The 62,636-nt window shown below is 32.9% G+C and overlaps 4 protein-coding genes across 4 annotated transcripts in view; 2 read left to right on the top strand and 2 right to left on the bottom strand.

Annotated features, from left to right (window-relative positions):
- Positions 1 to 23,973: 23,973 nt before the first annotated feature.
- LOC109809321 (protein KINESIN LIGHT CHAIN-RELATED 1) lies at positions 23,974 to 28,576 on the bottom strand. The gene is made up of 3 exons (XM_029273516.2): positions 27,575 to 28,576; positions 25,000 to 25,908; positions 23,974 to 24,456 (listed from the first exon to the last, which is right to left on the bottom strand). Exons 1-3 carry the CDS (start codon positions 28,081 to 28,083, stop codon positions 24,222 to 24,224), a joined length of 1,653 nt encoding a protein of 550 aa, XP_029129349.1. The 5' UTR covers positions 28,084 to 28,576; the 3' UTR covers positions 23,974 to 24,221.
- A 9,030-nt stretch (positions 28,577 to 37,606) lies between these two features.
- On the top strand, positions 37,607 to 49,537 carry LOC145958218 (uncharacterized). Its single transcript, XM_083074884.1, has 2 exons — positions 37,607 to 41,856; positions 46,915 to 49,537. Exons 1-2 carry the CDS (start codon positions 40,743 to 40,745, stop codon positions 46,923 to 46,925), a joined length of 1,125 nt encoding a protein of 374 aa, XP_082931010.1. The 5' UTR covers positions 37,607 to 40,742; the 3' UTR covers positions 46,926 to 49,537.
- Positions 49,538 to 58,267: 8,730 nt separating this feature from the next.
- On the top strand, positions 58,268 to 61,230 carry LAC6 (laccase 6). The gene is made up of 6 exons (XM_020371920.3): positions 58,268 to 58,491; positions 58,603 to 58,754; positions 58,842 to 59,086; positions 59,165 to 59,293; positions 59,725 to 60,663; positions 60,786 to 61,230. The coding sequence occupies exons 1-6, from the start codon at positions 58,372 to 58,374 to the stop codon at positions 60,914 to 60,916; spliced, it is 1,716 nt and encodes a 571-aa protein (XP_020227509.1). The 5' UTR covers positions 58,268 to 58,371; the 3' UTR covers positions 60,917 to 61,230.
- A 15-nt stretch (positions 61,231 to 61,245) lies between these two features.
- LOC109808782 (Pyridoxamine 5'-phosphate oxidase family protein) overlaps positions 61,246 to 62,636 on the bottom strand; it is a 3,178-nt gene continuing 1,787 nt past the window's right edge. The window contains exons 6-7 of the mRNA XM_020371921.3: positions 61,789 to 61,956; positions 61,246 to 61,677 (exon numbers count right to left, since the gene is read on the bottom strand). Of these exons, the coding sequence (XP_020227510.1) occupies positions 61,576 to 61,677; positions 61,789 to 61,956 (270 nt within the window). The 3' untranslated portion in view covers positions 61,246 to 61,575. The remainder of the gene's footprint in view (positions 61,678 to 61,788; positions 61,957 to 62,636) is intronic.

The raw sequence follows: 62,636 nt of genomic DNA, 5'->3' as shown, positions 1-62,636 counted from the left end.
AAATTATTATTAATTGATCTAAAGGAAATTTTTTTATTTTCTTTCAATTCACTAAACTACTTCATTTGATCCTTATTATAAGTCATTTTAATAGGATCACACAAATCTGTAACGACCCGGCTGGTCACTACACACGGCATCGCATACTAGAAACACTGCACAGAAGAGAACAAATGTATACATATAGAGTGTAGAATATACATATATATGTTCCAGTCTGAATAGAGTTAAAGTGTACAAAAGAAATTACAATCAAATGTTACTATCACAAGTAACTATACAGCAAAAAGATATCACAACAGAAATCAGCTCCACGGGTCCACCGGAGACTCACCACCAGACACCCACTTATCCCTGCTCTGCTCCCATACATTGTATGATCATTGCAGTCCAACATCATGGAGACAACAAAAGGGTAAGCTAGTGTAATTAAAATTCAACATACAAATATATATCAATATAAATAAACAACAGATACAGTTATCAGCACACTTGTACAGCTTATACCACTCAACAATATCAGCACCGCAATGCGGCAATATCAGCACTGCTTAGCAACAACAACAGCACCACTTAAGTGGCTATAACGGCACCGCAAAGCGGCAACAACATCACCGCCTTAGCGGTTAGAATCAGCACCACATATGTGGCTAACAACAGCATCGACTTAGCGATTATAATATCTCACAACTCAGCACAACCCAGCACAGCACCACACAGCACAGCAATTCAACACAATTATTATTTTCCACAATTCAGCCCAACAGTCTATAATTCCGCTATACTATAAAATTTCACTTATTAATCCAATGATTCCAGCTCAACAATACACCTCTAATACAGCTAACATATTTATCTCCTAGTCATCACAGCATATTCATCAAATACAACATGGTTCAGCATATAACATCATTGATTTACAATCTCGGCATAATTCAACAGCCAACATCATATAGGTCATCATCTCCTTGCGTGCCCGGCGCACTCGAGGTCGCGCCCAGCGCGGCTTAACCTGAGAGCACCAGGACCAGCGCACCCAGCGCAGGAGTACTCGCGCCCAACGAGACTCAACCCGAGAGCACCAAGGCTCTCCCGTGCCTGGCGCAATTCCAAATTGCGCCCAGCGCCTGCCTGGCAGAGACTCAAGGAGTCTCGTGCGCTCAGCGAGGCCTAACCCGCGCCCAGCGTGGGGAAGGCAGAGACCTACCAAGGTCTCGCGCCTAGCGCAATTTGCATTGCGCCCGGCGTGCTCTTGGCAGAGACTCCCAAGGAGCCTCCGCACCCAGCGAGTCCAAAAGTGCGCCTAGCGTAGCACCAAGTATCCCAAAACATGTTACTCTTGATATCGCGCCCAGCGCAGTTCGAGTCAAGCCCGGCGCGGGCCAATCAGAGACTCCCATTTGCAAGCTCGCCCAGCGCACACAACCTTGCGCCCGGCGGGCTTGCCTAAACAGAGTCTCCTGGTGGTCGCGCGCCTGGCGCGAAGAACGGCGCCCAGCGCGAATTCATCAGTAACTCTCCCCAAGTTCGAAAATTGTTCAAAACCTGCAAATCTTAACAGAAAATAAGCATGCAATCCAGCCAAAATGCCACATTCTCATCAAACATCAAGAAAAATACCTCATTTTCCACATGCAACCACAATCCAAGAATTTCCTCAAAATTTCTCAAAATCCTGAAAACCCCAAAAACTTAAACTTTAGAAGTTCTCAGCCAAAATCGTCAGTTCTCAACCATTTAAATGAGTCCCTAGACCCATCTTTAACCAAAACACAGCAGAAATCTAACTTCCCTTACCTTAGTTCGAAGATCCGAGCTTCGGGAAGGAAAATGAAGAAGGGGGAAGCTTGATCGGAGAAGATGGACAAGCTTGAACAGCAAGGGAGAAGAAGAGCTCCGTGAACTCTCCTAGGAAATCCTGAACCTACTCTTCACCACCACCTTGAGACAGCGAAAATGGAAGAATGAGGCCCAAGACTCAAGTGGGAGCAAGGAGAAAATGAGAGTTAGAGGGTAAGAGAGTTGGGGAAGAAAGGGTTCCGTACGGGGGGTCTCACAAAATCACTATAAGTTGTTATGTTAGTTAATTTTATTGAATTTATAAAATAAAATTATTATGTATCAATTTTACTCTTCTTATTTATATTAATTTTTCATTAAAAATGTAAAGATATTACTCTATATTGAAGTTTATACATCAATAATAAAATTGATAAATGACTATTGGAGGGTTTAAAAAGTGATAGAGAACATGTATTTCTCAAATGCTTTTATCCAACAAGATGCACATATTCTTGTAACATTAGGACTTTTATTAATTTAATTGTAGTTAAGATTAGTTACTTATTAGTTGTTAAACCTAAAGATTTAGGAATCTTAATGAGTTTTGTTGTTTTAGGAGTTATTTTGACTTGAAGTCAAGTTGACTAGTCCGAGGAGGATATACAAGGTTTTCATTAAAACTTAAGTTTTATAAGTTGATTTCTTTAGAAAACTTACATAGAAGTTAAATAAAAAAAGTTATGGAGTTTGAGAGAATTCCCTTTTCTTCCAAGTCTTCAAAAGATTGATAAGATCTTCCTCGAGTTCAGTGATAGGGTTGGGTAGAGATTCGAGGCTTGGGAGGTTGAGAATCAAGTGATGGTGATGGTTGCATTTGAAGTTTCCCAAAGAGTTTAGTTCTTCTTACCCTTGATTCTAGGTGATTCAGAGGTAAGAAAAGCTATAACTTGAATTCCTGATGAATTGTTGAGTTATGTATTACTTGATTTTCCCTAAATTTGTGGTTGTGTTGATGATTGAGATGGAATTCTTATGTTGTGGGTTTCACAATTTCTTAAGCATTCTAACGGGAAATTAGTGAATTGGACTCATGTAGTGGTTGCATGTTGTTTTTGTTGATAAGAATGTTGATAGTGATGTATAAACATTATTTGGTGCATTGCATGTTAGGAATCTTTTGGGTTTCAGGTGGATCGAGCCAAAATGTGATTCTATAAAATGCATAAATCATCATCGCGCCAAGCATAGTTTCATGCCACCAAACATAGGATTGGTAGCGACTAGCATGAGATAGAGTTGAGCTCTCTAACTTGGTCACATTAGACATAGGTTGAAAGACATCAGGCATGGATTCCCTTAGAACTCTTTGACTTGGTAACATTGTCCCTAGTTGGAGTGATGCTAAGCGTGATCAAGATAGTAGATCTTTGCTTAAATGATGTCAGGCACAAGTTGAGGGATGTTGGGCGTGAGTTAGACAAATGCTCTCTACCTAAATGAGATCATGCATGGGTTTAGCCACGTAAGGTGTGATTAACACAAAGGACTTTCTACCTCATGCAGGTCGGGCACAGGTAAATTAGCGTGGGTGGATTAGCGTCAAGTGTGGGTAAGCTAGAGGCTTTCTACCTTAGTGACGCCAAGCACGAGGAGAATAGTACCAGGCGTGAGTTGTTGAATGAAAAATAGTTGATTATTTAGCTAAGTGTTAAGTAGGTGATTTGTAGATTGAGTTGCTCACATTTGGTATGTTGTTGTATGATTCTAGTTCATTATATATTGATCAAGGATGATGTATGTTAATATTTAAGTTACTCAAATTTTTATGTTAATGAAAGTGGAAAGTAGAAAAGTTGTATGTTGTGTAGTGTTGAAGTAGTTGAGTTGATAATGCTTAAGGCATGTAATTAAGTTGTGTTGATTGACTTATAACTAGAGGAGAGATGTTGTTTTAAAATATGAATATCTTATTATGTAGATATGGTATTGTGGTGCCATGTGAGCCTAGTTGTTAAAAATTCTTCTTAAGAAGTTAACTATTGAAATGAAGTGTTGAGTCTCCTATAGATCCTTAGTTGATACAGTATGGGGGTCAGGTTGAGTTATATTGATTATAAGTGACCAATGTAGATTTATATGGGGATAAGGTCGAGTCATACATGTATAAAGTGACCAATATAGATTCGTATAAGGGCAAGGTTAAGTCATATGTGTATGAAGTGACCTAAGGTACAAGGTCGATGACCAAAATCCCTAACACAATATTGGAAAAAGTGCAATATTTGAAGGGTAGTCACCAAACTAATTTTGTAATAGGCTTAGTTATGCATCCTAAGATCGTGGTAGACTCACATCAAAGTTGTCCTAATCCTAACAGGAATACTAGACTTCCCTAATTTAAGTGGTGAAATCCAAGAAACTATGTTGTGTTATGGATTTTTATCTGAATTTGTTGTTGATCTAGCAAGTCCAAAAAGATTTTGTTGTTAAATTGGTTTGGTAGGATCAAGTCACTTAGACTACTCATTTCTGTTGTAAGGGATCTCTTAGTTGAATGCATGACAATGCATATAGTTGATGTGTTGTGCATATGATGAGTTGATATCTTGTATTGTCCATATGCTAAGTTGAGATGTTGATAAGTTGCTTAGTTATGTTGTAAGTTGAAATGTTGTTGTGTGGCTTATGAGTTGTGTTGATTCTACAAGTTGATATGTTGACGTTGATAATATAGTTGTACTTTACTTATGTACTTATTATGTTGTTTTCTATAAGCTCACGTTGCATGTTTTCTTGTGATTAGACTGTGATGATCATACTTGTTATGAAACTAGATAGGATTAAGTGGGAGGATGAGCCAATTTTAAGAGTCATATTGGAGGATGGTGGTGTTGCTTGAGCCACCATTGTGTAGCTAGTTTTGTAGTAATTATTTAGCCGACAACTTAGATTTATGCTTTCAGCTCTGGATTACTATATTTATATACATGTATAGTTATAATTGTACTCTCACTAAGAAATTTACTTTTTATCTCAATTGTTGGTAAAATTTCTATACTTTCACACATATGCGCACACACACACATATATATTATTGCACGTATATTTAGGTACTATTTGCATGTTAACCTTAAGTAATTAGATTTGTGTTTTTTGTTGCTATAGTTATTAAGTTGTATTTTTTGTTGTTATAGTTATTAAGTTGTAAAGTGTATGGAGTTGTCAGATTATTACCATTCTCATAATCTTTAATAGGGGCAAAAAATGAAAAACAAATTTAGTGCTTTATAGAAATTGAAAAGTGTCTTATAAGAAGGACTACAATTTCATTTTAAATTTTGCCAGATCAAAGAGAGTGCCTTACAAAAAAGTAAAATTCAAATAGAATTGAATTATGAAAAAATTAATGTTTTAGCTTAAAAATCACTTATATTTAGTAAATAAGTCAAACTTTAGACCATAGATTTGGTAAACAAGATTTTATAAATTCTAGACAATTTCAACCTATTTTCCCTCTTACTTCTAAGTTCTCAGTTGATTTTGTAGTTAATTTTTTTTTAAAAAAAATTAGTATTTTAGTAAGATGAGAGCTAATGTAAACCACTTTTATAAATGGTTAGTGCACCATGTTTAACAATCGTTAAATGTATCTAAGAGGATGAAAGTTTAGTTATGGAATAAGGAGAGAAAGAAGACTAGGAGAAGCTCATCTAAGAGCATAATGAAAAAATTGTGGGACCAACAAATCGAAGAGAATTAGCTTAATTCAATTTGATACAATCAACATGAATCCTTTGAAACTAAAAGTTAAAATATTTTGTTTACGAGGAATGGCAAATCCGATTTGAGTAGTTTTCACAACACCTTTTAAGTTATGCAACTAGGTACTGTTTATTAAAACAATTTGGATTTTGTTAAATTTTTTAATTAAAAATTTGCTGAACATTTTATTTGATGATATTAATGTTTCTTTCCTAGTTTCATAATTTTTTGTTTTTTTATTTTATCAATTATATCATTCTTCACAATATGATTGTATTGTAATGCATCAAGTCTTATAATTAATGGTGAAAAGACATTTTATTGAGGAGTTATGTTTAGGAACAAAAGAGGACCTTTTATTTTTAAAAGAATTTCTAAGATCAACTATTTATTTGAATAATTTTATATATTTGATCTATGTTGCAAAATGCATGTTGAGTTTTAGTTTCAAACTATCAATCTTTAGACCATTTTTATTTGTCATAACTTATCAATTTCAAAAGTTAATTTATAGGCTTAAATATGTTTTTAGTCCCTCAAATTTAAGACAAATTTGTTTTTGGTCCCTCAAATTTAAAATTGTTGTTTTTAGTCCCTATAGTTTTCAAAAGTCTTCTTTTAGTCCCTTAGGTCACCAATAACATATTTGAAAGTGACTAATTAAGACAGTTATGCAATATCAATTGGATTTAATGTAATATTTTCACTAATAGGGACATCAATAGGTAAATTTTATGCAATAATATTTAATAAATTTCTTAACAAAATTTAAATATAAGGACTAAAATAAGATTTTTTTGAAATTATAGGGACTAAAAACAACAATTTTAAATTTGAGGGACTAAAAACAGAATCACCCTAAATTTGATGGACTAAAAACATATTTAAGCCTAATTTATATATATAAGAACAACATTTTTTTAGAATACTACTACCATTATAAGGATTTTTTTTACAAAAATATTGTGTGGGTAAAAATGTATTATTAATCAATTTATTAAGATAATAAAATGAACTTTATAACAAAATAAAATAAATTTGTTAATTATAATATTAATCAATTTGATGAAAATTGGTTTTTAATATTTTTATTAATTTATATTTAATAAAATAAAATTGTATTATTAGTAATATACGCTCCCTCTTATTGAGTTTTCTTCTTCTTAACATCGGTGACTTTACTATTATTCAAACATAGGAATAATTTTTCTCTTATATAATTATTTTTAAAATTTTGGCCAAATTTAAAATTTTTTGTCAAAAACTTACTATTGAGATGGACAATTTACTTTTCTTTTGAGAGTGTTTGTAAGTTTTTGAAAGTCTAATCTTGAGTTAAATTGAACCATCAAATTCAATTTTTTTTTCCTTTTCTTTTTCCATTTCTAGGGTTTCAATTATTTTTTGTTCAAGTCATTCACAGTTCAAGTCACATGGTGAATGAAATTGATAAAGTTTGACTAACACCTAACTCACTTGATTTCCCCCAACTTTTCTTGTGAGTTGTGATATTTGTCCACCACCCTCTATACCTTTACCATTATTATCATCATACTTGACTTTGACACCTTTAAGGGTATTTCTTGATGATTTTTTACCATGGTCATCATCCTGATTTTGTTTTATTGTTGTTGCATTATTTGCTCCAATAAAACTAAAAAGTACATCTTCAATAACAACTAAACAAGTTTTAGAGAAAAAAAATATGTATAAATATGTCATTTACCATGTCTTCCATCATCCTTAATCACTTATCATGTGTTTGGTATAGGTCATTAGTGTGAAAAATGTAAGGGAGATGGAAGAAAAGTGTAAAAGTCCACCAACTTCTATTGTTTGATATCCAAGAGAGCAAGTTATTGGTTCTTAAAAAAAATGAAGAGAAATAATAACACTAATATGCAAAGATTAGTGTATAAGTATGCTTATTTTTAACATTTTACTAAAATATCACTACTCTCACGCACACTTAATTAATTGACATAATTTATGCCATCATGGGTTGGATAAATAGTCATGGATTCATTTTAAATTTTCATCTCACATGACATGAGTTTGACACTCTTCAAGACCTTTAAAATCTTACTTTGGTATGCATCCCTACTCATGGAGATCCTTCAATGCCAGAGGTGATCCTCTAGTGGGTCTTTGTTAATCGTCAGTTCTACAAGTAAAGTTTAGGATCAATAGTGGTACTTAATATAAGGATCATCAACATGTCATTGGCTCCATGTCCTTTAATAATGGAGTGTCATCCTCTCTTTACCATTTTATGAATAAAAAAATGCATAATCTATTATGTATATATGCATAATGAATTATGTTATTATTATTTTTTAATATTTTATGTTACCCATAATTAATTGACTTTGACCTCCATCCCATAGTTTTAAAACCCGACTTGGACTGACCAATCAAACCAATCCAAACGAGACTTAAACATGTTACTAGTTCGAGTTGGTATTCAAACTAATACATAAGTGACTAGGTAATGACATCATTTAACCAATAAAAATTGACATAAACTCGGTTTGAATTGGTATTGTGTCGATTCAGGGAAATTTTTATTTTGAATTTGGGTTATATTTTTATCACACCCCTTAGAACATTTGTGTGCTTAAAACTTGCGTATGAGGAATTGGTTACATTTTTATCACACCTCTAAGAACCTTTTTATGCTTAAATTAAACTCACATTTGAGGTTGAGGCTGAGACTGAAAGTTTGATGCATTTGCTTTGCACTTGCCAACTAATGTAAGTGAATGCAATTGTGTTAATGTTGGTGCTTTTAATTGGAATATTAGTAAAATAGTCTAAAATTAGTGCAAACAAGTCCTAAACCATGACCACTTAGATTGAGGACAAGTAACCAAGCGACTACATCAGGCATAATTTTGAATATATGTGTGAAAATAATATATATATATATATATATATATATATATATATACTATTATTAAATTATATTTTTATCAATGCTAGTTTATATAATTCAATTCAACTAATGACTCACACAAGGTCAATGAGATTATTCAACACCTTATGACCACTTTACTAACATACAATTTACTTTAATAATTTATATGATATATTTTTTAATTTAAAATTATATATTTAATTATATAATAATTTATACAGTTTAAATTGTTTATAATTTGGTTACTCTATTAATATTATATTAACTACAAGTTTTTGAAAGCTTATTTAAAGCATAGTATAAATTTTATTAAAATTTATAGGTATGAAAAATATATTACATGTATATTTTTTTAAAAATTAATAAAAAAATGGGTTATGTGATTCAATTAATGATCTACCGATTCAACTCTTGACCCATTGACATAGTACCCTCATTAGTTTGATGAGTGATACAATTTTAAAACATTACTTTGTCTCTCAAAAGTCATTTAGCACTTTGACCCTCTGTTGTAATCAATTAGTAAATCTCAAAAAAAAATTTATACAAATGCCAAAAAAATAAAACATTAAAACATTGAAATGCCACACTTTTAGTTTTATTTATTCACATGTAATACTTTTTTGTGCATTGAGAAGTAGAGTTTGGGAGGCCGTCTTCTCAATGTAATTTTTTTATTTTAAATTTTAACTTATAAAAATGGTTTTTTAATATATATATATATATATTTAAAATAGTAAAATACAAATTAAACTTAAATAAAATAAATTATATAATAGCAAATAATAAATATTAATACTTTTATTAAATTATTTAAACACAAAATATTATAAAAAAATTTTAAAAAAAATTGTAAACAATATTTAAAGGTTAATTTTTGTTTAACTTGATTAATGTGTATAAGATTATTTTGGTTTAAACAATGATTCATACTCGTAATTGTCATGTTAGTAAATACAATAGTATTGCTTTCACGTCTTAAATTAGTATAAAATGTCTTCAAAATGATGTCTAAAAATTGTAAAAAAATTAATTAATTTTTACTAAGTCATTAAATATTTTATTAGGGGCCATGATTTTTCAGTGACTCTTTTTTAAAAAAATTTATTCAAGCACAAATCATATTAAAATAGTGCAATACAAAAAATAATTAAAAAAATATCAATGTTGAAGATGGCCAATAGTTCCACAAAGTGGCAGATTTCCGTTTTGTGAAGGATTGTGACAAGGATGAGTTTTTCTTAGATATTATGTATGATTGTTTTCAACATCAACAATTTGTTGATCTTACAACACAGATTCATGGTAATTATCAACATAGGCATAAGAAGTATTTTCTTCTTGTTGAATATAAGATTCATATTGGTTTAAAAATGGAATACCATTAGAATACATACTTTGCAAATAGGTTGTAGTTGATTGTGGTGAACCAACATTTACAACAAATAGATTATTAACAATTTATTTTGTTATTGATGTGAAAGAGTATTGATAATTGTCATAATAGTGATCAAGATGTTGTTATAATGGAGGAGTTACAATAATCGAATTATATTGTTGTTCTCGACCATCATTTTGCATATTATCAGTAACAATGAGATTGAGATATGAAGTTGTATTTTGTTGTGGATATTCTCATTGTGTTGGCATTTTTGTTGGCACTTCTAACATTTGGTCAATATCAATGTTTTTTTGTAGTTTGTGGGTCTTGTAATTGTTAGGGCACAAACAAAGAATTTTATTTTGTCTATATCATGCCATATATTCATTTGTATGGGATAAATGACAATTGACAAGTTGCCCTACTACAACATTCTATTAGAGTTCCATCCATTGTTGGATCCAGTAGACATGTTCTTTTGCCTAGCTATTATAAGAATTTTCCTACATGGATGTCTCATGTTGTCCTAGTTATTTTAATCGATTTATAAGTTATGGTATATCCTGTCATAAACCAAAATGGAGTTTTACCCTGTCTACTTGTTGTCATTCAACCACTATGAAACAAATTAAAGGGTATAAGTGTTCTACATTGTTGAATTTTTAAATGCATTTTTTTGGTAATAAGCACTCATAACCTTTATAAGGCATCCGAAGGAACTATAAAATTAAGAATGAATATTAATGTCAAAATGCATGACAATTAAGAATTTACAAAAAGTACATATATCTTTGTATTTTGCATGTGATCAATTCTTGACCTATACTTGACTAGGTTACCATTTGGTGTCCCAAAATGCATTAGTCCCCGACCACTTCATCTGGTAAAACATATATGACATGAATAAATAAATAGTAGTAACTATAATAAGGTCAAAAATGTGTTTAAATTTTATATACCTAATTGCAAGAAGATATAATCCTTGTGGATGATTGACCCTTGGTGCCATGAAAGGCATGTGATTCTATACCCAAGACTGCAACAACAATGCACAACCACCCATAACTGATGCACCTAAAAGACTTCCTAGACATATTTCTATACAATGTTGCCAAACATTTTGAACCCTAACTATAATGTCTAATATTGTCAAAATCTATTAATAAATTTAGTTACGTAAGGTGAACTCTATCAGCTGACTTGTCTAACAATATAACATCCCCAATTAGGTACATTATGTAGGCTTGTAACTGAAATTAGGTTATTTCACTTAGGATTTCTTCTTTTAGAAATTTTCTCAACCACACTAGTTTGATTGTGAACCCTTTTTGCACTCCTATTGGAGGAATCAAACTTAAAAGTATTTCACACAAAACGAATAATTGTTCATTGTCCCAAAGAGGGATGTAGTTGGTATTATAGAGCACACATTCACAAAAGTGTAATGTGAGAGATTCGTTCACCACCTCATCCACATACATGTGTAGTAGAGTTGCTTTCTGTAACGTCTAGTCGTATTAATATTAATCACAGTAATATACGTATATATATAATATTTCTAGCTAGAAAACACGTGTATAGTAATAATATTATATATCATACCGTACCATAAATATTTACCATTACGTGCGTAGTTGCTTACTTTTATATATATATTACATATTATTGGAAACATTTACAATACATGCCTATTTACATAACTTAGTTTCTTTTTCTACTTCTATTATAATATTTACATGGGTGGTTGAAACAAATTTACAATTGGGTTCACATGGTTAGCGGGCGGTAAAAAGAAAGTGACTATTATGGGGCCGTCGATCACTGTAGGGACTTCTTGATTTGGAGAGAAGGTAAAACTTGACACCGCCACTCCATTAAATGTGACTGCGTTTGCTACCGCATCAACACTCCATGTAGTCCTAGAAAATACTGCAGAAATTACTGAAGGAAAAGGAGTTGGAATTGCTGGAACATCCATCTCTATTTATTTAATTATTTTTATGATTATATTACACAAAAAACATAAGGAGTGAGAACAGTTTTCAAATAAATATTTATAATCACATAACATGCGTAGCAATAATTAATACTAAAAAAAATATATTAATGATGATTAACATTAAAATTTGAATTATACTTGTAGTGACTAGTCAGGATAAATGAGCATTATCATAATATCAACCAATAAAAGGATATTTCACCTTAACCAACAATAGGATATTTCACCTTCATTTCTTACTCATTTAAATCCTCAAGGTCAAACTTCCAGCTACAAATAATTCAAATTTTATCTTCTATGGCCATAGAATAATATTTATCTTTAAAACGAGTCAAAGACAATTTAACAAAATTATATTATAATCAATCATAAAAATAATCACGCTAAATAAATATGAGAATTTATCATTATTTAAGCTTTAATTAAATAACATATACGTAAATAAAATATATTAAGAGCACCAATTAATTAAATGACAATGATAATCATTATAAAATAATTAAACAATATAAAATATGAATATATTAATAATTATTATGGATAACAATAATCATAGGTTAAGCAAATAAATGAGGTTAGGGACACCTCACTAGATAAATACACATGGAAAATAACATAAATAAATAAACATAGTAGTAAATAAAATTTTAAAGAGATAAAGTTATCCTCCCCTTATGCGCTATTTATAGACGCTTGTATGCATACTGATTTACTTTGGGAGAGTTATATTTATCCTTTCATAATTTTAATTATTTATATAAAAATATATAAGGCCATGGTAGGATTTGAACTCATGCCCAGTACATGTAGTTCTTAGGCACAACTAGTCAAACCACTAAACCATTTTATTTTATATATTTATAACATCATGCAAATTTATAATAAGTTGTTTTTCGTAGGTAATATTTATAATATAATTAGATAGCGCACACACACACACACACACATATATATATATTTAGTTTATTGAACATAAGATTTTATAAAATAAAACACTAGTATTTTTTATATATTTTAATTATACTAACTAAAATTTAAGAATTTGATTTAAAATAATAATAAAATTATAAATATTAGGTGATTCTATTTTATTAATTAAATCATAATAATTATATAATTAGGAATAAATATTTTATAATTTTATTTCATTAAAAATGTTGTAATAAAATTTTGATATATATATATATATAGTGAAAATATTATACTTATTCTCTATTATATATATATATATATATATATATATATATATATATATTATCATAACTAAAAATTTCAATTACTATTTTAAGAAGAATACACTTAATAATAATATTGAGAATATTGTTATCTAAAAAAAATTAGGATATAACAATTCTCCCCTACTTACAGAAATTTCGTCCTCGAAATTTTTTTTATTGCATAAAACAAATAAGGATAATTTTTCCTAATTTCCTCTTCCAGTTCCCATGTAGCGTCTCCTGTGTTTTCATTCCAAATGACCTTTACCAGTGAAATCTGTTTGCCTCTCAACTGCTTGATCCTCCTGTCTGTGATTTGTACAGGCATTGTTTCAAATGTAAGGTTATCCTTTAATTGTACTGTATCAGGCATTATTACATGAGATGGATCAGAAATATATTTTCTTAATTGAGACACATGAAAAACATTGTAAAGATTAGAAAGAAAAGTTGTTAGAGAAATTTGGTAAGCAACAGGACCTATTTTTCTAAGGATTTGATAAGGACCAATAAATCGAGGTGTGAGTTTCTTTGATTTCATTACCCTACCAATACCAGTTGTTGGTGTAACTCTCAAAAATACATGATCACCTTCCTGAAATTCAAGAGGTCGTCTTCTTTTATCAGCATAACTTTTCTGTCTACTTTGAGTCGTTCTCAATTTTTCCTGAATCATTTTGATTTTATCCATGGTTTGTTGTACCAATTCAGGGCCCAAGATTAAATTTTCTCCTGACTCAAACCAACACAAACGAGTTCTGCACCTTCTCCCATATAGAGCTTCATAAGGTGTCATACCTATGCTAGAATGAAAACTGTTGTTATAAGTGAATTCAATCAGAGGTAGATATTGATCCCAACTACCAGAATCCTCTAGCACACAAGCTCTCAATAAATCTTCTAAGGATTGAATGGTCCTTTCTGATTGTCCGTCTGTTTGACGATGATATGCAGAGCTAAGGCGAAGCTTAGTTCCTAATGCTTGATGTAAACTTCCCCAAAATTTAGAAGTGAATCTAGGATCTCTATCATATATTATGCTAGATGGTACACCATGCAGCCGTACAATCTCCCTTATGTACATTTCAGTCAATTTTTCTAGTGAATACCTAATGTTAATGGGTAAGAAGTGAGCAAATTTTCTCAGCCTATCCACGATAACCCATATGGAATCAAACTTATGAATTGGTCGTGGTAAACCAACTACAAAATCCATTGCTATGCTGTCCCATTTCCATTCAGGTATATCTAAGGGTTGTAACATTCCTGCTGGCTTCTAGTGTTCTATCTTGGCCTTCTGACAAATCAAACATGTAGCCACATATTGTGCTATTTCCTTTTTCATTTTTGGCCACCAAAACATTCTCTTGAGATCCTGATACATTTTTGTTGCCCCAGGGTGTATACTCAACTTGCTCTTATGTGCCTCACCTAAAATTATTTTCTTAATTTCAGAATCATTAGGCACACATATCCTATCATTAAATCTCAAAACTCCTCTTTGATCTATACTAAACTTTTCACTATCCTTTTGACCCAACAATCTCTTTTTCTTCTGAATGAATTTATCAACTAACTGAGCCTCACCAATTTGTCCATGTAAGTCACTAGTAATCTGAAGTGCATACAATTGTATTCTATCCTGACTTACTATAGTTGATAAACTCATATCTCTAAATTTTTCTATCAAATTCATCTCATGAATCATTAATAAAGAGATATGTAAAGATTTTCGACTCAGTGCATCAGCCACAATATTGGCTTTCCCTGGATGGTAATGTAATTCAAAATCATAATCTTTCAAAAATTTCATCCATCTTCTTTGTCTCATATTCAATTCCTTTTGATCAAACAAATATTTTAAACTCTTATGATCACTAAAAACATCAAACTTACCACCATACACATAATGTCTCCATATTTTGAGTGCAAAAACAATGGCAGCTAGTTCTAGATCGTGGGTTGGGTAATTCTTTTCATGAGCTCTCAGTTGTCTGGAAGCATATGCTACTACCCTTCTATCTTGCATAAGAACACACCCTAATCCCATTTTGGAGGCATCACAAAATATGACAAATTGTCCATTAGGATTGGGTAAGGCTAAGACTGGTGCAGTGGTTAATCTTTTCTTAAGTTCTTGAAAACTATTCTCACATTTTTCTGTCTACTCAAAAGGTTGTCCTTTCTTAGTGAGTTGATTTAAAGACATGGCTATTTTAGAAAATCCCTCAATGAATCTCCTATAATATCCTGCCAAACCCAAAAAACTACGAATTTCTGTCACTGTCTTTGGAGGTTCCTATAGTAGAACTGCTTCTACTTTAGACAAATCCACAGACACTCCGTCTTTGGAGATCACATGTCCTAAAAACTTAACCTCCTCTAACCAAAATTCACACTTAGAAAGTTTGGCATACAATTGTTTATCTTTTAGGACTTGAAGAACAGTTTGAAGGTGTTCTTCATGCTCTTCATGAGTTTGAGAATATATGAGGATATCGTCTATAAAGACCACCACAAAATGGTCTAAATACGAACGAAAAATCTTATTCATATAATCCATGAACACTGCAGGTGCATTGGTTACTCCAAAAGACATCACTTGATATTCATAATGACTATACCTTGTTCTAAATGCAGTTTTCTGTATGTCTTCTGCTTTCACTTTGATTTGATGGTATTCTGATCTTAAATCTATCTTAGAAAACACAGTGGCTCCTCTCAATTGATCCATCAAATCATCTATTCTAGGAAGAGGGTATTTATTCTTTATAGTAAACTTATTTAATTGACGATAGTCTACACATAACCTAAAACTTCCATCTTTCTTTTTAACTAACAAAACAGGAGCCCCCCAAGGTGATACACTAGGGCGTATAAATTATTTTTCAAGCAACTCTTCTAATTGTTTCTTCAACTCCGCTAAATCAGAAGGTGACATCCTATAAGGTGCCATTGAAATTGGTCCAGTTCCAGGTATTAAATCAATCGAAAATTCAATCTCTCTGTCAGGTGGCAAACCAGGAATGTCATTAGGAAAAACTTCAGGAAAATTTTGAACAACAGCTATGTTTTTCAAGTCGACTTCCTCTTTAGCTTCCATAGAGGATAAGATTAAATATCCTTGAACTTTACCCCAAGAAAACTTGCTTATTGGTTTGGATAATGAAATCAATAGGTCCTTAGAATCAGAAAACATTACAGACCTTTTTGCACAATTGAGAAGGACATGATTGGAAGATAACCAGTCCATACCTAAAATCACATCTAATTGTGATAAAGGTAAGCAAATCAAATTTATAAGAAATTTTATATCACTAATAAAAATAGGACAGTCTAAACAAACTTTTTTAGCAATTACAGATTTTTTTGTAGGGGTCGAAACAATTAGATTAGACTCTAAAGAAGAAACTAACAATTGAAGGTGTTGAACACAATCATTGGAGATAAAAGAATGAGTTGCGCCTGAATCATACAGTACATTTAAAGTTTTGCCTTTAATGAAACATGTACCTTGTATTAAATCTTTGTTTTGAGCAACTTCAATTTTGGTCATGGTATAAACTCTCCCAGTTGTAGGAGGTCTTGGTTTGAGTCCAGAAGTATTCGTGTGCGCCTTTGATTGTCCACACTCAGAAAACTCATGACCCGAATTTCCGCACTTGAAACAAACAGGTCCTTTGAGATGACAGTCTTTAGTATAATGACCATGTCCACACTTAAGACACTTAGCTTGATTATTCATGGGTTCACTGGAATTTCTTGCAAATTGAGAAGATTGGGGTTTCTATTGGGGTCGATCATAAGGTTTTCCTTCATTATTCCTTTTCTTGTTAAACTGAGGACCAAAAGATTTTGGTTTGTTATCCTTATTGTGATCAAAACCTTCCAGAAAACGACACTTGTGTATTAATGTGGGAAAATCAGAAATTTCTAATATTCCTACTACCTTTCTTAATTCTGGTCTAAGTCCATCCTCAAATTTAATACACTTCATTCTCTCATCAGGGTGATAAAAGAAAGTAGAATATTTTCCCAATTCCTCAATCTTAGAAGCATATTCTCCCACTGTCATGTTCCCTTGTTTTAATTGCATAAATTCTATTTCTTTAGCCCTCCTAACATCATTAGGAAAATATTTTTCAAAAAATTTAGCTCTGAATACTTCCCATGTAATAATTATTCCTCCTCCTTCTAATAGTCTCCTAGTACTATCTCACCAATATTCTGCTTCTCCTACTAACATAAACACTGCATAATTTACATTTTGGTTATCAGGACAGTTCATGGCTCGGAATATCTTTTCTATTTCTTTAATCCATAATTCAGCCTTTTCATGATTATATCCTCCGTCAAATTGGGAAGGTTTATTTCTCCTAAATTCCACTAATCCTTGTCACTCCCCCATTCCTTCCGGTCGTTGATTCCTTAACAAGGCGGCAACCATGTCCCTAATAGCTTGCACAGCCTTAGTCCATTCTGTATTTCTCCTTCCTGCCATCTGAAATTTTTATAGATTAGTTTATTATACTAGAAACATGGTTAGCACATTTCCCCAAGTTACACATGGAACGTTTCTCTGATACCATTAAAATGTAACGTCTAGTCGTATTAATATTAATCACAGTAATATACGTATATATATATATATATAATATTTCTAGCTAGAAAACACGTGTATAGTAATAATATTATATATCATACCGTACCATAAATATTTACCATTACGTGCGTAGTTGCTTAATTTTACATATATATTACATATTATTAGAAACATTTACAATACGTGCCTATTTACATAACCTAGTTTCTTTTTCTACTTCTATTATAATATTTACATGGGTGGTTGAAACAAATTTACAATTGGGTTCACATGGTTAGCGGGCGGTAAAAAGAAAGTGACTATTATGGGGCCGTCGATCACTGTAAGGACTTCTTGGTTTGGAGAGAAGGTAAAACTCGACACCGCCACTCCATTAAATGTGACTGTGTTTGCTACCGCATCAACACTCCATGTAGTCCCAGAAAATACTGCAGAAATTACTGAAGGAAAAGGAGCTGGAATTGCTGGAACATCCATCTCTATTTATTTAATTATTTTTATGATTATATTACACAAGAAACATAAGGAGTGAGAACAGTTTTCAAATAAATATTTATAATCACATAACATGCGTAGAAATAATTAATACTAAAAAAAATATTAATGATGATTAACATTAAAATTTGAATTATACTTGTAGTAACTAGTCAGGATAAATGAGCATTATCATAATATCAACCAATAAAAGGATATTTCACCTTAACCAACAATAGGATATTTCACCTTCATTTCTTATTCATTTAAATCCCCAAGGTCAAACCTCCAGCTACAAATAATTCAAATTTTATCTTCTATGGCCATAGAATAATATTTATCTTTAAAACGAGTCAAAGACAATTTAACAAAATTATATCATAATTAATCATAAAAATAATCACGCTAAATAAATTTGAGAATTTATCATTATTTAAGCTTTAATTAAATAACATATACGTAAATAAAATATATTAAGAGCACCAATTAATTAAATGACAATGATAATCATTATAAAATAATTAAACAATATAAAATATGAACATGTTAATAATTATTATGGATAACAATAATCATAGGTTAAGCAAATAAATGAGGTTAGGGACACCTCACTAGATAAATACATATGGAAAATAACATAAATAAATAAACATAGTAGTAAATAAAATTTTAAAGAGATAAAATTTTCTCATATCTCTAGAAGTAGTTGAGTAAAAGAAATTTTCTCTCATTTCCGTTGAGGTTCAATGCGTGGTTTCCATTTCAATTTCGTAACTGACCCATTTTACTTACGCTTTTCATAATTTTAATTATTTATATAAAAATATATAAGGCCATGGTAAGATTTGAACCCATGACCCAGTACATGTAGTTCTTAAGCACAACTAGTCAAACCACTGAACCATTTTATTTTATATGTTTATAGCATCATGCAAATTTATAATAAGTTGTTTTTCGTAGGTAATATTTATAATATAATTAGATAACACACACACACACACACATATATATATATATATATATATATATATATATATATATTTAATTTACTGAACATAAGATTTTATAAAATAAAACACTAGTATTTTTATTTTATTTTAATTATACTAACTAAAATTTAAGAATTTGATTTAAAATAATAATAAAATTATAAATATTAGGTGATTCTATTTTATTAATTAAATCATAATAATTATATAATTAGGAATAAATATTTTATAATTTTATTTCACTAAAAATGTTGTAATAAAATTTTGATATATATATATATATATATATATATATATATATATATAGTGAAAATATTATACTTATTCTCTATTTTATATATATATATATATATATATATTATCATAACTAAAAATTTCAATTACTATTTTAAGAAGAATACACTTAATAATAATATTGAGAATATTGTTATCTAAAAAAAAAATTAGGATATTACACTTTCTCAAGATCATACAAAGCTAGATTCAAAAAGATTGCTAAATACATCATGACGTTAGTTAAACTGGATCTAATGACTACAATGCCACTTTTGATTGAAGTAGTTATAGATAAAGTAGAATACATCATCTCCTATGCAAAATCATGGGAGGCTAATCAAAAGGCATTGGAACATGCATTTAGAAACTGGGAAGAATAGTACAAGTTGTTGCCTAGATGCCTTCAAGCCTTCCTAGTTAATATTCCTAAAACAATCATCCAAGTTCAAACACATCTAGTCCTAAAAAAATGATATGTTGGTTCCTAGCAAGAGAAGCTTCCATCACTTTCAAACCATGCATTAACGAGTTTGTATACTACAAGCCAATTGTTCAAGTTGATGGAACCTATCTATACAGGAAATACACAAGGACTCTATTGCTAGTTGTGGCTCAAGACGGGAATGACCATATAATATTGATAGCCTTTATCATCGTTGAGGGTGATACAACAAATGTTTGGTTCTTCTTTTTGAAAAATTTAAGAAGGTATTTCACACCCTAATGTGGACTCTATTTGATTTCAAATAGACATGAATATATTAAAAGTGCTTACAACTATGAGGATAGTGGTTAGGGGAAGATCAAACACTGCATGTGTTTTGTATTTAGCATATCAAAACTTCATGAGAAAATAAGAGAATGTTGATCTACACAAATTTGTTGTCAACATGGATAACTAACTAATTCATCTAAATTATATTTTTATGCAATTTATTCTGACGTCGACAAATATTACATTATACATTACCTAACTTCCCAGGATATGCGTTGACAAAAAGCATGTTCCATCATTATTATAATGATCTTCGACATGTGAATTTTGACAATGTCAATTGACTTGATTGCATACCTAAGGAACAATGACTTTAATCATTTGTCAAAGGTCGACGGTGGGAACACATGACAACTAACCTTGTAGAGTCCATCAATTCCTCAGTACTTAAGGGCACCCGAAATTTACCAATAACATTATTGGTCTTAGAAACATACTTCAAACTAGCTAAATTATTTGTTAGGAGAGGGAGGAAGCAAATGTAATGTTGTCAATCATTCACAAATATGGAGAAATTGTAAAAAAAGAAAAAAAAAATAAAAGCCATGGATGACAAGGTGACAAAATCCACTTCTTAAAAAGTTGAAATGTTTGACTTGATAAAATCAATCATTCATTGTGTTTGACACGAGAGTGGACGACCACCAAAGAGATTCGGTGTATTCTTCCAAACACAAAAGTGATTGTAGTAAATTTCAAGCGATACACATGTCTTGTTCACATCTTATAGTTACATGTGCACATGTTTAGTTGAACCACATGTCATTCCTTTTTCCAGTTTACAAATTACAAAATGTTTGTAATGTCTATAGTACTTTGTTTGAAGTACTCACTAACGAAAAATGAGTGGTTGGAATAAAATGGAGATGAAGGGTGTCATGAACCAAAAATGTAAAGAAATCTCAAATGTTACCCAAAATCTACTTGCATACAAATTGAGATGGGCCTTGGGGAAAAGAGTCAACTCAAAAGATGAGATTATTATTGAATTGTTGAATGTTAAAAAAATGTTTACAACTATAAAAATTATGATCTATGTTTTTTTAATGTATTTTGTGTTTGAATAATACTTTTTCTAAAAAAATCATGTATTTTTTTTCCTAATTTAAATTATTTAAATTTAATCTATCCTTTAAACATTTTTAATAGAAATATACTTTATTCATTTAAATATATATTTATATATTAAAAATACATTTTTATAAATTAAATTTTAAAATAAAAATAAATTTAAAAAAACATGTTGAGAAGCTGGCCGTATACCTAACTTCTTAATGCATATAAAAATGTGGCATATGGATAAATAGAACAAGAAATGAAGCACTTTAACATTTTAAATTTTTTTGTGACATTCATATAAAAAATTCAATATATTGGGTTTTTTTGACCCATGTCATGTGAGGTCATTATGTAAACATATTACCTAATTGATGTTCATTTAAAACATTTTATCACTCTAGGACAGTTAACCATGGGTTATAATTGACTTTTTTAAAGTGGTAAAATGTTTTAAAAGAACCCTAACTAAATAATATACTTACAAAATGACATTGCATGGGCCGAAAAGTCATAAATCTCCTTGGTCTATAAATCATAATAATAAATAAATAAATTATATATATATATATATATATAATTTTTTTTCCTTCTATTTTTTTTTTCTTTACCAAACACATACTTAACATACAAATAATTAAAATATATTGATTTTTTCTTCAATAACACTCGATGTTTAAAGTTAATATATACAAATTAATAAATAATTAGTCGATATATTTAGTATTTACACTAAAAAAATACTCCTATTTAATCCTCTCCCTAACTAAAAATCATAAATTAAATTACATGTTTTTTTCTACCCGCTTTAATATTCTTTTCCAATGCACTAATCTTGTAAAATCAAATGCTTTTAATGCAACATAAAATCTTTATTTTAAATAAGGATATAGATGAAAAATTATTAGTTACATCTTAAATTTCTAAAACATCAATAATTTAAACCAATTAAAAAAGTTAAAAAAACTAGATCAAGTATCCCTGACACCCACCGATGGACTAAAAATAAGAAAAATATTCCATCTTTCACCTGATAAATTGGTCAAGTAGAAGGTAACTAATCAATTTTGAAAGAGAAAAAAGATTACTCCCTTCCCCAAAAATAATTAATATTTTAAAATTTGAAAGTTAAATTAATATATTTTTCAATTATAGTGTTATTTAGTAGACATTTTTCATTAATTAATTATTTATTTATTTTTTACAAAAATGAGATAATGAAATATTAAATAATCATTTTAATATAAATTTATATATATTAAATATTTTTTAATATGAGTGTTAACCTTAAAAGACTAAATATTTGAGAAGGATGAAGTAATATAAACATCAAGTTTAACACATCACTTCGTCCTTAATTTTTTTGAAAACTTGTTTTAAGTCTCTAAAGTAATAAAAATTGTAATTATGTTCTTTATTTTATTTATTTATTTATTTATTATATTTTTATAATTTAGTTCCCAAAATTATATGTTCTTCTATCATTCATAAAGTTTGATAAAATTATTTTTTATCTCTTTATACGTAGACGATCATATTATATTATTATTTTATGTCATAGTTTATATGTAATAGGTTTTAATCTTTATTTTTTTTTTTAACTATTATGTAATTCTTATAATTAAAGAAATTTTGTGAATTTTTATGGATAAAGATTAAAATTTGATATATGTAGATAGCTATATTAAATAGTAACGTGATGTAATTGTTTAATTATGAGAGAAAAAATTATGTTAAATTTTATATATTACAAACAAACATTTAATCTTAGAGACTAAATTAAAAATATTAAAAAATTAAAGAATTAATTACAACTTTTTAAGGAATTTGATTAAAATTTCTATAAAAAAATAGAGAATTGTATTAAACATGAATACTAATCTCCTCGCTACGAGGGAGATACCTCAAAGAGTGAGATAGCTGGCCCCAAGATTCAGCAGTAACTAATCTCCTCGCTACGAGAGAGACACCTCAAACAATGGGAAGAGTCACCTCAAAAGGTAGGATAGCAAGCCCCAAGATTTAATGCGACTGCATACACAAGACAAAGATTCAAACTCTTGACCTTATTTAAGCATGATCAACTCTTACCGGTGAATCGCATAAGGTTTGGTTATTATACTTTAATTAATGTTATTACACGAACACATACTAATTCATTAATTAAATTAACGACCCGAGTCAATGACTCTGTCTTGCTCTTATTTTATTTCTTGATATCATCCATCATCCATCATTCAATCTTCATTGCCTTTGCTGAGCAAAGGGTACGGAGCCATTGACTCAACTATTAAAATATATTAACTAAGCTTAATAACTCAAGTAATACTATACTCCATTCTTTTAATCATAGTTTTAAATTTAAACTTTATATATAAAAATGTGATTAAAAAGAAATATTTTACTAAAAATGATTAACTAATTTTTTTACAAAAATTAATTATTAACAAAACTAATAATATAATTATTAAAAAAAACTTAATAAAGTGTTCTTTCCATTCTTGAATAAAAACAAAAGAATATCATTAATAATAATTTCAAACATAAGTAAATTTTAATTAATTTTATGTTATTTAATAATTTAATAAAACTATTATTAAAATAGTCTTCATTTAATTAATATTGTATTATGAATGATATTTTCCAATTCTTGATATCAAGTTATGATAGCGATTTAAGAAATGATAAAAACAAAAAAAAAACATAGCGATCGAAGAAAGTATTGTCGAAAAAAAAAGTATATGGAAAATAAAATCAGCCAACGAAAAAAACATATTGAGTCATATATATCAATTATACATGACTTTTTTTCACAAAATTCCAAAATATTAATCATCAGCCCTCGTTCCCTTTCTTCTCTTTCTCCTTTTTTTTTAATCAAAATTAAATTAAGTAACCAAAAGTTATGTAAAACTATCATTTCTTTTAAAATATACTATAAAGGAGGGTAATTTTCTGCTTTAAAAAAAGAAAAGAACAAGACCAGTTTTTCAAGTTCTCAAACCAAAAGCAGACCATCTACTTTTTCCTTCCTTCTTCATCTTTAAGGAGTTGGAATCTATAAGGTTTTCAAGCGATTTTCCCTTTCTATTCCGAACTCTTCCTGCTTCTTTCAAAAGCTCAAATAGCCTTTTCTTTTCATCATCAACATCTGGATTTGCAGTTCCAAGTTTTTCTTCTCTCATCTTTAGTATGTATTCCAATATCTCAATGGCTTCTTCAACTCTGCACACAGAACATTAAAAAAAATCACCCACCAAGAAATAATCATCACACCATTACATCTTAATGCCATAAATTCAATGCTTCATGGATCACAAAAAAGTCCTACCCTGATTCCTCTAAGCAAACACAAAAAAGATATGCACAATCATCAAACTTCATTTTTAAGTCAAGTCACTGAAGAAGTGGGAACACACATTTTTCATGACATGCCATGAAAGAATTGTCTCCAGCACAATGAGTGATCATGATGAAATTTCTATGGTGCAACAAAGATGACAGTCCAAGCATTTTCTTTTAAATCATTAGTGTGAAATATCTTTTGATTTTGTCAGTGACCTGGAACCTGGTTGGCCACTTTCAATGGAATACTGGAATCTCCCCTCTAACATCGCTTTTTCCATTTACAAGATTTGAATTTGTGTTCTTACTTAAGGAGATTAAACCCAGTTCCACTTGAACTAACAACTACGTGTGAGAAGCAAAGAGAGGAAAAACAAAACAAAGGGACACATGTAATGATATAAAGAAGCAAAAGATGTTTACCTCCCCATGGCATCATAAGTTGCTGCAAGATTGCTATACACCCCAAGAGTGTCAGAATGATATGTTCCATACTCTCTCTCCAATATCTCTCTTGCTTCTTCAAAATGTTTGGCAGCGTCCCCTATTTTATACAGTTGCACGCATGCCAGCCCCATCTGGTTCAATACAACTCCAAAAAAGGCAGATTTACTCTCCCCACTTGCTCTCAGCTTGGTGATAGCATTCTCAAAAGACTTCCAAGCATCCATATACCTCCCAACCATGTAGAACATCACTCCCATTTGAGCTTCTATTCCTGCAACTGTCCTATATTGTCCAGGGATATCCTCCAACAACTTCACCGCCTTCTGCAACAGCTTCAGCGCTTCCTCTGGCTCATTTAGAGCCTCATAGATGGAAGAGATTTCAGTCAAGCCGCTCGCAATCTCACCGGCGGTTGTTCCAGCCGCAGGCTTACTGTATATTCTCAAGGCATTTTCACAATAGGATTTTGACTCTCTTAATTTCCCTGTCCTGTAGTAAAGATCTGCGAGGCGAATGTACACTAATGCCACAGAACTGTGGCTTTCACCTTTGGTGGATTTGAACACTGTTAGAGCTTTCTGATAGGCAAAAACAGCCTCATCAAAACGGCATAGTGACAAGTAGATGTCCCCAATGCTAACATCAATAGCTGCAACCTCATTGTCTTGTGCATTGGCGATCATTGACATGCTAGCTAGGACAAGTTGCTCAAGTGCTGGTTCAAAATCTCCCTTGGCCTCGAATATAAGGGCCATTAGACGCCTGTCGGCTGCTTCGGTGAGGGAAGCAGGAGAGCAATGCTCCCTGTGAATTTCTAGGGTCTTTTTGCAGAATTTCTCTGCCTGATCGAATTGCATGGCTTGAACATGAGCTTCAGCTAGGTACCTGCCCTTCATGGAAAGCAATAATTTAGGAAAATTTTCAGCACCATCTTACATAAGTGTCTTGGACCTATTAACTAGACATGATATTGACAATATATAATCATAAAGAATAGCTAGTAAATTATAGAAAGAACATACTATTTCCAAGAGTTTCACCTGCAAACAGATAACTAGACTTTCACATCTGAAGAAAACACTATTTTAAACTTATAGAGACTCTTACAGGCTGTCTAATTTAAGGTGCTATCAACTGAGTGCCAAGTAAAATCATAAAAAAAATTGAGTTATTTACAGTAAAGTTCACTCTCTTAATTGAATTCATTATTCTCAGTAAAACAGTCCAATTTACTTCATCCCAACAGAGTCAGGAAAGTAGATTAAACAATTGCATTCAGACATTCTCCCTTATTATATACTTCCTCTGGTGATTTTAAACTTAGACCTATTCATTCAATTTATCAACTAGTTGCTCAGATGATGGCTGATAGTACATGTTCAAGGATGCAGCAGTTTTCTGCTGCTTCTTCAAGTACAAAAGAAAGGAGCTTTTTGTATATGCCGCAAAAAAAGAAAGAAAAAGAGAGAGAGAGAGAGAGAGAGAGAGAGAGAGAGAGAGCACTTTGTTATATGGTGAGGGGATAAGGGTCAAGTTGGTTTTCTTCACATTTTTTTATTTTAAAAACTGTTTTCTGAAATAATTCCACACCACTTGACATTTATCGAAAAATTATTAACTTTTAAGTTATTTCCAAAACAAAAAAACAAATATAACCGGAAGGCTAGGATATGTTTTTTCACTCTCTTTTATTTTGTGGTCCTAACTCAAAAGTGTAAGTCATCTGGAGCAGTGCTCCATATAGTAACTAGTAACTAGTAAGACATAAGTTTGGCTCAAGTGTCTATTTTCTTTTTAAAACTAATTTTTTAATAGAAAATCCAACACATTCTTAAATGTTCAACATGGACCATCACATTCATAGCTTACTTCCAAGATGCTTCAGCTTAGTTGAATGCTTTAGATCCTGAAACCGACATGCACAAATTCACAGTAGATTCCAAAGGCACTGTGTGGCCAATAACTAGATGTTTAACAAAACCGGGTCCAGCACATGAGTGATAGATATGTGATGCCCATAAGATAAAGGCTTTAAATCATTTATCCCTACCTAATAATTTCCGGTAGTTCTTCTTATAATCTAATTTAAACCAACTTATTTTAAAAATATATTGGTTTATTATTATATCAGAGAAAGCTTTAGAAAATAAATGATTATTTCTTTAAAAATAACTCATACCAAATATGCACTAATATAACCAATTTTTTTTCTTGTAGCCAAAAGAAAAGTTACCACTTCCTCGTGATCTAATGTCTCCGCCGACAATTTCTTTGTTCGTCCATGTTTATTTTCTCTCACACAAAGTCAATCACCATTTGTATCATTTTTTTTTTCATTCCTAAATATTAAAAGAGAGCATTATCTTATTATGGGGGCATTCGTACGGAAAATTATTTATGTAAAATGCATTTCCCTTGACATGCGATATTATTAATCATTATACATTGGTCAAGTACAAGCTGTTAGAATAACATGTGGGCCATAGTAAAAGCAATGAGATGATCATGGTGGATAATAAGGTATTAAGGTGAGACTTGAGAGTTTCTTTACCTACAAGTTTCAGCAACTCTCGGGTCGGATTCACCCAGAACGTCCATTTGGATCTTCAGACCCGACTCGTAACACGAAATGGACCTATCCAACTGTCCAATCATGGAACAAGTGTCTCCAAGTTGCATGTACCCGGAAAACTGGGCCATGGCCTGACCCGACCCGGTTTCGCCTTCCAAAAGCAAAATGGAGCGCTCCAGGGCCTCAACGGCCTCGTCCAACCGCCCCAAACTGCTGTGGATCGCAGCAACCACGTGGAGACACGTGGCGAGTTCCAGGCCCGGGCCCGCACACCGCTCGAACGACTTCGAGGCCCGAATGGCGAAGTCCAGGGCCCTTACCGGGCTTTCCCCCGACGCAATCGTTTCGCGGGCCATCTTGAGAAGAAACGGGCCCAGATCCGGGTTGTCCAGGGAGGACTCTTCTACAACTAGCGTCTTCTTCACGGTCCGCTTCGGCGGCGGCGGGTTCTTTCCGTCGCCGGCGAGGTGAACGCCGAAGGGCTGCATGGAGAAATATCGAATGCCCAGAATTCAAAATCGAAACTTTAGCCGCGAATTTGAATGGCGAGCGTTTAATTTGTGGGTTTGGGGTTCTGGGTGGGTGGTGGGGGGACGAAACGACGGAAGCTTCACCGTTTTGAATTAGGGGTTTGGAAGGAGAAAGGGGAATCGTTGGGGTTGTTATTTTGTTTGGGAAGCGATAAATAGAGAAAGGGGAAAAGGTGGGAATTGATTAGGGGTGGTAGTGGTGGAAGGTTGCTTGGAGGAAACGTATGATGAATGGGGAATTTGGATACTTTAATTTGAGTACAAGCTTGACGAGGAAGAAAGGGAAGAAGAGAGAGATAAAGTCCATGATTGCAGAGAGAGAGAGTGGTGGTGTTGTGTTGCAGAGAGGTTTATAATTCTGCTTTGCTTTGGTTATGACAGAGAATTGCCCAATGTCTTCTGTTACCAAACGTGGTAACCTAGTTTGCTCCTGACATTAGGGACATTGTTAGTTGCTACAACAAACTATAATGGCAATAAACAATAAATAAATTATTTTAAATATTTTCTAAACAAATGTTATTGGCATTTATCAACATTTTTTTTTAAATAAGTTAGTAAGTTAATGTTTTTATATTTTTTAAAAAGTTCATACTAACTTGTGACAAGTGAATATTTCGGTCAATGTCAAAAAAAAAAAAATATGCAGTTAATACTTAATAGTGTGATTTTATGATTTTATGATTTCAATATTAGCTTTTATAGTTATTAATTTACACGCATTTATTTATAAAAAAGAATGCATAAATAAGTTATGATTTTATGAATCGAAAAAATTATGATTTTGATATTATTTTAGAAAGTAAGTAAATGGAAATTAATAAATCTTAATCTTAATTTGAAAACATTTAAGTTTATGTCTTCTTTAGCTTTCTTTCTTATCGTTTCATCGCTGTTTGTGTCTCATACACTTTTTTCACAAAATATTATCTTTATTATTTCTTTGAGAAAATTTAGTGCATTGTCCTTACACATCGCATTTTCCGGACCAAAATTTTCAAAAGCTGAGAAATAAACTGCCCTGATCGGATTAATAAATAAGTGAGCTTTTTATTTTAATTATTGTATTTTATTTTCATTTTTAAAAATTAAAAAGATTAATTTTTCAGTATTATAAAGATCGTGAATTTTAATTTTGCTTATTATAAAACTGTGTTCATTAATCTTCACCCTCGAAAATATAAAATATGAATTTTGTGTTTCCAAACTTTTATTTTTGTTGAAAATTTTGTTTTCAATTTTTTTTTTGACGAATTTTACTCTCAAAAATTGCAAATTGTATGCTTCCATCAAACTAAACTTGCCAGAATTGTAAACAAATATTTAAAAGTTCAATCAAATTATGAAGGAAAATTGAACAAATTAACCTAATATTAGTACTAATTAATATATATATATATAAAGGTGCTTGACTTAAATGTAATATATAATGAACATGGAAATAGTCACAGTAATAGTAATATTTTTGATGATTATAATAATAACAGCTGATAATCGAGAATGAATTTATGATCAATAATAATTATAACAAAAGAATAATGAAGAAATAATTAAAGTAAATAACATTTTGAATTTTTTTTAAATCAATAACTTCAGTAAATATTTTATAAAATTAAGAAATAAAATGAAGAGATGGTTATATTCTCAAATATAAAAGTGAAGACTTACGTGAGTTATAGTGTAAGATAACAAAAATATCGTTAAATTATCAAAATGTTAACCATGATATTTAGAGGTAGTGAGAATATGAATGTTTGGTACTGAAGTTTGCTTTTGAAAATTGTGATCATTAGGATTTACAAAATTGTTATAATAATTGGACTTGGGACAAACATTAGAGAAAACAGAAATAATTCATGATTAAGTAAAGTCATCAATACAGAAAACTATGATATCATTTTGTTGTACGTATGGGGAGTTTTAGTTGTTGAGGACTTTGATTATAAAGCAAGTTTAATTATTTAAGATATATGTTGTATTTATTACTTGTCATTTTGACCATATAGTCTTAACTCTTAACATGTAATCTAACATGGAAAGCCAAGATTTTGAAAGAATTCGAGTTCTCCTATCGCTGCAAATTTCTTATGGTCTACGTTTCTTCTAATGTCTGAGTTAAAATTCTGAAAGCTTCAACATTCAGAGGAAGGCCCACTCACTATATAGGACTTTTAGGCCCACTATTGGCCTTTTGGTGCTGTGCGTTTGTTGGAAGAAAAATAAAATACAGAATGAAAAAAGAGAGATTATTTTAAACTGTCCTTTTAATTTAGAATAAAAAGAGAATTTAAATGTTTTCCATCTCTTACTATTGTGGGCTCTTTAGTATAATGAAAATTTTAAAACTGAATGTAATTTGTGTAATTAAATCATTCTAAAATTTCATTTCACCTTCCATCTCTTTTAGTAATATTAATAAGCTGAATATACTTTTAAATTTTTTATAATTTCACTTATTTTATCATTTAATTTTTATAATTAAAAATATATAATTTTGATTTTTTATATTTGCTTCTTTTTTTTATATTTTTTTAGTTCTTATAATTTAAAATATATCTTTTAATTCATATTTTTTAAAAATTAAAATTATTTTAATTTTTGTCATTAATTTTTTATAACGTTATTTCTTTTGTGTTGATATGATAAAGGTATTCAACTTTGTATTTCTGATGTCAAATTTATTTTGTTAAAATTATCCTAAATTAATTTTTTCGATGTTTTATATCTTTTTTTTACCTATACATATAATATATATTATTAATACATTTTTTTTATAATATTTAAAATTAAAGATCTCTATCATATTAATACGAATGAGATAAAACTAAAAAGGATTTAAAAAGTATAGGACTAAAAAGTAATTTTAAACTATATGAATTAAAAAAAGATTAATAAAAAAATAACTAAAAAACATTAATACACTGTAATTAAACTCAACTACTGGACATTTAAAAAAATATTTAGACTTTTCTATTTTTGCATTTGTCACTATGTAACTAAAGAACACTATCATATATATTTTTTTCTTCAATTTTCTATATATAGAAAAAATAACATGAAACTGTATTGCACTAGTTATCAAAAGAGCATTATATTAGGTAGCCTTAATCGATTAACAAGAGAGTATTAATCGAACAACCATAGTCACTAGCCCGTATAATTTATTATTTAGTTATTTTTTGAAAGTGGCATTTAAACCCAGTTGCCCACTTGAAAATGATATATAATATTCCCTCGTTCAACCAACCCTTTTAATATCTTAAAAAGTAAAAAAGATTTTACCAACTTTATGAAAATCACAGCCAAATTTATTCTAGACCAAAGTCTTTCATATTGAAGCAAATTTCAAATGATTTTGGTGTAATTTATTGAAAGATTCAGGCGTTTGTTTATCGTGGGTAGAATAAATGAGAATTTAGAGTTCAACCAATGAGAAAACAGAGCACGTATGGCATGAGGTTATTATAAATTTCAACAATCGTGTATAAATAAAACAATCATAAGATTATAAATTAATTAAATGAGACATAAAACCCAAAAACCTAATTTACACGGACATTAATAAAAGAAGTTGATATTATAACATTACATTTCTCATATTTTTTTCATTACTTACTATTTTTTCTTCAAATTGATATTTCTCTTTCTTTTGGCTAATTATGATGTATGTCTTATACAATTTGTCTCTCTTAATTAATATTGCACTAACTCCTAACCAATTATAGTATATATATCTTTAAAAAATTATAATTAATGTATTTTATTAAATTAAGAAACATATTTGAATTAGGACTTTAACGTAGTAAGTTATTGTTTAAAGTTTAGTTAACGCTAGAGAGAAGGGTATATAAGACTTTCTTTGAGAATGAAACCTCAAAAACTCATTCTCAAAGGAATTCTAGAGAGAAGTTTTAGAGAGAAGGACTATGGGTCCGTGAACTCCTTTCTCTCCTAAATTTCTCTATTTGATTCTTCTTTTTCTCTAGATCACTAATCTCTTTTTTCTCTTCTTTGAATTCAGGATACAAAGCTTGATTTTGGTAGATTGAAGTCTGTGGGTCGACCATTCGATATTTTTTTTTCTTCTTCTTCCTCTTCTTGACTGTTTTGAGCCAATTTTCAAGTGAAAGAATGACAACAAATCATGAAATATTTTTTCATAAAATTCACAGGGAAATTGAAAATGCTTGGGGTGGAAATGAAGGAATGTCTACAGTACCTGGATTGAATCAGATACAATTTGAAGGGTTTTGTAGGTTCATTGATTAGGGCTTAATAGAAGGGCTTTTAAAGTTTCCAAAGCTAGAACATAGGTTGTTTGGTTGCATGTGAGTTAGAACTCAATTGGTGCCTGATTTTAGGGAATCAATGGCTGAATCAAGGATTTTCTCAACTTCGGGTCTCGGGTCAATTTTGGAAATTTGATGATTTTGATGTACGAGGTGTGTGCATGTAGGATCTGAGTGTGTTTATAGATTGTATGATTATTGGATATCATGTTGTATGGTTTGCATGTTGTGCAAATTCTTCAAATTTTTAGGTTTTGGATGGAATTTTCTAGGTTTTGGGGGTTGCTGTTTGAATTTGCGCCAGACATGCATTCATTAGAGGCAGCCATTTTCTAATCATGCCAGGTGCAAAGTTAGTCGTGCCAGATGCGACTTGAGATGGGAGCCTCTAGGTGAGTCACACCAGGCGTGAGAAGAGCTACGTCGGGCGCGATATCAGATAGTGGCTTTGTATTATTTTACTGATATGGTGTTGGGCGTAGGGTTCGGTGCGCCGAGCGTGGAAGCCCTAGAAGTCTTTAGCTTCATGAGGCCGAGCGCAATGTATATTATGTTAGGCGTGATTCTCGGGGGGGGGGGGTCTCTGTCTAAATGATGTTGGGCGTGGTAATTCGACGCTAGGCGTGGGAGAGCCCTAAAGCTCTCAGGTTGGATTTAGGCCAGGCGCGAGTTAACCTACGTTGGGCATGAGTATGTTTAGTGTTATAATTAAATATGATGCTTACGCATGTTTTAATGTTGAAGTTGGATCATGTATGAATAATATATGATGAAAATTGGTGCTTAATCATATGAATGCTTGATAATAATATATATGAATGTTTCACTACAAGAAAAGTGCAAATTTCTGACGGAAATTTTTTGACGGATATAAATCCTTCCGACGGATATTTCTGTTGAAAATTTTCGACAGATTTATATTTTTGTCAAAAATTTTCAACGGAATTTTCCTTTGAAAATTTTCCGTCGAAAATTTCCAACAGATTTAGGAATGCTCTTTGCCTCCTAGGAATGCTCCCCTTGCACGCGACCCCCAAAGGGCTCAACCGTTGATGACAGAAACACTTAGGTTCTTAACCATTTTCACCAAAACCAGACATGCAAACTTACCCAATCCATATAAAAGCATCAATACAAGAAGATCTAGCTCAAGAAATCATCAATTTTCAACACACAACACAACATGCAACTTAGAAATCATCAAAAACACCACATGCAAACCCACTAGCTTTCCTTACCTCGGAGAAGAAGAATCTGAGCTTCAGGGGAAGAGAAAGATGAAAAAGAGGAAGATTTGTGCTTCCAGCTAGCAATCCACACCTCTACTCAGCACCTTCAGCAACAACAACACAACAAGGGAGCTTAGCAATTTGGAACAAGAGAATAGAAAGTGAGGAGAAAACAAAAATGGTGAGGAAAAGGGAAGAAGAAGAAGACATTGTGCACTGCGGGTCTTAGATTTTTATTTGTTACCTTGTGTTACATTTGGAAATCTTCTGAGTTTTACGTGGATTGAGAAAAATCATGAATCTTCTAAAGTGTAGAATTCACATTGCATCAAATGCAACTTCAAGGCAACAAGCATAACGTTAGAAGCTTTCTACCTCACTTACGTTGTGTGCAAGATCGATGGCATTGGACGTGAGTTAGAGGGAAGTCTCTAAATTGGTCATGTTGGACTTGATTTGAATAACGTTGGCTGTGAGAAAATAAAACCATCTCTGCTTGGATTAACATTGGGTGTTAATGGAGTGACGTTGGGTGTGAGTTGTGAGAGTTATAATTTTCTAATACTATCAATTATAGAAAATTAAAAAGATATTTGAAATTCATGATTCTCACATAATAATAACGAATAATATGTATCTTTCTCCATAATGGAAATCTCCTTTAATTCTTAGAGCACTTTGGTTTTCTTATGAAGAGAAGAGAACCAAGATTTTACTCCCTTTGACTCTTTTTTCTACTCTCTTTATCTTTCGTGATGCCTAAGGTTGAGAGAATACTTTTTTTTTCAATATAGCAAGGTCTAGATCTAATACATCGAGGTGAAATTGCACTTGTTCATTTCAGTCAAAGAAGTTAAGCCCATTAAAAATTGGAACATATGCTACAAGAGAATTCATTGAATAGAGAACAAATACTGCATAATAAAATTTCACATAATTGTTTTGAGATATAAAGTACATGCTACACATATAATATATTCAAACATCAATTAATAGCATGTTGATGCTCTCATTTGGGTGATACATCAACACACAACATACAAACATAATGATGCTAATAAATTTAATCATTATTTTGCAACTAAACATGCATCAATTAAAATCATCTAATAATACAAGAAAAACGTAAATTTTTTACGGACATAATCTGTTGGTAAAAAGGAATATCCACTCAGAAAAAGAGAATTTTTGACGAATGCAAATTAATCTATCCGAAAAGGGGAGTAAAAAAAATCCGTCAGAAATTTTTGTTTAATTTTAATAAATTTATTAATGTAACACCCTTCCTCATATTTGACTTATTAAGGATTTCATTTTACGACACTTCACTTTTCAGCGTGCTTTATCCCTACTCGCACAATTTCTAGGAAACTTCCCAGAAGGTCACTCATCTCTATATTACTCCAAGTTAAGCATGTTTAACTATAGAGTTTTAATGAAATAAGTTACCGAAAAGTAGATACATGTTGTTAGTATATGTAGTACAAATTAATTCATTTAAGTCATCCTCAACTATACAATCTCATACTTGTACTATCTCTGGATCCCTCTCATTTCGATGTGTCTGGACTATTATAAAAATATAATAATATATAATAATTATATTATCAATAATAATTATATTATATTTAATTAATCTTTATTTGTATATATACTTACTTTTATAATTAACAATCTACTTATTTCTATTTAAAATTAATATTATGATACAATTTAAATTATTTATCATAAATTTAAAAGTTTAAATAATAATTTATATATTTTAAAATATTATTTTTATAATTTATAATGATAATATAATTTATAAAATTATAAATATTTATTTATTACATACTTATAAATTAAATTTTAACATTTTAAACAAACTATTAATTAACTTAATATATTTATTTATCTTAAATCTAAGATATAAAATTCAAAAAATGTATTTATCCTTGTTTTATTTTCTAATTATCAACCATTAATAAAATATTATTTTAAAATCTTATCTAATTATATCATAATATTTTCATATCAAATTTAAAATCAGATATTAGTTATACAAAAATCAAGATCATATAGTAAATTGTCAATAAGATTCTAGTTAAATAATTTAAAATAATTAGTTTTTCAACTATATTGTTAGTAAATAATTTATTCCAAAGGTAATCAATTTTTTCTATATTAATTATTAGTAAAATTTAATAATTTTTAATTTAATAGTTGGATCGATGAAATTCAAGATACACCATGAGTTATTGAGTGGAATAATTTTATCAAGAGTTACTTTATGAATCATTTGATTCCTCTTCCTTCTCTCTCTCTCTCTCTCTCCCTCTCTTTATATATATATATATATATATATATATATATATATGTATGTGTGTGTATTATAATATATATATATATATATAGATATTTAAAAATTTATTGATCTTTTTTAATATATGATTGACAATTTTAATCATCTTTATTGTTACTGAATAGAATTTTAAACATTTTCGATGAATGCAATTTCTGCTAGATTATTAAACATTTTTGACAGATCAAATTCTTGACAAACCATTATTCGTTAGTAACATTTCGTCAAAAAATTTTGACTTAAGCATTTGTCAAAAAATTTCGTAAAAAATTCTTACATTTCCAACAAATATACATTCGTCAGAAATATTTCATCGGTAATATAACTTTTTCTATGATTTTTTTTCTATCGAAAATATAAATTTTTTGACAGATTTGTATTTATTGAAAATTACCAACGGGTATATTCGTCGAAAATATAAATTTTTCGACAGATTTGTATTTATTGGAAATTATCCATCGGTAATATAACTTTTCCTACGATTTTTTTTTCATTGGTAAAATATGTTAGAAATATAAATTTTTCAATAGATTTGTATCCGTAAAAAATTATCTGTCGATAATTTGCATTTTTCTTGTAATGTAATACCTTTGGGTATACAAATAATCTAATAGCACACGTAAGTCACACACAATTATATTCATTAATTATAAGAACAACTAATTAATCAATCTTTGGGTTATACATAAATGTCTTATAATAATGAATTTCAACATACTTATAAACAAACAATCATATTATTTAGCATTCATTATTCTATACTACAACAAATATTACATATAGTGACATACAAAAAGTGTTACTATAGGTACAATATATGTAGGTATATGTCTATTTGACATATAGTTATACACAATTTTAGTGTTGATTTTGAATGAGATTTAACAACATATTTTGTGTATCACTATAACATATACCCACACTTTTTAATAATATACCAACATATATTGTAATTTTTGCGTGGGTAAAAATAATTTTTAGTGACATATATAGTGTCACTATAGAATGTATGTCACTATATAACAATTTTCTTATAGTGATCACTAGATAATTGAATTAAATCATCGTTAATTTAAAATTAAATAAATATAACTAACAAATTCATCATACTTAATTCCAAAATGTACATCATGAGTAATACTACATATATTGCAATTGACATAAAACTTTATTAATATCAATTCCATATTTCATATAAGAGATAGCAAAATTCGTGCATTCTTTGATGGCAAAAACAATAACATCATTTTAGTTTCTTTCGTAAGAATTTATATATAAAGTTTTAAAACTTCCTTTGATATATGGATCACGTACAAAGGCTTTCTCCATATGTAATGCAAATTAGGGTACACAATTATAATATAAAAGTCATAGTAACTATGATCGCAAAATATAAAAGAAGGAAAAATAATAAAAAATTTAGATTCACATGAAGCATGCATAACTTCAATGACGTCAACCTTTAATATCGATTATAAAAGTTAGTAAGAGATCGAAACTTGAATTCCTTAATTGATAACCATGAAAACATTCCATTAAAATGTAATCGGTACGGTGGAAAAAAAAATGAATCCCTAAATTCATAATTAGGGTTTATATATAATTAAGAAAATATCATTAATAGATAATCATACAATTTCACAACACATACTCTAATACCACATGTAAGAGTTATAATTTTCATACTATCAATTATAGAAAATTAAAAGGATTTAAAATTCTCACATAATAATAAGAAATAATGTGTACATTTCTCTATAATGGAATCTCTTAGAGCACTTTGGTCTTCTTGAAAAGAGAAGAGAACTAAAATTTCACTTCCTTTGACTCTTCTTTTTTACTTTCTCTATCTTCCATGATGTATAGAGTTTGATAGAATACTTTCTGTCAGGAGTGTGAGCCTTGTTTCACATTAGTGAGTATTTATAATTCCTTAAAAATCATTATTTCCATCAAATAACAATTATTTTCAAAATTGTTCCATTAAGCTCATTTATAATTTAGTCACTATTTATTTATTTATTAGTCCCTTTATATGTCACATGAGTTTCACATGAGACACAATTATCTTACATGAATTAGGTAGAGACTCTCTGCCTGAAATGAGGCCAGGTGTGGGATTAGGCCACACCATGCGTGAGAGCAACATGGGCTCTCTATCTCATCCATGTCAGACATTGTTAGATTCACATTGAGTGTGGACGAGTCAGAGACTCTGTCTCATTTCACGTTGGCGTGGGAAGAGTGGTGTCGGGCATGGATTATTGTATACTTATAATATGTTGTTTGTGTTGTTGAAAGGTGAATATATGTGTGTGTGTGTGTGTAGGTTAATGGAATCTATTACATGTTACATGATGATTAAGTTGTGCTATATACCACATGTTGATGTATGATGTTGAATCCTATTACATTTATCTAGTGTACAAATGATTAAATGGATGAAATGTTGAGGGTAATTGAGTTGATAATGTTTTAGCATTAAAGTTGTACTGTATTGATTGACTTAGGATTAGAAGAGATGTTATTTTTAAAGTTGCATATCCCATTGTGATAATATTGTATTCTGGTGCTTCTAGAGCCAGTTTGTTTGTAAGACCCGTATGATTTTTTTTTTCTCAACCCCCTTCCTCTCTAAACTCTCACTCCCTCAATTCTCTTATCTCACTCTCAATCCTCCCCCTTTTCACTTAGACCTTCCTTTTCCTGCTACTAGGTGGTAGAACTGAGTGAAGTGGGTTGCTAGCTGGTGTTGAAGTTCGCTATTCTCCTTTCCCGTGTTCAAGCTTCCTTCGTTTTCTCTTTGGGTTCTCTCCGACGCTTGGATTTCTTCATACCGAGGTAAGGGAAGTTAGTATTTTGGCTGCGTTTTTGGCTGGAAAATGAGTTTAGGAACTCATTTGGCTGCTGGTGATTGATTTTGTGGTTGGCTGGGTTGCTGGAAAAATTGGGGTTTTGGGGTTTTATGGTTTTGAGTCAAAATTTGAGATTTTCTTTGATCTGTTGTTGCATGCGCATAAAGCTGGTACTTTCGAGCTCCTTGATGAAAATGTGGCACTTTGAACCGTTTGCATGTGAGTTTTCTGTGAAATTTTGCAGGTTTTGGAAATTTTTCGAACTTGGGAGAGTTACTGATGAGTTCGCGCTGAGCGCTGTTCGTCGCGCCGGGCGCGTGACCACCAGGAGACTCTGTTTAGGCAAGCCCGCCGGGCGCAAGGCTGTGTGCGCTGGGCGAGCTTGCAAATGAGGGTCTCTGGTTGGCCCGCGCCGGGCCTGACTCGAGCTGCGCTGGGCGCGATATCAAGAGTAACATGTTTTTGGGATACTTGGATTGCGCTAGGCGCACTTTTGGACTCGCTGGGCGCGGAGGCTCCTTGGGAGTCTCTGCCAAGGGCACGCCGGGCGCAATTGTGAATTGCGCTGGGCGCGAGACCCTGATAGGTCTCTGCCTTCCCCACGCTGGGCGCGGGTTAGGCTCCGCTAGGCGCACGAGAGTCCTTGAGTCTCTGCCAGACAGGCGCTAGGCGCAATTTGGAATTGCGCCAGGCGCGGGAGAGCCTTGGTGCTCTCGGGTTGAGTCGCGCTGGGCGCAACCTCGAGTGCGCCGGGCACGCAAGGAAATGATGATCTATAGGACATTGACTGTTGAGTTGTGCCGAAATTGTTAATCAATGATGTGATATGCTGAACCAAGCGAATTTGATGAATATGTTGTGATGATTAGGGGATTAAGCTGAGATAAATATGTTAGTTGTATTAGAGGTGTATTGTTGAGCTGGAATCAATGGATTAATAAGAGAAATTATATAGTATAGCGGCATTATAGACCGTTGGGCTGAATTGTAGAAAGTAATAATTTTGTTGAATTGCTGTGCTGTGCTGTGCTGTACTGTGCTGAGATATGCTGGGTTGGGTGATATTATAGCCGCTAAGTCGGTGCTGTTGTTAGCCACACATGTGGTGCTGATTCTAACCGCTAAGGCGGTGCTGTTGTTGCCGCTAAGTCGGTGCCGTTATAGCCACTAGAGTGGTGCTGTTGTTGCCGCTTTGTGGTGCCGTTATAGCCACTAGAGTGGTGCTGTTGTTGCTGCTAAGCAGTGCTGATATTGCCGCATTGCGGTGCTGATATTGTTGAGTGGTATAAGTTGTACAAGTGTGCTGATAACTGTATCTGTTGTTATTTATATTGCCAATTATATAATTGTATGATGAATTTTAATTTCACTAGCTTACCCTTCTGTTGTTTTCCATGTTTTTGGACTGCGATGATCATACTATGTATGGGAGCAGGGCAGGAATAGAGGTGCGTCTTGTGGTGAGGTTGGTGGACCTTGCAGCTGTTTTGCTTGGCGATGTGTTGTTTTGCTTGTGGCTACGTGGGATAGTAGCATTTGGTTGTATTTTTCTTTAGTACACTTTAACTCTAGTCAGATTGGAACCTTGTATATCTATATATTCTAGATCCTATATTCATATACTTGTTCTATCTGTCTGGTGTTTCTAGTGTGCTATGCCGGGCGTAGTGACCAGTCGGGTCGTTACACTTTAGTGGTATCAGAGCAGTTCGAGTCTAGTGGACACTCTTTGGGGGTGGTCCCTTTAGGCTTTTTGCTGTGTTAGCTCTGTGCTGTGTTGTTTTGCTGTGATGTCTGCTGTGCTGAAAATTGCTGTGCTGAAATTGTTGTGGTGATTTGTTGTGCTATTGATTTTGTGTGGTTTAGTTACTGTTTACTAAAGAAGTTGTTACCTTTGTAGAAGATGACTAGGACAAATGAGCAGATAGCCCGTGCCCTAGAGATGTTGGCCATGGCTATGCAACAGCAAAATGCCTATTTTGCTAGGATGGAGGCTGAGAGAGCTGCAGCTGGTGCAGCAAGACCTGCAGGGTCACAGGAGAGCCGGGATCTTGCTGAGTTCCGGAAGTGTAATCCTCCACAGTTTGCAGGAGATGCGGATCCAGAAGTGGCTGACCGCTGGATCCGTGAATTAGAGAAGATCTTTACCGTACTGGGATGTCCTCCAGAGAGGAGGTTAGCATACACTGTATACATGCTTGTTGGGGAGGCTGAACATTGGTGGAGAGGCACCTATCAGATGCTTGTTGCTAGGGGAGTTACAGTTGATTGGGAGTGCTTCCGGACAGTGTTTATGGAGAAGTTCTTCCCGGAAAGCGTGAGGCATGCCAAGGAGGCAGAGTTTATGCGATTGCATCAGGGTGGGATGACAGTATCAGAGTATGCGATAAAATTCGAGCACCTAGCCCGTTTTTATTCGCAGGGTATGCCTGAGGCTTGGAAATGCAGGAAATTTGCAGATGGATTGAAATATGAGCTGAAGAGGATGGTGGTGCCTATGGCCATCACGGAGTTCCCAGCCTTAGTGGAGAAGGCGAAGGTAGTTGAGCAGTTGGAAGGTGGCAACCGTGCGGTGAGGACTATTGGGGGACCATCTGGGTCCAAGAAGGGTGAGAGTCAGAGGAAACCATATGACAGGCCCCAACCACAGCAAGGGGGTTCTGTTTCTAGGCGATCTTCCAGTGCTGCTAGTGGAGGTAGACAGAGTGGAGGTGCTACTCTGAGATGTTTTAGGTGTGCTGGGCCCCACTTTATCAAGGACTGTCCGCACACGGAGAGCCGTTGCTTCAGATGTCATCAGATGGGCCACGAATCGGCAAATTGTCCTACAAGGGATAGACCAGAGAGGAGCACTCAGAGGAGTAATGTACAGAGGGCTGATACTCAGAGGAGTAGTGCACAGAGAGCTGATACACAGAGGGGTGACAGACCTACTACTGCTGGTAGGGTATTTGCTTTGACGGGTGCTGAGGCTTCGACTTCTTCTGATCTTGTGAAGGGGAAGGGCAAGGCCGCTGGTAAGGATGTGATGATTCTATTTGACTCTGGTGCTACGCATTCATTTATATCATATGCATGTGCTGCTTTGTTGGGTGTGCCTGTGTGTGAGTTGGGGTTGAGACTACTTGTGTCGACGCCCGCTTCTACTTCTGTGATTGCTTCTGAATTGTGCGTGGGTTGTCCAGTTGTGGTGAATGAGAAGAAGTACAAGGTGAACTTGATTTGTTTACCTTTGGTGGATATTGACATAATCTTAGGGATGGATTGGTTGTCTGCCAATCGCATCCTTATAGACTGTGCCAATAGGCGGTTAATCTTCCCTCAAGAGGAGGATGAGCTGTTGATCTCAGCTGTTCAAGCTGAGTCCTTGCTGAGGGATGGGGTAGAGTGCTGTCTTCTGCTTGCTACCACGAGTGTGGAGACCGAGAGGATCTTAGCTGGTATCGATGTGGTGAGGGAGTATGCCGAGGTGTTCCCTGACGAGGTGCCTGGGTTGCCTCCTGTTAGGGAGATGGAGTTCAGGATTGACCTGGTTCCAAGTGCGGGACCAGTGTCAGTAGCTCCCTATAGGATGGCTCCTGCTAAGCTGGCTGAGCTGAAAGATCAGTTGGAGGACTTATTGGAAAAGCAGTTGGTGCGACCGAGTGTTTCGCCGTGGGGTGCCCCTGTGTTGTTGGTAAAGAAGAAGGATGGGGGTAGTCGACTGTGTGTTGATTACCGGCAGCTGAACAAATTGACCATTAAGAACAAATATCCACTTCCCCGGATAGATGACTTAATGGATCAACTGAGGGGCGCGTCGGTGTTTTCTAAGATTGACTTGAGGTCAGGATATCACCAGATTAGGGTGAAGGAGGGTGACATACCGAAGACTGCTTTCAGGACTAGGTATGGTCACTATGAATATGTTGTGATGCCGTTCGGTGTGACCAACGCCCCCGCAGTGTTCATGGACTACATGAACAGGATCTTCCGGCCGTTCTTGGATAAATTCGTGGTAGTGTTTATTGATGATATCTTAATCTATTCAAGGACCCCGGAGGAACATGGAGAGCACTTGAGGACAGTGTTGGAGATTTTGAAAGCGAAGCAATTGTATGCTAAGCTTTCAAAATGTGAGTTCTGGTTGGATGAGGTGAAGTTCTTGGGCCACGTGATTTCAGCTAAGGGGATTGCTGTTGATCCGGCTAAGGTGGAGTCGGTATTGCAGTGGGAGCGCCCGAGGACTGTCACGGATATACGGAGCTTTGTGGGCTTAGCGGGTTACTATCGGAGGTTCATTGAAGGGTTCTCTAGGATAGTAGCGCCTCTGACCCAGTTGACGAGGAAGGAGCAGCCGTTTATTTGGACAGATGCCTGTGAGCGGAGCTTTGAGGAGTTGAAGAGAAGGTTGACTACTTCTCCTGTGTTGGTGTTACCGGATTCTGGTGAGCCTTTTGACGTGTACTGTGATGCTTCTCATCAGGGTCTGGGGTGTGTGCTGATGCAAAACGGGAGAGTGGTGGCATATGCTTCAAGGCAACTGAAGATTCATGAGAGGAACTACCCCACTCATGACTTAGAGTTAGCAGCTGTGGTGTTTGACTTGAAAATTTGGAGGCATTATTTATATAGTGCTCGGTTCAACGTTTTTAGTGATCACAAGAGTCTGAAGTACTTATTTGATCAGAAAGAGCTGAACATGAGGCAGAGGCGGTGGATGGAGTTTCTGAAGGATTATGATTTTCAGTTGATGTATCATCCGGGCAAGGCCAATGTGGTGGCAGATGCACTAAGTAGGAAATCCATCCACATGTCGAACATGATGGTGAGAGAGCTGGAGCTGGTTGAGAAGTTCAGAGATTTGAATCTCTGTGTGAAGTTAGCTCAGGATCACATTAGTTGTGGGGCAGTTACCATAACTAATGAGTTCTTGAGGCAGGTTGGACTCAAGCAGTTGCAGGATGAGGAATTGGTGAGACTTCTTGGTTTATTGGGCACCGAGAAAGCTGCTGGTTTTGAGCTGGGAGAAGATGGGATCTTGAGGTTTAGGGGCAGGATTTGCCTACCTCAGGATGCTGAGCTGAAGAGAGCTGTGCTGGAGGAGGGCCACAAAAGTAGACTTAGCATACACCCAGGTATGACTAAGATGTACCAAGACCTCAAGAAGACTTTCTGGTGGTCTGGTATGAAGAGGGAGATAGCTGAGTATGTGGCGGTCTGTTTGACCTGTCAGAAGGCAAAGGTTGAGCATCAGAAGCCGAGTGGGTTAATACAACTGATGGAAATTCCGGAATGGAAGTGGGATAGCATTACTATGGATTTCATTGTGGGGTTGCCTAGGTCCGCTAGGAATAGTGATGTTATCTGGGTAATTGTTGATCGGTTGACCAAGTGTGCGCATTTCTTGCCTGTCAACATGAAGTGGTCCTTAGAGAAGCTGACACAGTTGTATGTGAGGGAGATAGTACGGTTGCACGGGGTGCCTTCCAGTATTATTTCCGACCGAGATCCGAGGTTCACTTCCAGATTCTGGCAGAGTCTACACCAAGCTTTAGGCACAAAGCTGAAGTTGAGTTCTGCTTATCATCCGCAGACGGATGGTCAGTCGGAGAGGACAATCCAGTCCTTGGAGGATCTGCTGAGGGCTTGTATGTTAGATCACTTGGGTAGTTGGGAGGAAGTATTACCGCTTGTGGAGTTTACTTACAACAACAGTTTCCATGCTAGTATTGGGATGGCGCCGTTTGAAGCCTTATATGGCAGGAGATGTAGGACTCCTCTGTGCTGGTATCAGGATGGTGAGTCAGTGGTTGTGGGACCGGAGTTGATCCTACAGACTACTGAGAAGGTGAAGATGATTCAGGAGAAAATGAGGACTGCCCAGAGTAGGCAGAAATCATATGCTGACAAAAGGCGTAAGCCTTTGGAGTTTGCTGAGGGGGAACATGTGTTTCTGAAGGTGACTCCGACTTCTGGTGTGGGTAGAGCGCTGAAGGCTCGGAAGTTAACACCAAGATTCGTGGGTCCCTATCAGATAATACAGCGTGTGGGTCCGGTTGCTTATCGGTTGGCTTTGCCACCGTCTCTTTCAAACCTACACGATGTATTTCATGTGTCCCAGCTGAGGAAGTATGTGCATGATCCGAGTCATGTGGTGGAGCTGGATGATGTACAAGTGAAGCCGAACCTGACTTTTGAGAAGTTGCCAGTAGCTGTGGTGGATCATAAGCTGAAGGAGCTGAGGGGCAAGTCCATTGCTCTGGTGAAAGTATTGTGGGATGCAGCTACTGGTGAGGCTACTTGGGAGGTTGAGCAGCAGTGCAGAGAGCGATACCCGTTTCTTTTCCCAAGTGAGTCTGTTTTCGGGGACGAAAACTCCTGTTGATGGGGAGGTTGTAAGACCCGTATGATTTTTTTTTTCTCAACCCCCTTCCTCTCTAAACTCTCACTCCCTCAATTCTCTTATCTCACTCTCAATCCTCCCCCTTTTCACTTAGACCTTCCTTTTCCTGCTACTAGGTGGTAGAACTGAGTGAAGTGGGTTGCTAGCTGGTGTTGAAGTTCGCTATTCTCCTTTCCCGTGTTCAAGCTTCCTTCGTTTTCTCTTTGGGTTCTCTCCGACGCTTGGATTTCTTCATACCGAGGTAAGGGAAGTTAGTATTTTGGCTGCGTTTTTGGCTGGAAAATGAGTTTAGGAACTCATTTGGCTGCTGGTGATTGATTTTGTGGTTGGCTGGGTTGCTGGAAAAATTGGGGTTTTGGGGTTTTATGGTTTTGAGTCAAAATTTGAGATTTTCTTTGATCTGTTGTTGCATGCGCATAAAGCTGGTACTTTCGAGCTCCTTGATGAAAATGTGGCACTTTGAACCGTTTGCATGTGAGTTTTCTGTGAAATTTTGCAGGTTTTGGAAATTTTTCGAACTTGGGAGAGTTATTGATGAGTTCGCGCTGAGCGCTGTTCGTCGCGCCGGGCGCGTGACCACCAGGAGACTCTGTTTAGGCAAGCCCGCCGGGCGCAAGGCTGTGTGCGCTGGGCGAGCTTGCAAATGGGGGTCTCTGGTTGGCCCGCGCCGGGCCTGACTCGAGCTGCGCTGGGCGCGATATCAAGAGTAACATGTTTTTGGGATACTTGGATTGCGCTAGGCGCACTTTTGGACTCGCTGGGCGCGGAGGCTCCTTGGGAGTCTCTGCCAAGGGCACGCCGGGCGCAATTGTGAATTGCGCTGGGCGCGAGACCCTGATAGGTCTCTGCCTTCCCCACGCTGGGCGCGGGTTAGGCTCCGCTGGGCGCACGAGACTCCTTGAGTCTCTGCCAGACAGGCGCTAGGTGCAATTTGGAATTGCGCCAGGCGCGGGAGAGCCTTGGTGCTCTCGGGTTGAGTCGCGCTGGGCGCAACCTCGAGTGCGCCGGGCGCGCAAGGAAATGATGATCTATAGGACATTGACTGTTGAGTTGTGCCGAAATTGTTAATCAATGATGTGATATGCTGAACCAAGCGAATTTGATGAATATGTTGTGATGATTAGGGGATTAAGCTGAGATAAATATGTTAGTTGTATTAGAGGTGTATTGTTGAGCTGGAATCAATGGATTAATAAGAGAAATTATATAGTATAGCGGCATTATAGACCGTTGGGTTGAATTGTAGAAAGTAATAATTTTGTTGAATTGCTGTGCTGTGCTGTGCTGTACTGTGCTGAGATATGCTGGGTTGGGTGATATTATAGCCGCTAAGTCGGTGCTGTTGTTAGCCACACATGTGGTGCTGATTCTAACCGCTAAGGCGGTGCTGTTGTTGCCGCTAAGTCGGTGCCGTTATAGCCACTAGAGTGGTGCTGTTGTTGCCGCTTTGCGGTGCCGTTATAGCCACTAGAGTGGTGCTGTTGTTGCTGCTAAGCAGTGCTGATATTGCCGCATTGCGGTGCTGATATTGTTGAGTGGTATAAGCTGTACAAGTGTGCTGATAACTGTATCTGTTGTTATTTATATTGCCAATTATATAATTGTATGATGAATTTTAATTTCACTAGCTTACCCTTCTGTTGTTTTCCATGTTTTTGGACTGCGATGATCATACTATGTATGGGAGCAGGGCAGGAATAGAGGTGCGTCTTGTGGTGAGGTTGGTGGACCTTGCAGCTGTTTTGCTTGGCGATGTGTTGTTTTGCTTGTGGCTACGTGGGATAGTAGCATTTGGTTGTATTTTTCTTTAGTACACTTTAACTCTAGTCAGATTGGAACCTTGTATATCTATATATTCTAGATCCTATATTCATATACTTGTTCTATCTGTCTGGTGTTTCTAGTGTGCTATGCCGGGCGTAGTGACCAGTCGGGTCGTTACATTGTTGAAATCCTTTCTTGGGAAGTTGATCCTTGAAATAGATAGTTAAGCCTCCTCTAGGTCCTTAGTTGATACAGTATGTGAGTCAAGTTAAGGCATATCGACTATAAGCAAACACTATTAATCTGTATGTGGGCAAGGTCGAAGCATACACATATAAAGTAACCAAATTATAGTAAGGTATAAGGTCATGGATTAAAATCTCTAACTAAGTACTAGATGGACATATTATTTGGAGGGTAGTCGATGGACTAATCTCATAGGTTAGATTGAGTAATTGTGTTGAGATTTTAAACTTTTGAAATTGAGAATCAGTAGGATAAACCACTATACGAGAAGTTCAAATTCCTTAAGTTCTTCATTTTCTTCTTTTTTCTTTGGCAGATATGAAGTAAGGGAACTTATGTGTGATTATTGTTGAGTTGCATATGTTGATTGTGGCATGAATCCTTTTGGTTATGGTTGTGTTGTTAATTTAAGTAGAAAAGTATCTTGTTTTTGAGCTTTTGAAGGCTTGGGAGAAGAATTGTTGAATTATGAATTTTTTATGAGTTGCATGTGGAAATTGTTGCTTCATTTGAGTTACTTATGGAGTATACTTGTGGTTTTGTGGGTTGTGTGTTAATTTGTGGCTGATTTTCAGGTATTTGGAGCTAATTGATGATTCTGCCAAGTGCAACAATTGTTATTGTGTCAAGCACAACTTCATGACACTAGATGTGATGCAAGCCAAATTTTTTTTGTCTCTCTAACACCAAGTATAAGATAGGTAGCATCAAACATGAGTTAAAAGAGATCTCTCAAACTTGGTCATGCCAGGCACGGGTTGAGAGGCACTGGGCGTGATTATCCTATGAGCTCTTCGAATTGGTGATGTCAAGCCCAAGATGAGTGGTGTCGGGTTGATCAAGTCAGTGGCTCTCTACCTTGACGACACCAAGTGTGGGTCTTGTGGCGTTGGGAGTGAGTTAGGTAGAGGTTCTCTACTTGAATAATTATGGACGTAGATTTTGTGATGCTAAGCGTGGTATATTCAAAGATCCTCTGTCTCATTCACGTTAGGCGTAAGTGGAATGATGTTGGAAAGAAATTTTATAAATATTGAACATGTAAGTATTTAACTTATTTAATATTATAATTTCATGTTAATTAGTATATATTAAAAATTAAGAAAATATAATTAAAATAGAAAAGACTTTCTACTTTCTTTTTCCTTGAAAAAGAAGACTTTCTACTTTTTAGAAATTAAATAATTGTTATAATTCCTTTTATATACTTTGTTGGAGACATCAAACGAGACACCAATACGAGAACCGCTGAAGAACGACGAAGAAGCAACATGACACCGTAACAAAAACAAAAGGTTTCAGATATTTTTTTATCAAGGTGTTGTGCTGATTTAAAAATAACCAACGACGATCCACGAAAACTTGTTCGCAAGTTGAAAGTCTCGAAAGTGCATTAGATATGATCATCAAAAACTACTCAAATTCTTTCTTCTGTAAGTTGTTTTTGTTTGAAAGATTCAAAAACTACTCTTATTACAATAAAATTAGAGAAAAAAATTTGTCAAAATTTAAGAATCATATCTTATCCAAAAATCACTCTCAATTTACGTATCAAGAACAAGAAGTATCAATTACGTACTTTCTGTTCTTTTTGTTTTAGTTAACACCTCTGGATATTGTCAAGATACAAATCTGTAATGTATCCTAATGTATTAGTATCGAATACGTATTCGATCATGATATAACACAAGATTTTACGTATCTGTGCTTCACACACCGCCATCTATAAAAATATTCTAAAACATTTTGATCATATGCTCCTTACAACATGTCTAATTAAAACAAAAGGATTAGTGCATCTCCTAATAATAATTCTAGTTAAACGACTTAGTGCAGTGCACTCGTATACAATGTATAGTAACGTAACGTCTTAGATTATAGTTTTGATTTGAAAATAAAATAATAAATTACTAATCATAAATAATTATTAAATATTAAAAAATAATAAATTAGAAACAATAGAAAAGTGACACTTAAGAGACAAAGTCTGCTTTTATCACGAGTAATAAAAAATAGAAGATAAATAGATTAAAAGTGTAAAAAAAAAAAAGAAAAGTAAATACATCAATAATTCATTTTAACGTATAATTTTTTAAATTTGAAAATTTTCGATTTTGTTTTGCGGCAGTCAAAGTGATAATAAATGTAATAATTAACGTTACTGAATTTCAAGCAAAAAAATCCGACAAATCAAGAGACAAGAATTAAATAAAAAAAAAAAAAAGAAGAAAAAAGAGTTGAGGTCTTCACCTTTCCTTATTATTATATGATATCATTCATTTTATCTCTTGACAACACAATTTTCTTAGAAATAAAGCATAATGGAGAAGGTGAAGCTGAAGAGAAACAACAGCAGCAACAACAACTGTGGATTCATGTCGTGCGACAAACTAGATCGAGTGGCCATGTGGGTCGGCTCCAACGTGGTCTCTGCTTTCTTTGCTTCGTTGGAGCGTTGCTCTTGCATCAACCTCAGCATCACCGACAACGATGAAGAAGACGACTACACCCATAACAATGACGATCGTCCTCTCTTCCTCTTTCACCCCACCACCCCTCTTCCCTCCAACTCTTAATTTTTGCTTCCTCTCTTCACTTCTTCATCCTGTTGGCAAACCCCCCCCCCCCCCCCCCCCCAAAATTGCTTTTTTATTTATGTTTTTGTCGAATTCATGGATCCTGAATTACCTTTCATGTTATTAATATATGGAATTTCGACGGATATAGTTACTTTTTTTTTTGGTTACACTTTTCTCTTTATTTTTTGGAATTTAATTGGAACATATCCACTGGGTTTTTTCTTTAATGATGGTAGCTAATAAGATCGAGGTGTATGGAAAAAAATTGTATATTTTTGTAATGATTATTTTGAAAATTATGTTTACCTTGATTTTTAAATTAGTTATCTGTGTATAAAAATTAGATTTTTATTTTTGTTGGAAAAACATTGTTTTTTCAAAGTTTAAGAAGCTTCCTAGATTTATTTTAAAGGAGAGGTTGAAGAAGCTTCCTAGTTCTCTTTTTGTCAAAATATGTTCCTTGGAGGTTAATTGGGAATTTGGGATTTGTAAGGTATGGAAGAGCTTGTTTTGTGTTTTGATAAGATATCTGATATCATTCTTCAATTTGAGAGGGTGATATAACTAATCTGCATATAATTGGATGTAGATGTCTTGATGGTCTGTAATTGCCGTTGAATTTGATTGAGGATGAGATTTTCTGCTTCTTTTGTGAAGATCACTTGTTTTGATTGGAAGTGGATGTCGAATTTAAGCATGTCTTAGTGTGTAATGCTTTGAAATTTTTTGTTCTGGAAGGGGTTTTCATCCTTATGGGGTTAAGGAGTTGTGTTTTGAGTTGAATTCTTATTCTACTTCTTTCCACATTGTGAAACAAAAAAGTAGCAGTGTAGGTGAATTAACTATTTGAAGTCTTTCAGTTTCTGAAAACTTCTAGAGCTTTAAACATAGAAGATGGAATAGAATCCAGATAATTTACCAAAATAAAGTATAGATTCAGAGAAGAGCAATGATTATGCTTTAGGCATTGAATTGAAATAATGACCTTGTTTCACTTCTTGACAATGTAAGTCAACTGTATCAGTTTCAACTTTTGATAACATGTGTGGTTCCTTGTTCACTAGTGAATGTTTCCTAAATAGCACACCACAATATTTTGGCAAGAATTGGTGATCAGTTGCTGATAGTTTAGTTTATAATAGTCGTAGTCCTTAAATATTCTGCACTTTCCTGTTGTTAGTTCAAGATATTTTTTTTTTTGGTACCATATTCTATTATTAGTCATATTAATTAATACACTTATATATGGTGATTTGCAGTGTTCTTGTTGAGGGAAATTATACTGTTTTTTTGTTGAAATTGTGCATGATTATGGTGGTACTTGCAAAACTGGAAAGTACTGATGGAAATACATGATTCCATCAAGTACCATCTTAACAAAATAATATTAAGGAACAAACAAGTGCAAATTTAGTGATACACCTTAGTAAAACATTCATTCAAGTCATTAGGTGAGAAATCAATCACTTATTTCCCTGCCTCCTCCAGCAAATTAACATCAAAACACAGCGCTTGATTATGTATAGCCTTGCAAACTTTTCCTTCCACATTTTTGAAGGGTTATTTATTTGTTTTGAAAGATGCATTGTTTTGTCTGAGTGCAACAAAACAAACTACTCATGAAACTGGTGCTTGTTTGTTAAAGGTGTCTAACTTTGTCTTCCTGAAATCTCCACGGAGAAGCATAATTTAGGCATAATAAAGCGTCATTTTTTAGAACTCCTGAGATCAGCAATAACAACAGTATCGTGAGATTAGTTTTTAATATAGTAAATTAAGAATGAGATTAGTTTCTGGTTTAGTGGACTAAAAATGTGCGTGAGGTAAAAAAAATAATCCCGTGCCAATTGCCCCCGGCTTTGATGTGTTTGTTATGCTTTATTCAGATTTCAGACTATTGTTTAGTGATTTTAGAGCTCTATTCTTTAAAGTTTCTTCAACAATGTTTATTGTTTGTTAAAAATCACGAGGTCGACCCATTCAATTTGCCTTAAACCAAGTTGGTGATGAAGTCATAAGAAATGGCAGCAAAATAATATGGACAATATTGTTAAATGAATTTATATTTGGGAGAACATCACTTGTGTTCATCCCATTCAAAATATTGTCGGTTAGTTGCGTCCAACTAACCTTATAATAAATTGATTTAATCATAATTAAATCAGTGTCATAACTTAGAACTTTGATATCGTCATAAAAAATGGATACAAAAAATTATAATTGGATCAAGTTTACCATACCAAATCAAGATATTTTCAAAGACCTGATCTGAGTTTGTTTGACATTTTGTGACACACCATTCCTATGTGTAATTTGAACGGTAGGTGTATTGGATTTTAGGTGGAAAATCACACTTTGGTTTAATTAGACACTTGTACTCAAACTATAATTTAAGATTTCAAATCATTTTTAAAATAACTCGTTTATAATTTTGAGAAGCACATTATTTGAGGTGTCTAATTATAATTCGTGCATTAATACTATATTTACATATACATTTAAGTGTTAAATGGGTATGGTTTGATTAGTCTCATACATGGGTTGGGTAAAAAATTATTTATTGTTATAATTCATTCGCTTTATTTTATATATATATATATATATATATATATATATAAAGACAGAGGAGAAATCTATTTGTCTAAAAGTAATTCTTGAAAGACTTATTTTACACAATAATTTATGTTTTATATTATATTTCAACGATCCAATAATTAAATTGAAAGTACTTAATGTGTTGATCAAGTTTATAAATTTTTAAAAGATCTGAAAATTATTTGATATGTCATTTTATTTGTAGACTTAACCTATATATTAAAATTTTTTAATTTAACATTTGAATTGTTAAAATTTGATGTAAAATATAAGTTATTGAGTAGAATAAGTCTACATAAATTTACTCCTGAAATAAATCTCATATATATATATATATATATATATATATATATATATATATATATATATATATATATATATATATATATATATATATATATATATATATATATATATATATATACAAAATTAAGACTAATCCATCTCATCCAAACTGATTCATGAACTAACATATTTGTTGCTTGATGTAGACTGAACCACTTCAATTAAAATTTTTCTAACTCAACTCAATTCTTAACCGGCCAACTCATGGGCCACTCGTGTTTCAAAGCATAAAAATTAATAATCATTAAAATAAAGCATATTAATAACAAAAAATTGTTCATTTTATTTAAATTAAAAACATATTTAAGTCAAATTTTATTATATTAAAAAAAATTTCTCCATTTTTATTTATCCATCTTCAAATATTTGATTACAAATCCATTTTTCCCTTCTTTATCTGTTCTAAAAGATTTGATGACAAGTCCAGTTTATTTTTGAACTTCGGCTTTGAACTTTTGAACAAATCTAAAAGCTTCCATATTCATATTCATATTCAAAAAGTAAACCCAAGTTTTGCGAGAAATCATCAATGAAAAATAAAGAAATAGTTTGTTTTACTATAAGATGGTTTGATTGGGTATAAAGTGATCTCCCCAATCCATGACTCCTTGTTACTTTACTAAACTACTTTCTTAAAATAAGTGTTTTCTCGGAGGCCTACCACTTCTGAGAGACACCAACTAGATGTCCTTCATTAGTTGTATCTCTTGACCTTGCATCTTAGACCACTAAACAATCCTCACCTATCAATATGTACATGGATAATGAGTTGCTTCTATTTTAATCAATCATTTCGAGTTCGAGTATTGAATATGTAATTGTGTTAAATATTCACATAGAGGTTTTTATCATCTATAATGATCTTTTTTTATTTGAACACAAATATTTTAGATAGAAAACACACATAGTTATAAATAATGACCGATTAAAAAAATTTAAGTGGTGGGGATAATGCTGATATACAAACTTGTAGTAATAAACACATAATTTCACATTGAAATAAAAATATACATTTTAATTATTCTCTACAAGATTTCATATTCTAAAAATATTGAATGATTTTCTCATTTTCAACATCTTTCAAAATTATTTTTCTATATATAAGTAATTAAGCAACCATTTGACCATTCATTTTTCACATTACAACTTTATCTTTTTAAAAACAGTATAATATGAATTTGGATAAACCATAATCTTTTAACTAAGTTTACTTAAATATTAACTATAATTAACATGACACACACACTCATATATGAGTTTACTAATTTACAACTACTTATTTCTTTTCTTAAAAAGAGTAAGGTAGCAAATTACATCTAGGTGTATTTTAAAAAATATTACAATTAGAGTAGAGGATGTATGTTAACAAACCCACATATATTTGATAACTTACATCCACTTATTTTTAAGAAAAAGTAAGTTAGCAAGCTACACTTGATGCATTTTTTTTAAAACAATATACTTCAATTAATATATTGAATTTAACTATTTTTACAAAATAAAATACAAAAGGCAATGGTGTACTTAATTTTTAACATAGTAAGTAGTATATTTTATTATAATATGCATATAAAAAATAATTGACATAAAATATTTAGTGGGGGCATTTGCCCCTACTTCTACCAAGATAGATCCGTCCTTAGTTATAAAACTATGATTCTCACTTAAATCAATATTGTTATTCTTTAATATTTTTTTAAAAGATTATATTTAAGTCTTTTGAGTTAGTTATGACTTTATACTTCATTAATTTTACATAAATATTAACACACCTTTTTATATACTCTTTTTAATTAGAATTTATTTAAAATCACAAAATCAGAAGAGTAATTTAATAGAGTGTGAAACTCATTAATTTTTGCATTCTTCAATAAGTTTTAACTAATTAGAGAGAATGTTAAAAATAGTATGTCAAAGAATGTGTTCCTAGCATTAATTTTAAAGATTTTTTTTAATGCATATTTACCTTTGCACATAAACACTTCAAAATTAATAAATTGAAAAAATTTGAAGAGAATATACACGTAGCTAGTACAGATATTTGGCTATACTAGGTGTTTTCCTCATCATGATTGTGTTTGAATAGTTATTAACACCCATTGCCAAAGCATCCAAACAGAAAAGCATGTCTCTAAGAAGATATTGAAGTGGATGGATGTTAGAAGTGGCGAAACTTAAAACTAAACATGCACTATATATATCTAGGCTAAGTTTCTAATTATTTAATATGCGTGCACATATACCTAGATGTAACTCCATAAGCTAAAAGGAAATCATTTGAGTTACATATCAGTTGAAGCGCATGGTATCATTATGCCTCAAAGTCTATGAACATATTCAGCTGTTGTACATTCAGAATAGTAGAAAGTATGCAGAGTTGTATAAGTAGTTTTTGTACAAAGCATGGTGTCCTTCTTTCTACATATACAGAAAAGTAGTAAACAATAAAGGGAAAGCCAAAAAGGTTGACACTCTATAAACAACCAAGTTTGGAATTTTGGACCATGCAGCTATACTAAGTTAAGTTATTGTATAAAGAATCATCATAAAGGAGGAACAAGTGAGTTTGACACGCGTGCATGCGTTTATCTCATCAAAGAACTTCCTACATATATTCAAAAGAGAAATGTTTTATTTATTTTCGTATAGTTTAACAAGAAAAAAGACCGAAAACAAGTACAAATGGACATAATTTAGTGTTGTTACATCAGCTAACATAAGTGATGAGAGAATGAGAATGAGTTTGTGTGGGCACTGACAAGAGCACACGCTGACAGGAAGCGTGTTTGAGAAGTTACTAAATATGTGTAGAATAGAATAGCATGCATGAGACACAATCATCTACTTGCTCCATCTTCACCTCCCATACTTGCCGTATATTTTCCTCTTCCAAATGTTTCTCAAAAAATACCATTTTCTTTGCCACCTTCTGCACCCGCCATATCATATTACGAGTAAGGGCATCACCATTCCCTTGCAAATTCAACTTATTCAAATCAACTTAATTATAATTTTATAATTTGAGTTGGTTCAAGTAATTTTTACTTACTTGATTATAATAGGATTGAATGATTATAAGGAATTTGTTTTCTTTTAAGAACTTGAACTAATTCGACATAATTTAACTTATTATGATTTTTAAATTAAATTTAAAATATTATGGACAACACAACATATAATACACTTCTTTGTATATATATAATTCTACTTTTTATTATTATTAAATATTAAAGTAATAAGTTGAGCGACTAAATTAAAAAAGATATAAAGTAAGAATAATCTAATTCTACTTGATATGTAATTCAAATTTTTTTAGTTATAATGACATAATATTTGCTTGTTGAGATATTTTTAGTTTCTTGTGTATGATTGTTATAATGTTACCAGTACTTTAAATAAAGTATTAAAATTTGGATTAAGTATATTTTTTTTATTTATTTATTTGTTTCAATTTTTCAAATATATTTATTTTTTAATTGCTCAACTTGATGACTCAACTCAATTATAGTCGGGTTGGTTTGGGTTGGGTCACTTAAAAAAATTTCACAAAACTGACTCAACTAAATTTAATTGGGTTAAACAATGAAACAATTTAAAGTCGACCTGATCTAACCCATTTACACTCTTATATAATAGTTTCAAATTAAGACTAATTTTATTCGATATATTAATATACTAGAAGGATCTTGGAGTGACCAATGAGAACAGATAATACATAAATCAAGTCTGTAAGTTTTTTAAAATTTTAAAAATTATTTAATATTTTATTTCATTAATTCAAATTGATAGATAGTTATAAAAATATTTTATATGTTAACTTGAATTAATGAGATTTTGTATCAAATAATTTTTAAATTTTTTAAAAATTTACATACTTGATCTATATATTATGAACTTTTAATTTAACCTTTGAATCGTTGAAACTTATTATTGAGTAGAATAAATCTAGGTAAATTTACTGTTGGAGAAAATAGATTCTTCTTTATATATAGACAAATATTACATGAAAAATAGAGAAAAACACTTGTTAAAAATGAAAAGAGATATAAAAAAAATCAAAATATAAAAAGAAACTAACTAATAAAAGAAAGAAAAAAGGTAACAAAATAAAAATTAAGGATAGTGAACTCAAATTATAAATTTAGAAAGGACAAAAAAAATCATAACTCAATACATATACATATATTATTTTTAAAAGAACCCCTCGATTGTATATGAGTCTATCACTAGTGATAGTGACACCATATCATTTTGTAGAACTTAACCAAAATTCTATCCAAATTTAAAGAATGTGTTGCTAATTATCCTCCTAGAGTTAAAAGCAATTTATGTTATCGAGAAAAACTAGTGGATATAATATTTACTTACATTGCCAATTATTGAGGTCATTAGTTAAGCTAACGAAGTACATTTGATATGATCAGTACGTAGTTTAATTGGATGAATATGTCGTAAGTTGCATGAAGAATGTATAATAAAATAAATTGCTTGGAAAAGATACCATGCAAAACACATGTATTGCAGGCATTGTGACCAGTGGAAACGTACCCTGTTAAAGCAAATCAACCAAAAAGATGTTTAAAACGCTTTAGTTAGAAACAGGTATTGATATAATGTAACGTAGGTTGTGCTATGATTTACTCCAATAATGGTGGTCTAGGGATGCGAAGGCGTGCATCGACTTTGCTTATCATTGAGAAGACGAAGATGTCTAATAAAAGCAAAACAAAGTAACCCACCTTTTCCCACAAATACAAAGTGAAAATGAATGTTGAGTTGTCTAAATCTTTGTCTTTTCACAGTGCCTTATTTTTTTCAACTCTTAAAAATCTGGGTGCTTTGTGACTAGACTAATATAATCAATTTAGTAAATTTAATATAAGAAATTCAATAAGTTGATCCGATCATGTGAAAAGGACTAGAGTAAACGAATATCTAAAGACATTGGAAAAACCAATAAAAAGACAATGATCGAGAGGGTTTTACCGGAAATTAATTTTGTTTTCGATAACCCAATAACGTCAACTGATTCATATATAGCAGATCTCAAATGATGGAATATGAATTGTTACTGATGACTTCTTATTGAATTACTAGTGATAGCTGAATGCTATTTTGTAGTCTGAGTTTCTACCATATGATTTTTAATAGTAAGAAGCAAATGATTAGAACATGTTACTCTAAAATAAAAATAAAAAAGTAATAAAATCATTCAAATTTATGGAAAATGAGTAGAACGGAAAAGGAGGTGGCTGATTGTGGTGGGGTTTAATATAGAGCATGTGTGTCTTCTATTCTCAGTCAATGGTATGATTTGTAACAGAAAATGTTTAACAGTAAAGAATAAGATGGATAAAAATTAAAAACAAAGTGGGAGAAAAGGGTATACTGAAGCCTTCCCTACCATTGTGGTCATGTTGAATAATCACTTCCCAACACCTTATTATCACCAACTCACGCTAGAGGAATCATGAAAGCTGACAAATAGAATAGAACCTGCATAACCTTTTTGAAACTTTCCTCTAAAAAATTAAATCCTCCAAAGAGAGTCTCACTCTTTTAAAAGGGGTTCCCTTCCATTCTACCTCAATCCTCCGCTTCTATTCACTCCCCTGAAGATGGCCAACTCAATCACCTTGTTTATGCTGTGGTTGAGTGTAATATCTACTGTCCACCATGTGAAGCTTATAGCACATGGAAGTACTGGGGGAGAATCAACCAGGTTCTATGATTTCAAGGTATAATTCACTCTTAAAGTGCACATTATAACACATTACTTTCCAGTGGAATGCATTGCTCTCTAATGCCTTTTATTCTATTTTTTGATGCTCTTAATGGTAACTGTACAGGTTCAAACTAAAAGAGTTACCAAACTTTGCAACTCCAAAGACATTGTTACGATCAATGGTATGTTTCCAGGACCTGTTGTTTATGCCCAAGAGGATGATAGAATCATAGTAAAAGTGACCAATAAGACACCTTTCAATGTTACAATTCACTGGTAATCCCAATGACAACCTCCTACATAACACAGTTCACTTAGTTAACGATACTATTATAGCTGACAATCTTTAATTTTAAATTTTAGGCATGGAGTCCGGCAAAGGCTATCATGCTGGTATGATGGAGCATCCACGATTACACAATGTCCAATTCAATCAGGCCAAAGTTTCACCTATAATTTTTCAGTGGTGCAGCAGAAGGGCACCTTCTTTTGGCATGCTCATGTTTCTTGGTTACGAGGAACGGTTTATGGTGCCATGATTGTTTATCCAAAGACCGGGGTACCTTACCCATTTAAGTTCCCTTATCAAGAGCACATAATCATACTAGGTAACATGGTAACCCCCTTTGGTTTTGAATTTATACTATGTAGTTTGTGGGTTGATTTGGAATTTTGAAATATGGCAGGGGAGTATTGGATGAAGGATCTCCAAAAAATTGAGTATGACACTCTAGCAAGTGGAGGACCTCCTCCTATAGCAGATGCATATACCATCAACGGTCATCCAGGACCCAACTACAACTGCTCCACTAATGGTATTTTTATTTTTGATAAGAATTGCAATGATAACAATAAGATTCATATATAATATTTTGTGTATATTACCCTAACCTCCATCATTAGGCCAACCCTAATTGTTCCTATTCATGGTACTTGAGATAACAAAAGATAACTAACAAAGTAATTGTGATAATGGTGATTCACATTTAATGGAATTGCTTAAAATTGTCTGTTGTTAGGATCATTATTTATGAAAGATATTTCCATTAGACAAAGCGAATAAAAAAAGATCTAAATTAAGTGGTGGATGATGGCCACCAACGCTTGTTGACATCATGATAATATCCACGAGGGTACATAAGCATTAATCTCCTAAACCAGTCTATCACAAATCTATACTATGGTAATTTGAATTTTCTTTATTCCCTTTTCTAACATATTTTGCTTTCTTTCTTCATCATTTTAGATTTCCACCAAGTTGATGTGATTCCCGGGAAAACCTATTTGTTAAGACTGATTAATGCGGGTTTGAACACTGAGAACTTCTTTGCCATTGCTGATCACAAATTAACAATAGTGGAAGCTGATGCTGAATACACAAAACCATTCACCACAGACACAGTGATGATTGGACCAGGTCAAACACTGAATGTCCTTGTCTCTGCTGATAAGCCAGTAGGAAAATACTCCATGGCTGCAGCACCTTACAAGTCTGGAAGGTTTGTCCTATATCAAAACGTTTCGGCTATAGCCTTCTTTAACTATATAGGGGCTCCATCTAATAGCTTATATACACCAGCTAAATTGCCTAAACTTGATGATAAACTCGTTGTTAAGACAGTCATGGATGGGTTAAGGAGCCTAAATCAAGTCAATGTTTTTAGAGAAATTGATGAAAATCTATTCATTACCATTGGATTGAATGTTCAAAAGTGTCACTCAAAGACACCAAAGCAAAATTGCCAAGCCCAAGATGGGGTGTTGGCAGCTTCAATGAACAATATAAGTTTTGTTAATCCCAATATTTCAATCCTGGAAGCATATTATAAGAAGATAAAAGGAATATATACTGAAGATTTCCCAGACATGCCCCCGAAGTTCTATGACTTTGTTAATGGTGCCCCTAACAATATTACGTACGACACGCAGTCATTGAATGGTACTAAAACAAAGGTCCTTAAATATGGTAGCAAGGTGCAACTAATTCTGCAGGACACAGGGATAGTCAACCCTGAAAACCACCCAATGCACTTCCACGGCCACAGCTTTTATGTGGTAGGGTATGGCACAGGCAACTATAACCCACTAATTGCACAATTCAATTTAGTGGATCCTCCATACATGAACACAATTGGAGTTCCAGTGGGTGGATGGGCAGCAATTCGCTTTGTTGCCGATAATCCAGGTATAAACCCTAAAGCTGTATTTATTTTCTCTATTGTTTTATTGAAACAGCAAGGAATTATTGATCTCTCTCTCTGTCTGTCAATTGAATTATTGATTTCTTGTCATGAAACATTTTTGCAGGGGTGTGGTATATGCACTGTCACATTGATATACACAAGTCATGGGGACTAGGAGTGGTATTTATAGTGCACAATGGAAAAGGAGAGCTGGAATCCTTACCACATCCTCCACCAGACCTGCCACAATGTTAAGACTACCAGCAGATCATAACAAATAGAACTAGCAGATGATTTTGAGCCATTTTACCCGTTCAAGCATTCGTTAGTTTCATGTTTGTAACTGTAAAATGTGGCATTGGCATTTCTTTTAAAAGCCAAAAATTGTGGATGTAAAGAAGCAAAATGACTAGCATGTTTGGTAAAGGTTAAAGTTGGAGAAATAATTGCTTATTTTTTAAATCTTTGTTAGAAGGCTGGCAAAAATAAGCAATTATTTCTCTAAAATAAGTTGAACCAAATATGCACCTTAAATGCAAATTTCATTCTCTATAGTCTGATTTATTTATGCTAATCCATCAAAATTCTGAAATAATCTAAAATATATTAATAATTGAAAAAATAGTGATAAATAGTGACTACAATTTTCTCCAAGGTTTTCATCTCAATACTGATTCTCAGTGACGTGTCCACATAGATAAGATGCTATACACAAGGCTAATTCACATTCAATCTTACTGGGTTTATATATAATAAGCACAATCTTCAAGGAGCAGCATGAAAGCTAATCAAGTGACAATTGTATAACAAATATCTGACTAACACGTTCCCTGTCAATCCTCTCTCCCATACTCTCATGTCATGCAATTTGCTGGTTGCAGTGATACCTGGACACGACACTGACAGAGAACAGATTATGGGTTGACCCTCTCCACAATCCAACTTTTCTTTGCTGCAGCACTCCCACTTGATTTGAATGTTAACCTCTGGTTACTCTTCAGATTCAAGTAATCAACCTGTAAATGGTTGAAACCGAAGTGAATATGCAGATGCAAAACATATATATATATATATATGTATATGTTTGTGCATGTGTGTGTGTGTTAGACTGTGAGAGATATCGCTACCTGATTTGGTTCCAGGATCAGTAGACAAAAAGCACCAACTGGACCTGTAGAAGGATCTAATGATATTTCTGGCTGTGCCTGCTCATTTAGACAGGGAAGCCCTGGATTTGGCCACAAATATTGCATCCTTGATCTCAATGAACTGGAAAACCAGGAATTTTCTCTTTGCTGCATTATGAATTGATAAACTGAGGGGAAATATTATAGCAATCAACAGCGTCTAAAATTTAAAAATAGGAAAGCTTTGTTATATAACCTGCAAAAGTATTTATGCTTTAGTGATGAACTGGCTCCTTTAATGGCATTGTTCAATGTAGTTGTCAGTTTATAGTTTTCAGTTTTCAAAGGTAAATTTCAAAACAATATATATTTGGCTAAAATGAAGCTAAATAGTTTTTAAACTCAATTTTGTAATAATTTTAGCTCAGTTTTTTTATTAAAAATAATAGTAGTTTTGGTTTTTAGTTGATAAAACAAATTATTCATGTTCACCATCTCTTCAAAAAAAACCTCACAGGCTATCGCTAGTCTGCCCCCAACCACCATTGCCTTTGCTACTGTCACACCATCAACATCACTACTTCTGCCCTCCCCCAAACTGCTGCCACAGTTGACTGGTTGGGGAATCAATGAATTATAAACTATAAAGAAATTTGTATTAAAAGAGAGGCGAGTGAATGAGGAAGTGGAGTGATTTCCAATATTTGGATTTAAAATTTGAAAATTGAAAACTACAATAATTGAAACTATAATTATAAAATTGAAACTTAGTTTTAGTTTTTAAAAATTTTATAACTTCAAACTTACAACCAAACAGAACAAGGCATTAGAGTTTTGTTTTGGTTTTC

Source organism: Cajanus cajan, chromosome 5 (genome assembly GCF_000230855.2).
Source record: "Cajanus cajan strain Asha chromosome 5, NIPB_CcT2T_4, whole genome shotgun sequence".
NCBI lineage: Eukaryota > Viridiplantae > Streptophyta > Magnoliopsida > Fabales > Fabaceae > Cajanus > Cajanus cajan.
The sequence above is the reverse complement of the archived record's forward strand: the minus strand, read 5'-3'. Positions and strand labels throughout refer to the sequence as shown.

Coding starts and splice junctions, on each gene's coding strand:
- LOC145958218 (XM_083074884.1), top strand. CDS start 40,743: ATGACTAGGACAAATGAGCAGATAGCCCGTGCCCTAGAGATGTTGGCC.
- LAC6 (XM_020371920.3), top strand. CDS start 58,372: ATGGCCAACTCAATCACCTTGTTTATGCTGTGGTTGAGTGTAATATCT. Junction 58,492..58,602: donor CCAGGTTCTATGATTTCAAG/GTATAATTCACT, acceptor GTAACTGTACAG/GTTCAAACTAAAAGAGTTAC. Junction 59,294..59,724: donor CTACAACTGCTCCACTAATG/GTATTTTTATTT, acceptor TCATCATTTTAG/ATTTCCACCAAGTTGATGTG.
- LOC109809321 (XM_029273516.2), bottom strand. CDS start 28,083: ATGCAGCCCTTCGGCGTTCACCTCGCCGGCGACGGAAAGAACCCGCCG. Junction 25,909..27,574: donor AGAGTTGCTGAAACTTGTAG/GTAAAGAAACTC, acceptor CATGAAGGGCAG/GTACCTAGCTGAAGCTCATG. Junction 24,457..24,999: donor ACTTATGATGCCATGGGGAG/GTAAACATCTTT, acceptor TTCTGTGTGCAG/AGTTGAAGAAGCCATTGAGA.